This window comes from Lygodium microphyllum, chromosome 2, assembly GCF_053477565.2.
Source record: "Lygodium microphyllum isolate KBCC chromosome 2, Lygodium_microphyllum_v1.1.10, whole genome shotgun sequence".
NCBI lineage: Eukaryota > Viridiplantae > Streptophyta > Polypodiopsida > Schizaeales > Lygodiaceae > Lygodium > Lygodium microphyllum.
Window position 1 is genome coordinate 59,628,838 of NC_141136.1, and position 63,709 is coordinate 59,692,546.

Below are 63,709 nucleotides of genomic sequence, written 5' to 3' on the forward strand. Positions count from 1 at the left end.
CAGCCCCTTTCTCTCTCCTCCCAAGCAAGTTGCCATAGCCACACAGTAGAGAGAACTCTTATTTTCTCCCAGAGAAACCATGGGAGTGCAAGACTGAAACCTTAGGAGCCTTCCCCACTTGCCCCTGACCATAGGCCAAACCCTTGAGAAGGGTCACAGGTCAAGAGAGAGCCCAGGGAACAGCCCACAATTTGTGGTGCATTTTGCACTACTATTCCCTCTTCTTCCTGCCTCCCCCTCTGCTCTAGCCTTCCTTCGCTGCTGCCCTCTAACACTCCAGGTTCCTAATCAGCACACTGATCTCCTCCTTCTTGATAATCTTGCCCCCAGGATTCAACCTCCAAGGTGGACAACAAAACTGGACAGTTTGGATAGTTTGGAGTAGCCATGGATTCTTCAAGCTAAAGCCATCTTTCACCCCGAAAGCTCAAACCCCACAAGTTCTTCAGCCCGTGAATGATCTCTCTTGCATGGAAGAAGACATGGAGGTTCAGCATGCAAGGGATCTTTGTGGGTAACCATGAAAGCTTCACTTGAAGCTCCCCATTTTTGAAGCTCAAGCTCAAGGACAAGCACAGAAGCCTTCCTCATTAGTAGGAGCATTCAAATGCCAAAGTATTCTTCCACAGATGCCCCAACCAACCGAACTTGGTCGATGGAGCAATTGGGCATCATGATGATTCATGATTCAACAATCTTCCCAAGCATTAAAGAGGTATGCCAATATGATCTTAATCTCTCAATTTATCCACTTGATGAGCTTAATCCATTGTTAAAGAGATTCAAGATTGCATAGGTTTAATAGTTCAATTCTCTTCATGTGCATGCATCATACCTCTTCCTGAAATTCATTGTGATGGCTGACATTAACCCTCATTTTGTCTTGTGATCTTGGACGAGCCCAAAATGAATAATAGCCATTGTAAATTGGGTGAGGTAGCAGCCAGTGAGTCACTAGACTGCCAAGGTAACCCCTACCCCAACCTTGTCATTCCTTGCATCTCATGAAAAGGCCAAATGTCTTCTTTCCATTGCATCTCATATTGATTGATTAATAAAAATGTCTGACATATATACTTCGACTGAGGAAAAAGGCCCTCCCTTACCACTTAAGACCTTGAAGCGGTGCACAACCTAGCCCGGGGGAAACTTTGCCCACCTCTTAGTGATCCGAAGCCCGATACTTGCATGCAGGTGTAGGTACTTCCCATGAGCTCCACTCCCCCTAATCCAATGATCCCTCTTGGACACCGCCACAATGCTAATGGCACCCATGTATGACACTTGAAGTGCATGCAGCCAAGAGAGATGTATGGCAACGAATGTATTTATGCATTAATGGTAGAGCCGATGTGTATACAATGATGCTTGGGATCGTGCTCAATATGCTTAGTATGATATTGTTGTTTCTGATTCGTCCCCTTGGACTATGCTCTATCCATGTAAGACCTTGGCAATAAGGGACATGACTGTTTCTAGTCACAGTCTTGTAGGACAGTCAAGTAGATCTTATTGCAGAAATTTATGTTTTGAATCTAGGAGTGAACCCTATAGCTTACCTCAAAGAGGGCTTTTCCCCCTTTTGTTTGAATCAAAAACCTCCCCAATCGGAGCTACAATTTGAAAGTTATGCTCATTTTTATGCACTAGGGTCATTGTGGACAGGGTGCAGACCGCTCCAAGACAGGCACAATAAATCCATTACAAGAAATTATAATCGTTTTTTGTCACAAAGGTTAATAGCTCATATCGAGGAGGACTTTATGCTCTCTGACTTGAGCCAAAAAGCTCATCAATCGGAGTTTCCTACAAAGAGTTACGCCCCTTTTACTGATAGCTGGCCCTGTGGACTGCATCTAGATGGCTACCCAAAAAGGCAAAAGCAAGGCCCAAGAGAAACTATAGAGGGAGATTAGAGACTCCCAGACCTCCATGAATGAGGAACCAAGTTTGGCACATGATTACCATGGTAACATAGAGGAGGAAATTCTTGAAACGGACCCGTATACCCTTCTTAATAACACCCTCTGTCACAGCATGAGCTCCGTCATATGGAATGACACAATGATATGGTCACCAACCACTGCCAAATGATGTCCAAGTTTGATGAAGCAATCAAGCACATGGCTCTCTCAAACTTGAAGACTCAATAGACCTTGGAGCAGCTCACTACTCTTGTTGCTCAGTTAGCGACCGCTTCATCCTAAGAGAAGACCATTGACTCTAAGCATGAGTCTAGACGTCCTCCACATCAGGAACTGTTTCATGGTCCATAGGGTATACTTGGCGCTAAGGGAATTTCCCCTTCTACCTACGAGATCGGTGAACCCTCTCATGCGCATGATGAGCCCCTATTGAATTGCCCCGTCCACCATGCAACCAACATCCCTTTGATGCCTTCTCCCATCCTTGGTCGGCCTCCCTCACTCTCCCTAGGAGCCCCCATGCACCCCATATGAATCAGCCCCATCAAGGATAATATGGTACAAATGGCTAGCCTGGAAATCATGGATAGCATGGTTATAATGGATAGCATGGTTATAATGGTTATCATGAATCTGACTTGGAGGAATGGACGTCTAAGTTGGAGTCCTACTTCAATATCTACCCCTGCACTGACGATCGGAAAATACTTTTTGCTTCTCTCCACTTGGAAGGATTTTCCCACACATGGTGGCGCTATATCAATAGAGAGAATTAACAGTTCATTGACTGGGAAGATTTTAAAATGCATATGGTCCAAGTTTTTGTGTCCCCTGTGGAAAAAGAGAAATGGGCAGGATGATGGTACATTCTTGACCAACGTAACCTCACTATACGTGAATACACAAATTAGTTCATGAACTTGATCATGTATGTAGAGAGCATTAGTGATGATGCTAATTTGCACAAGTATATCTATGGGTTGGAATCAAGCTTATCAGTAGATGTCATGGCCCAAAAACCTACCACATAGTTTGATGCAATGGAATTGGCTGAGAGATATGCAAGAAAGTACCGTAAGAATGCAATTTTTTAGCAAGGTGTTGGACAGCCATGGGCTCCTTCACGATCAGCCTCATACGGAGGTGGTTTTTGAGGCACTTCTATGCCCAATAACAACCCCAAGATACCCACTTACCCCGCCTTCCATGCTGAAAGAAAAATGGGCACTTTTGGGATAGCATTGGGATCTAATGCTGAGAATAAGTATGTTGAAAATAAACAGTCCACTGCATCACCTTCCCATGGGTCCAATATAGCCAACGGTTCATCTCCCTAGATGTTGTGAAGGAACGAAAGGAAAAGGGCCTATGCTTTAAGTGTGGAGATAAGTACACTGTTGATCATGCCTCCAAATGCCCATACAAGATAGCTAAGTTCAAAGTTCATAGCATGTATGTCATGGAAGATTCGCATACTAAGGAGGATGACCTGCCTAGTGATCGGGCTGAGCCTATGGAGGATGTTGATCATGAGCAGTTCTATGACCTCGAGGATGGGTTTCCCTTTGACCCGGGCGATGCTCCATCATAGATACTTGATTTAACATTCCACCCACCTCCCACTTCCCTTTGCTTGATCTCCTTGGACACTTGGATGGGTTCCCATAGCCCCAGCACCCTTCACATTCAAGGCAGTATCAATGGAAAGCATGTTTTTATCCTTGTGGATAGTGAAAGCACTCACAGTTTTGTCAATAAATCAGCCATTGATCAGTTGAAATGCACTCCTATGGCATTGCACCACCCCTTGAAGGTCCAAGTAGAAAATGGAGAAGAAGAAATCAGCACGCATGTATGTCCTACAGTTTCCTTATGCTTGGCTGAAAATTATGTGGCACTGGTTGATCTGATTGCCCTACATATGGGCCCCATTGACACTGTCTTGGGATGTGATTGGTTGAAACAATTGGGGAATATTGCTATGGACTTCTCTCAGCTTTACATGGAGTTTATGATGCATGGACAGCCTATCCACCTAGAGGGAGTTCAAGATCACGTGGATTTTCAACACATTACAACAAAGCAACTTAAACGGGAGTTTAAGAAATGCTCACAAATATTTTTTTTGCAATTAAATAAGGACAATTTTGATCATCCCTCTGTAGTATCTAATGATTTATCCTTGTAGGCCTTACTTGAGGAATACAATGACCTATTTCACATGCCTACGTCCCTTCCTCCCAAGAGACAAGTGGACCACCCACTTGACCTAGGGCCCCATTCCAAGCTAGTGAATAAACCCCCTTACAGACTCTCCAAGTGTGAGCGTGAAGAGGTTGCAAAGAAAAACAAGGAGTTGTTAGAGATGGGTTTCATTAAACTGAGTTCTTCCCTCTATGCATCCCCTATCCTCTTAATCAAAAAGAAAGATGGCTCCTTTCGCATGTGCATTGACTACAGAGACTTGAACTAAATTATAGTGAAGAACCGCTACCCCATCCCATGGATTGATGATTTGCTAGATGAGTTGAAACGGGCATGCTTTTTCACTAAGATTGACTTGTGCTCTAGCTACCATCAGATTCGTATACGAGTAGGAGATGAGGTCAAAACGGTCTTCAAGACTAATCCTAGACTTTATCATTTTCTAGTGATGTCTTTTGGGTTGACTAACGTCCCCACTACTCACCATGGCCTCTAACATCTATATGTACATTCATTTCACTAGAGCATTGTGCACATTCATTTAGTTAACATATTATTTTAATGTTGATAGAACCATGAAGTTACAGGTCGTGAGGTGGGCAATCTCCTTGCAACATGTGCAAGAATAATGAATTGAGCTTATATGTTCATGTGGCAACAATGCATCTATATCATGATATAGCTCTTTTGACTTTGGTAATATGTGGAGATTTTACATAGATCATGACTACAATAACATAATACAATGATTGTGGAAGGTTTTTATTAGTCAAGTCAAGAAGAAGAGAACATGAATGTAGGAGGTGAAGGGGCTATGCCAAATTTTGTTGCCTAATCAAGCTTTTTGACCATGTATTAGCTAGGTTGGGAGGAATACCTCTCAGCTCATCATAACTCTAAGAAAAGATATCACGGAATTCCTGAATCAATGACACATAGTCCTTCCTTTCTTCCAAATAGAGCATGGACCCTAATTTAATTAGCCGTGAATCATTCATCATACAAAGGTCCAACTCGATTACATCTGCATCTCTTATCCTCTCCTGATCCTCTACCCCTCTTAGATTCGCTACTTGATGACGTCTCACTACTAACTACATCCGCCAATGTATCTATCTCTGTAGAAGATAAAGGAAGCCTTTCACTTTGAAGAGATACAAGATAGGCATCTACTACTACACGTCTGGTACCTCTACCAAAGATCAATCGACTAGCAGGTATATCGACCTAACAGTCCACTTGTAAGATCCATGACCTACTTAGCAATACTTGATAGCTAGGCCACCCTGAAAACCTGATAACCCTAAAGTACAAAATGCATTCCACATTGACAACAGTCACATGGGCTTTAGAGATGCACCCTTCAGGTTTTCTTAAACTATCATTAGTCATTTGGAGAATTGTGGAGGCATCTTTATTTATTTCTAGACCTAGCCTCTCCATCAATTCTAAACTCATAATGTTGATAGAGGATCCCATGTCCACAATAGCATGATCCACTAATATTTCATCAACATATGCTTCTACTCTTGGACAATGCTTTTCAGCATGCTCAAACCAATCATCTTCTACCCATTCTATTTCCAAGGGCTCCACGATATGCCTAGTGTGAAAAATCTTCTTAAACTCTTTAGCACTCTGAGAGACAACTTGATCAAGTGCATGAGGTTTACATCTAGCTTAACTTTGCAAAGAGAACTCACTAAATCAAATTCATGATAGCTAGCAAGAGCTCTCTTTTCCCGCCAAACCATTCTCTCCTTTGGCCTTTGAACAAGCTTTGGTGCCTCTTTCTTGGCTTTTGCCTTCTTCTTTGACAATTTCTTATCCCTTTTAAGGTCAATTTTACTATCAATGGCTTTTAAAGGTCTGCCTTCCATGTCAAGTTTAAGGACTTGTGTCCCCTTATCATCTTTCTTAGGGTTTTCCTCGACATGTTTTACCTTGTCTTTGTCACCGTCTTTCCCCTTTTGACCTCTCATAATAACCCGTAAATTAGAAGCTTCAGTGCCTTTGACACAAACAACTTCAATAAGGCTGACTCCACTGCCACTAGGCAGCTGTTCTACAATAGCTTTCCCCTCTTTGTAGTATTTGTTTTGGTTCCCCATCTTGCTAGAGATTATTCCCTTGGGCTCAATGTTTAGTTGGACTTGGCTGTTTACTTTCTTGCTAGAAATAACTAATCTTACTCTAACAAGTACTAGCCAAATGGCCAGACTTCCTACATATGTCACATTTAACATTTGGACAATTCCTAGGGAAATGTTGGCTACCACACCACTTACAGTTGAATCTTGAGGGGGCACCCTCTTCAAGGTGTCAAATCCCTATCAAATTATACTACTTCTTAAGTAAATTGAAATCAATAGCTATTTTCATATATTGTCCGATGATCATGTCACTATAGTGCTTATCATATCCTTAACTTTGCCAATGACATTCGAGGCACTTGAATCATAGTCATGATCATCTACCTGTCGTTCCATTGGCCTAACCACTTGATTAGGAATTGGATGTTGATACCCTGGAACAACATTAGGGTTTATTGTTTAGCCTCCAACACTAAGTGGAGCCATTTGACTAGCCAAAGGCATGGTTACACTCGGAGGAGCTGGCAACATGGGTACATTTTGAATCATGCTTCCTCTCCCATATTGAAAATACTCATGGGCATCCCTTGACCTCCATTTGACAATGCTAGAGTATTTCCAATACCTAAACTCAGATTCTAGTTTTCCTCAGAGGTATAGGCCTCTTGTAATCACAACTCTACCTCCTCTACTTGTGTAATAGCCATATCAATATCAACGAGAGAAACACTACTCAATTGCACTTGAATATTAAAGTCTAGCCCATGCAAAAATTATTGCAAGTGAGTGGCAGCTGGAATAGGAATATAGGTTTGCAACTTATGAAATACTTCTTTTAGTTTCTTGGTATAGTCTCGAACATTCTCGTGAGGTTTTTGATTGTTACATTGAGAACACGTAGCCAATACTGACCTCCCCTTTCAAGGGCACACTCTCTATGAAAGGCCACAAAAAATAAATAAATCATAGTTATGGTTCCAACCTCTAGGCTCTACTATCATACTACAGCTCGTCCTTTCAAAGTCATATTAAATAACATCATCAAGTGTCCATCTTGGATTCGATAGTTGAACATTAACTTTTGGAACTCATTAATATGAAGTTTTGCATCTTCCTCTGTTAACCCATTAAAAATGGGTAGAGGAAATCCTAAGGCTATCAAGTTTGGCATTTCTATTGGGATTGCAATGGATTGCGCCATGTGACAATCAAATTTGGTAAAGGAGTTTGAATGATGGAAACTATTACTCCACTCAAAGTGGGCTAACTAACCAGGAGAGGAGAAGTACTATAACTTCCACCTTCTCCTAATGGACTATTCGTGGGACTAGGGTTACTAAGACCTGCCCCTTGTAGGGATATCAAACCACTTCTTTTTGCAGTGAATATCTCCTAATAATTTTGGCTTACCATCTAGCCCGTTCTTTCTTTCTTTTGAAGCTTGGGTTGATGGTCTTTTGAATCTATCTCACTACTTTGGGCATATACTAATAAATTGGTCCCTATGGACTGAGATTCGAAGACTGTCGTTTATTAGCTACACTTGACAAATGCACAACTAAACTCCAATTATTAGCTGCACCTAACAAATGCACAACCTATTCGAATCTAAAAAGGGGCATGACACTAGCTCTGTGGCACTAGCTGAATACACAAACCACCCACCCCTCATGGCCTCGCAGCCAAGAGTGTCTAAGGAGTATACTGCCCTAACCTCTAATATAGAACTTCGCATTTGCATGAATTCTAATCCAAAGATAACCCTTCCCACACTCCTTAGAGGGGAGTCCCTACATATATCAGTGTAGTACACCACGTAAGCACAAACAAAGGGAGTGCCCCTTGGCTAATTGTCGTGGTCCCACTATGGCTCTCCTACACCTCAAGGATTGGCCCTAAGATGTACCATGAACACATAAAGCACGTACAATACATGCTCTACTCTTTTAATGAATCGATCCAAAAGATAATAGATATTCCTTGCTAAATACTTTCCAAGGAACGAACCACTAAGCCTACATCTTAGGGTACCTCACCTCCTCAACATAGGTCATTGCTCATAAAAAACAATTGTTGTGCATCCAGGATGATATCATGTTTTGCATGCAATGCAATTGTGTATGATTTATAGTCCTCAAAAAATTTTCCTTATTGTAAAAGTGCAAAAACATGTATTTTCACACCTTACTATAAACGAGATTGCTACGTTGCCTAGCCAGCATCGAGCATGCTTGTACAATTGAACCCTCTTAATATTAAACCACATATGACCTATATGCCATGCATCATTATAATTCAACGTATTATCAGTCCTTAACACCCCCCTTCTCCCTACTGCTTAAGGTTATGCATTTGGTGGTAGGTTTAGAGAGCGGTTTTTAATATATTTTTCTTCATAAAAGCAATAAATACCCACTTTAACATAGAGATAGAGATGAACTAAGGCTAAACGTCATGCCTCAAAGTTATCATACATTCACAAACACAAATATTATTTTTTTCTATTTTTTGAATGTTAAAAACTATTTTCTCTATTTTTTCTTAATTTTGCTATTTATTTATTGATAAATACCATTATTTATTTATTTACTAATTAGGCTAATTGATCTGATTGAGAATTATTCTCCCATCACATTCTATCCTATATGAACATTATATGCACAACAAAAACCCCAAAACCACATGATTTTTCTTAAACCACAATGTTGCAGATTTTGTGTGTTTATGAAGAAATTATTAGATGACTGATTTTTCTTGATTTCTTTAATATTTTTTATCAATCACATCATTGACAACCATTTCTAACCAAAATTTATCATAAAGCAATAAAATCTACAACGACTTACTCATAAAATCGTACATTATGTCGTTCGTATCTCATGATTAGAGTCTCGTTGACACTTCCCAATAGCTGCTCTGACAATCCTTCCAACCTGGATCTACGCTTCTTTATGCTCCAGCATCATCTCACAATCAAAATCTCTCACCTCGGCCCATCCCCTTCTCTCATTGAATTAGCCATGGAAATACACAATAAGAGGAGAGAGAAGAGAGAAATACTAAAAATCAACATTTTGATTCCTTACATGATAATCTACGTGTCCACAGTCAAATTGAAGCCCTTGATGAGTAGATCAAAGATGTACCATCAATCCCCTTGATGATCCCAAGCCTTGAAGAGGCACAAATGTGTGCCCCCTCCCTGCCTCGATTTAGTTTTTGTGATTTTGAGTCTTTTAATTAAGGCTTAAGGCTTTAAACTTAAAAAAAACTAGTTCATCTTCCGAGTTTTCACACAACATCAAAAGTGGTTTTTTGCATAACAAAGGCCCAAACGAACTTTGATTCAAGATCCAGTTGGCCACAACAGCTTCATGGCATCGAAATCTATCAATTTGGCCTTCGTCACATACTTTTTGGCTCCCAGATCACATAGCTGCTTTAGAACGCCAAACCTTACGGGGATTAAATTGGGGGTCAAATAGACTCCAAATGATGAACCAAGACTTGCATTGCATTCCTAGCATCAAACTCTATCTGGGAAAACTCTCATCGATTTGCAATCGTTTCATTTTCCATGAAAATTTGGTCTTTAATACCTCTCTGACACTTTTCCACTTCAAAAACAAGCTCCAAAAATCCACTCACAAAGAGAGAGAGAGAGAGAGAGAGAGAGAGAGAGAGAGAGAGAGAGAGAGAGAGAGAGAGAGAGAGAGAGAGAGAGGGAGGGAGGGAGGGAGGGAGGGAGGGAGGGAGGGAGGGAGAGAGAGAGAGAGAGAGAGAGAGAGAGAGAGAGAGAGAGAGAGAGAGAGAGAATTGAAAAAAAAGAATAATAGATATATAAAAAACATAACAAGAACACATGAGGGAGACAAAGAGATAGAGAAAGAAAAAGGATTAGATGAAGAAATTTATAAAAACACATGAGAGACACACACACACACACACACACACATAACTATGCAAGTACAACATTATGTCATACAAGTACTATACATTATTATCATAATTAACTATTATTGTAATAACCACACAATAAAATTGGTAGGTAAAAAACTAGCCAACATAATTTATTCAATTCAATCAGCAATAATGATATTGATTAAGGAAAAAAACCTAAATAAAACATCTACTTATGTAATAATGAACAATAAGTTTAAGATTCTCATTCATATTTAAATGATTTTAAAAGTACAAATGGAAGAGCATGTACTTGCAAAGATAAAGGAAATGAAGGGATATAGAGGCAAAAGTGTGGCAACTTTATTCAAAAAACAATCACCAATCTAACATTAGAGAGTGTGTCAAAAGCTAAACATATATATATTTTTTAATGTAGTATATTAGAGAGAGAGAGAGAGAGAGAGAGAGAGAGAGAGTGAGTGAGTGTGTGTGTGTGTGTGTGTGTGTGTGTGTGTGTGTGTGTGTGTGTGTGTGTGTGTGTGTGTGTGTGTGTGTGTGTGTGTGTGTGTGTGTGTGTGTGTATGCACACACATGCGCATGCGCATGTGCTTGTGTGAGATTTTCAAAGAGGTAAACACATAATAACAAAAAAACCATTGAAAATATAAAATAATTTTAAAAATAAGTTTAATAGATTAGATAAAATATTTCTAAAAAAGAATAACCTAAAAACATATAGAAACAATCTTTATTATATTTGTATTGGTGAATCCAATTAAAAATATGAAATTAAAAAATATATATCTATAAAAGTATTGTCAAGGAGAGGACTGGGGAGAGAGAAAGAGGAGACACAAGAATGCAGAGATGAGAGAGAAGAAGAGAAGCATAAGAGAGAGAAAGAGAGTGAAAAGGAGAGAGAAAGACTAATAGAAGAGAGAGAAAGACAAAAAAGGAAGGAAGGAAGCCATGAAAGCTGGAGAGAGGGACAGAAGATGAAGGAGCATTATTATTATAATCTGATGGTCAAAAATCTAGTCCCTTACACCTTTTATACCGGCTAGTGTAGCTGGTATTTTATCCTCATTATTTTATTTTCCTCTCTTACATTCTATCCCCACCCGAAGTTTTTTGCCCTCCAAAACAAGTTGGGCACTTATTACAAAAAGACAGGGTAGGAGCAAACTAGAGTACTACTCTGCTACTACAGACATTACAAGGGTTATCTAATGGAATGATGGGTAATCATTTATGTATAAAGGGTCATTGATCATGTATGATGTATAGGTATGATTGGGGAATGATAAAATTTAAATATTGACCCATCTTCTCTAAGAAGATGAAGCCTACAAGGAGTGGACAGCGTGTTGTCTATACAAGACCTTGTTGTAGTAAATCTGAGATAAATTTCTGTAGAGAACTCCGATCAAGGTGTGCTGCACATCAAATTGGAGCTCTTGGTAAGTGCTTTCAGCCCATATAGGTTGGGTTTGGTTGTTCAGAGTTTAGAGTAAAATCTGGTGTAAAACAATGAGTTGTCGGTAATCTTCCCTGCACTAAAATATGGCCATAGATAACCAATCTTTAGCCAGAAGATTCTACCAAAAAAGAAATTGCCTGCAAGATGGATGGTAGTCTAAATGAGATCCCAAGCAATCCATTAACCTTCTGGATCAAAAGGTATTCCGTCATAATGATTGTCCAAGAGAAGAGAATAGCCATCAACCACATACTCCAATCCACCCGGATCAAATGGATACAAGGAAGTATCCCCATAATCAATTCCATAATCATATCCATCATCTTTCGGATCATAGGGAAGCATAATGCCATCTTCATCTTCATGTATGCCCAAATCATATATTACATCATCATCATCATATATATACCAGTCATCATAACAATGATCAAGTGCTCATTATCAAATGGATTCAATGGTTGTTGTAAACCTTGATTAAGTGTAAACTTATGCTTAAGAAGGTCATCATGAGGTTTCTCCAAGAGTCTAAAACCTTTGGCATAACCATCCACATCTATGAGTGCCTCATGTGATTCTTCAGCTAATATGTCATGAGCTTGTACATCTTGCTCTCCACAATTCCCTTCTTGTACATCTTGCTCTTCATTATTTTCTCCTTGTACATCTTCTTGGTCTTCTTGCTCTTTTCCCTTCAGTTGAATCTCCAACCACTTAGAGAGATTGGCATTAAGTGTGTCCATAGTGGCTCTCATTTGACACATTTCCTTCATCATCTCAGCATGATTTTCCTTCATCATCTCAGCAAGATTTTCTATACTATGTACATCTTCTTGTTGATCATGTTGCTCATTATCCCCTTCTTGCTGTTCAACTTTCTCATTGCTCTCTTCTTCATCATTAGCACCTTGAAAAGAGCTCATCATTACATTTGGGTGATCATGAGGTATGAATTGATTTGGATATAGGATACCATGGTAGTTATGAACTTGTTGCTCATCAAAGCTAGAAGAGTACTAATAAGCATGACCATTATTGTCATGTCCATAAGAATTAGGCTATTGAATTAAGGAAGGTTCACATGTATAATCATGACTATGTTGCTAAAAAGGTGGATGCTCATAAGTATAAGCATGTTGCCCATAATAGCCATTCTGCTTCCGAGGTTCACTAGAATATTGATACACTGTATTATGACATGGTATATCATATCTATAAGCATTAACATGTTGTCCAGTTGTACTTGCATACTGCTCATGTTCATTTGCATGTTGTTGCTGTCCATATTCATAAGATGCATGCAGATCATAATGTGTACCATCAGCATATACATGTTGGGCATAAGCATAAGCATTGAATACATAATGTCCATGAGAATACTCATCATGTTGTTGATAATAATCAGGGTGATGAGAATCCATACTTGATTCAAGTCTTGCTCCTTTTTCTCTATTCGTCTACATAAGAGCAATATACTGATGAATTAAAGCTCCAAGTTTATCAATATTAGCCTGTTTTTTAAGCCAACCTTGTTCATTAGAGCTTGAGCATTTGATCTCAATTGCCATAACTTGTACAGTATGTTTCCTAGCCAAGATACTTCAAATTGAAAAAACCCAAATACCAATGCTATGAAGAAACAAGCTATGACTCTGCCGCTTTGAGTGAATGGAGTAAATTCAAGTGTATCCCTGTCTGATGCAAATCCTTAGCATCAATGTAGCCTCTTCATTCCAAATAGTTGTGGCTCAAAAGAAAGTATATACATTGGAGCAAATGCTATCCCAAATGGTTTTCATCAATCACACCAAGACCTATGCCAACTCATGTAAATAAGCTTTGTAAATGATATGCCATGCTCACTCATGTTAGCATGTAATAGACAACACATACACAATTGGCATTCCTACAAATGGCTCAATTCTAAACGATGAACTAGGTTTTGCTCCTTATGATATGATGATAAGCCACAATAGAAACTGAGAGTTCAATCCTTCATAACCTTTAGCAAGTTGTTGGCCATGTATACTGTCTAGTTTTCCCACATGCTTCATCATAGCAGCAATGATTCAAAACCTATCAAGTTCTCTGAATCCAACATTGAGCTTGCAAGTATGAGGGCATCATCATCATCAAGTGTGGAAGAATTGTTTCTGTGTCTTCTTTAGTTATGCTAAGTTGATTTCTACTTCAGTTATGCTACCACCATGAACATGTGCTCTAAATCTGTAATCCTGCAATGCATGAACCAACCACAACAACTGACCTCTCTCAAGAAAATGAGCAAAAGCCAAGTATTTAGGTGGAAAGTAACTTTCAACCAATGACATGGAAAATCTGTAATCTGCTACCCCTGAAGAATCAAGGTGGTGTGTATTGTTCAAGTAGACCAATGCGTATCAATGTTGCAACTCCACACAAAGCATTGGTTGTTTCATTGCAGACAACTACAAAGGATTCATATCCATCATAAGCATACATTACTCCTCCATTTGCTTCATAGACATTTGCAAACAACAATGATCAGTGAACATGCATCTAACATTTTTCAGTCCCTAAATGTAGTTAGGGACACAAGAAACTGGCTATGAGCAGTCTATAAGAAATGTATTGGTCAATTGTGCACCACTTTCCCCGTTGAAGGAGGTTACGAAAGGACATTCTTCTCTAGAAAGTGAAAATGGAATTTTGTGATTGGGTTGTCAGTCCACAAGAAGATGACTTGTTTGAAGTGATCATGCTCATCAAGCACTACGTTTGGACTTTACATATGATTTTCACAAACTAGACCTATTTTTGGCATCCATGATGTCTCAGGAGACTAGGTTTTCTAAAGAGTCTGATGCAGATAGTGATAGCAAACCAGTTTCTTTCAAACATGCCCAAAATTTTGTCACAGCAGATGACGCTAATGTTGAACCTGCTAGCCTTGATACTGATAAAGGTCATTCTAAATATTCCTCGCCTTTTTCAAATGGGGAAGATCACGTTTCATTTTGTGTCAGGTTGCCATTCTAAAAAAGAAGAAGATCAAACTCTAAAACAAATGAGAGTTTCTTGGGAGATGCATGTCTACACGACCAAGATGTTTTGGATCATTGTCTCAAGGAACACAAATCCTGTGTTGATTACAAGGATTCTGTGAGACCTGCATTTGTTTCTATCAATAATGAAAGCTTTTCTACTAAACTACAGGAAGGGGCACAGAGTATCCATACTATCTCTCAAGCTGAACCAGCCCCATATGCTGTATCAACTCACATGGATTCCAAAATTAGGATTTAGAACATTATGGAGGCTATGATGTTTATGGTAACACTCTTTCTATCTCAAACTGAGATTAACCACACAATTGCTGCAACAACTTATCCCTCCACTTCCAAGTGCATTAATGCATGGGAACACAATTGTTGATAATGAGTGTGCAACATATTCTATTGCAAAACTTGCATTAGGAGATACTTGTAGGATGCTGGCAAGTACTAAGAAAGAGGATCATGATGTAGCTAGGGCTAGAACAATGATGCATACCCTTTCGTGTTTCGTGCTTCTAGCACAAGCTCTCTCTCAGCCCCTAGTGACAATCTTTGCTACGATTTCATTTGAGAAGACAAGAGTCTAGGCACTGGCAATCTCCTGAACCTTGCGATTGTAGCAAAAGCATACATTTTGAATGTGAAAATTATTAAGAGGACACCTCTGTCTGTTTGAAATCTACCGGAGACTAGGAGCATTCAACCAAAGATTGGAGATGCTTGGAAGCTTGCAGACTACCACAAGTGGGAGATATGAACAGCAATAGAGAGAATGTAAGAGCGTTCTCAATGCTCCACAACAAATCTATTCCTATGAAACAAAGGCTTCAAAAGCTTCAAGGTCTGGGAATTTCCCTTATTGAACTATGGAATCTGATGGATACCTCTTCAGTAGAAAAACTTGAGTTAGATTAGAGACAATGCTAAAATTGTAGAAGAGAATTTGACAAGCCAAAGGCCACTGAGGGCTAGCATGACACCACAAGTTCCTTGCGGACGTGCAAGAGTCTTACGGATGAAAGCCTGACCCCACACCTTGCTCAATTGTTGTTCTGAAAGATGGTATCTGTAAAGGGAGATATGACATTGAAAGCAGGCTAGATTACATTACGACTTGATCGATGTCATGCAAGCTGTTTTGTCTCTTCTGTTGCAAGGAAAACCATAATGCTCTGGTGGATAATCATGTTCAATCTACCACAAAATGCCTCTGTCCATCCTGACACTGTATGATCAAATCACTGCCTAATCTTCTTCATGCTAGCATCATTTATGTGCTGCTTGGTACATCGATTCATCTTCTAGGAACAATGATCTCACTTTAGAGAGGTGGATTGTTGAGAACCCTAGCTAACGTTCTTGACACATGGAAAGCATCAAAAGCAACAACTTCAATGGTCCTTCACATGTTGCTTTTTCTGATTTCTCCCTTTTCTGTTTCCGGCTATCTTCGACACATGCTAGCTTCTCAACTCTTATTCCTTGTCATTGTTGCAATGTCTCTACTAGTGAACTTCAAAAATGGTATGTATCTCCATGAACTTGCACGAAGATCACAATCTTCGTGTTGCAAAAGCATACTTCAGAAGCATGAACTTTCAAGCCTTGGAAATCGTTCTCTTCAATGGCGATGAAGCAAGAACTCCTTGGAAAGCCTGGTCAGGGTATAATCTTTTCACTGAGCAACAAAATGGACCTACATCTGCACACTTCTGAAAATGGAAATGACAATAGCTCATCTGGCTATACGCATAAGAATAGGTGAAGAATGAATAGCTTATGAACCCATGACTTCATCCAGAACATGATTAGAGGGACCTCACAAGCTGATTGTGTTGTCTTGATCATTAATTCTACTATTGAAGGTCTTGAGGCTAGTGCCTCCTAGGATGACCAGACTCATGAACATGCTCTGTTGGCTTTTACCCTTGGTGTGAAGCAAATGATTTGTTGCTGTAAGAAAATGGAAGGAAGAAGGGGACGATATCCTCCATGGAAGCTTGGCAGAAAAGAAAGAGGGAGAAAGACTTTCCCTGAAAAGTAATAATAACTATATTCTCCACTAACTCCTATTACCACTATTTTAAGAGAAATACCTTCAGAAAATGGCCTGAGATGACCAACAAGTTGCTAACTTCAGTCTTCCTACCACCAAACTTGGTCCAAGACTCCATTAATGCTCCAGACCTACAGTTCTTGTGGTCCATAAATCCTTGGTAACTCCACTCTTGCTCCATGTCATGTTTGTACCTCTGTACATGTGGCTCTTAAATCTGTGTGACTGAAAAAGGCTAATTGAATGGAATGTTAGCCAATTGGATCAAGAACCTATGACTCTGATACCAATTATCAAGGAGAGGACTGGGGAGAGAGAAAGAAGAGAGAGAAGAATGTAGAAGAGAGAGAAGAAGAGAAGCATAAGAGAGAGAAAGAGAGTGATGAGGAGAGAGAAAGACAGAAAAAGGAAGGAAGGAAGCCATGAAAGCTAGAGAGAGGGAGAGAAGATGAAGGAGACTTATTATTATAATCTGATGGTCAAAAATCCAGTCCCTTACACCTTTTATATAGGCTAATGTAGTTGGTATTTTATCCTCATTATTTTATTTCCCTCTCTTATAAGTATTCAATTTAGGTTAACAAAGGCAACAAAAGTAAACAAGAAAAAATATATTAATAAAAGTAGAAAAATTTACATCAACAAAGGATGTATTACAAAACATATTTAAAATATTTTAAAAATAATAATATAAACAATAATTAGAGAAGTAGATATTAGTGTTATTTTCTACAACTTTTATGAGAGAGAGAGAAAGAGAGAAAGATAAAAAATTATTTGAAATTATAAACAATATTATAAGCACAACAAATACAACCAAATAAAAACATATACTAACTAAAATCTTGAAATTATGTTGGCAAAGGATAGATCATAATTTTAATTACAGAAAAGAACTTAAAAATTTTTAAAACATATAAAAATAAAATTATTAAACTTATATTGTTAGTAATAAAAATTATTAAATCAAAACAATATATTTTGATAAAAATATGTACTTTTTATTGACAAAGCTAACAAAAATAAAGAAAAAAATTATCAATAAAAATTTAAAAATATATATCAACAAAGAATATATTTCAAAACATACCAAAAAAAGTTTTAAAAATAATCAATCCATAAAAAACTAAGATGCAATGAGAAAGAATATGTATATATATATATATATATATATATCTATATATATATATATATATATATATATATATATATATATATATATATATATATATATATATCACAAAATTTATAAACAAACAAAAATATATACTAATAACAACTCCATAAAATGAAATTGATGAAGCATAAATTATAAATCATAAATAATAACAATAAAAATATATATATATAAAAATTTAAAGGAATCAAATCGCTAAAGGATGATTTATAAAATAAAAGATAAGTCTAAATATAAAGATTATAGATTATAAATCATTAACAATAATAAAAAAACGTAAAAAGTTATTTCAATAAACATTAAAAAAACCATTTTAATGAAGGATGCATTATAAAATTAAACATAAGTATAAATATAGTTATAAATATAAAGATTTAAAGAGAGAGAGACTAAGAGAGAGATCTTGAAAAATATAAAAGATAATATAATCACAATAATTACATGAATAACAATACACAACGGGGCAAATGGCTAGTAACCCTCATGCCACCAAGGCCATGCTGGATACTGATAATGGCTCTCAGGGTGCGCCTCAGACAAATGAACAAACAAGCTCACCTCGTTTCATCCAATTAGATTAGCTCCACCAAGTTCGGTTGTATAAGTTTCTCGCTTGTAAGTCAGGGTAGCCTTGTAAGGCTTATAAGTCATGTGGTTGATAGATAGGGGCAGGATCCCCAATTGTACATACTTACCTTTTTAATATTTCACGTCCTCATCGAAAAAATAATAATAATGGATATCAACAAAGAAATATAAAAAAGTTACATTGGCAAAGGGTGGCTTATAAATCTTTAATAATTATTATTATTACAAATATGAAAATATACATTAATAAAAATATTTAGAAATCAAATTAGCAAAGGATGAATTATTAAATAAAACATAAGTCTAAATATATATCACAAATCATCAACAATAAAAAACTTTACAAAATATTTTAAAATACCATATTAGAGAATGATGTATTATAATAAATATAGAAAAAAGATGAGCATATATAATATATATATATATATATATATATATATATATAAAACCATAAACAATAAATAATCACAACATCACAATGCATAGATAACAAAATGAAAACATGCACTAATAAAGAGTATTAAAATTATTCACAACAATTAAGCCATAAACCAAGTTAGGATATCTCTTGACCAATTTGCATTGCATATCACCACTATTTAACATTCAACACTGTGTGATGTATGATGCCTGATGCACAAAGTACATAGCAAAAAGAATCAAATAAAAACATATATAGAAAAAAAAAGTCAAATTATAGATTATATAACAAAATACAAATGCAAACATGAACTAAACATAAACATAAATAAATAGAAGATGAAGTTGATGGAGACAACAAAGTGTAGTAATTGCACGAAAAGATGAATCACCATTGTTAATGTAAGATGTATCGAGAAACTATTTACATCTAAATTGATTTTATGTATGTGAGAGAGAAAGTTATTTTTAATACATTAATATATCTAACTATAATGTATATTTTGAATATATATATATATATATATATATATATAGAGAGAGAGAGAGAGAGAGAGAGTCACTTGCATATTGCATTGCATTGCTTGGATGATGGAGGGCTTAGGGTGTGGAGGCATTGACCTTGATCTGTGGGTGAGTGTCTCAAATTGTGGGATGGACGCATGGACTGTGGGGGGTCAACTTATGGGTGGGTGGCCAAGGTTGACAAGAGTGGATTGCAAGGGGTCAATTTGCAGGCGAGCGGCTAGGGTTTATGAGCACACAGATTGCAAGGATCAAGTCTTTGGTGGGGCCACAAGTAGAAACACGTGCATCCCCTCCCTTGCAACAAGATCTTGTGTAATATACGCATAGGATTAAAAAGCCCCTTCTATAAATGTAATCATGTATCATATATACGCTATTAAATAAAATAACTATTTTGTTGATCGCACGTGGTAATAGGTACAGTAGGTGTGTGAGTTCCATGAGATCATTAGTTCGGTTCTTCTGAATGAGCAATTTGCAATGTGTAATCCATGGAGATAAATTATACCCTCTGGTCGATTGGAGTGGCATCCTAATCTCTCTTTTCTTTTTTGGAGAAAGGCTTGAATTTGAATTTGAAAGATGCCTCAAGGGTATGCCCAAGGTTTGAACTCACACACCCACACACTCAAAACACTCGAGCTACAACCCCAATGGCGACGTCTTAATTTCCGAGTAAAGTGCCAAAAAGAACAAAAGGTAAAAGTAGAGCTTTTTGACGGTTCATATTGTCGTAGAAATATTATAATTTGTATATACTTTCGATATATAATGTTACGCACGAGAGAGACTGGGAGTCGGGAAAGCTGACTGCTCCACCCAAAGAGAAGTTTATGGGCGGGCCGCGGGGTCGGGAAAACTGGGCGATAGGTCATTGCTGTGGGCACAACCGAGGGAGAGCCGACGGTATTGCAGCACGCAAGGCGGAATCTGGTTTTTTTATAAAACGACTTGGCGCCATTCATCTCTCTCGCATCATCAGCTCCTCGCACAGGCATTGTTGTGTTTTGCTCCTTTTCAGACACTCACCTGCCTCCATGGCATCGGCTCTCTATTCGATTGCCCTCTCGACTCCTTCCTCCCACTTCTGCCCCTGCATCAACCCCCCCGCCTCCGCCTCCGCCGCCGCCGCCGCCACCGCCACCGCCACGTCCGCGTTCGCCAACACGTCCTCACCCCCCTCCCTTTACGACGTCCTCCACCTCCCCAAAACCGCCTCCCCCGCCCACATCAAATCCGCCTTCCGCCGCCTCGCCCTCCAAAACCACCCCGACACCGCTCCCTTAACCGATAAGGAGGCATGCACGCAGAGGTTCCTGCAAATCCACTCCGCCTACATGGCCCTCTCCGACCCCCACACCAGGGCGCGCTATGACCTCCAGCTCTCTCTCCAGCACTCCTTCCAATCAGCCGGAGATAATCTCAAAACCAGGTTCTCCAAATCGGGAAATTCGGTGTCGACGAAGCAGTACCGGCCTGCTTCTTCTTATTGCTCTCCGCGAAGAAGCCCCCTCTCGTCCGGACGAGGAAGGAGCTGGGAAACGGATCAATGCTGGTGTTGAGGATGAATCATCAGAGGTGGGATTCAATTCCGCTTCTGTTCCTACACGAAGGAGAAGGCTGAATCCCGATTCTTTCCAAAATACGGCTGCAGCACAGGAATACCCGCTCGCTTCCCCTTCGGGTAAGGCCTTCCTTCGTAGGGAACTGGCGCTGGTTTTTCTGGGCACCGAGTCTCGACCTTCTTTCGGAAAAGTATCGAGTTTGCCACCATTTGAACAAGTGATTTCCGCCCCACTGTTCACAAAAAACCAGCCTTTCCTGTATTTTTCCCCGGTTGGATTTTTTAAAAACCGGCTTTGTTTTGATGAAAACCCATTATTTTCGGGGCGTTTCTAGTTATAATGGTCATGATGCCACACACAAGTCACAACTAGACTTTTCCAATATCTGGCAAGTTAGCCCTTTTAATATATACGAGAATGCTGCCAAATTCAAATCACTTCTTACACATCCAAAAAGTAAAGCAAGTAGTGCATGTGACAACACCTTAAAATCGGTTAATGCTATAGTTTTTAACCCAAACATTAATTATATCTTAATCTCTTCCTTTTTTTCCATTGGTTGGGGAAAAAGTTTTTCGTACACAATGCAAGTCCCATCCCTCTCTCAAAAAAAAGTATTATGGAGTTTGTTAGCTCAAAGCTATTGTCCACGCTATGGATGCTTTCCATGTGTAAATGTTTATAGACGAACTACCCCTACTTAAAATAGTAGATCTTATCCACTCAAAGGCCATTTACACACTAGTTTTTCAAAAAAGACACTTGAACCAATATTTTTATCAATCGATGAGGTGAAATATTCACATCTCCCCTATTGAGAATAGACTTCATGGTAAAATAAAAAATGCTTGTTTAAAAATGTGATATGAAATAAGATTGTGCATACAACATCAAAGTGATTTCAATGGATGAAACCAAAATGCTTTGAGCTCTAACTTTAGAGAGAAGCCTAAAGGGTACCTTGAATACAACTTTTCCCAAAAAGGTCCTTCAAGATGCCTAAAATATTTTGCTCATAAGTTCTAAATAGAACATCATCACCACATTTTCTCTCCTCTGTCAATACCTTATTTCTATGCTTGCACAAACTCTTTTATCGCTACCACATTCCATATTTTCAAAGATTCATCATCAAGGGCCCCTTCGTTGCCAAAGAGAGTAGTCTTCACTCCAATTGGTGCCTTAAATCTAGTTGTGTGAAGCCTCACTTTAACTTTATTACAAAGTCTTAGCAACACTAAAGTGCTAGCATAGAAAAGGAATTGTTTCCTTCTACCTATAGTATGAAGCCTTAAAAATGGGAGATAGTTCTAAACCTATTTGTCCTTTGTTGGTAGCTTCCTAGATGCAACCTTCCACAATAGTAGATTAAGTATGTCCTCTTCCATGGTCCAATGATTCTCTTTTTCCATATTCTCCAAGAATGTCTCCAAAAGTTCCTTCAAGTATTCCTTTTCCATAAGAAACACGTGATTAGATGAATTATCAAACTCATCCCTATTTTTTAGCTTCAAGGAATCCTTCCCTTTGAAATTTTCGAGGTCTTTTAGGACACTATCAAGTGGCATAAAATGTTGAGTGGGTGAGCTCTCTTGATGCTTCTATAAAACTTGTTCCAACCATCTTGCCTCCTCCTTATTGGTTTGTTGAGCAACTTCCTTGGTAGATTTGCACTCTTCCTTGATTGGATCCCACATATCAATCCATTAGAACCTTTCCTCATCAAATAGGGTCTTAGAAAGCTTGAGTTCATTTACTACAAGATGGAAGCAGTTCCAAAACACTCCAAATGACCAGGATTAAAGAAATGTCTACTTTTTGTCATTGCAAGAAGTCCATTTGAGCTTGTTAAGCATTAACATCTAGGGATCTATAAGAGCTTGACTACCCTAGATGTAGGAACTCCAATTATTAGTTCCAAAGTTAAAAGCTTATCTAACCAATTGAGATTGGGCCACATTGCTCCAACCATTTTACTCTTGAAATACACTCTCTAAGAATAACCACCCAATGTTGGGGGTTTCCAGAACACTAGGATAATCTTCTAGCTTTAAAGAGCAATGGCTCACCTAGGCCCCCATTACTCTTCAAGAGGGACACTATCCCCTAGGATAAATAGTGCTATTTTGAGAAGGAGCCAACAATTCTATAAGAAATCCCTCAAAAACTTCTCAAGGTATAGCCAATGAGTCACGATAAAGGAGTACTATTGCCACAAAAGAGACCGAGGTTGAAAGGATTCTAATGAGAAACACCAACTTGCCAATAAAACTTAGAGGAAAAGAATTCCATCTCTTAACTTTCTCATCAACCTTGGGAGCCAACGTGTTGAAACCTTCACTTGTGATAGCAAGTATCCCTAAAGGACAACCGAAGTACCTAAAAATGTTACGAATTTTTAGATGTTTCAAGCAATATTGTTTAAGCTAGGGAGGAGAATCATCATATCCCATGATTCCTTCCTTTGATCATAACCAAAAGAAAGATGGTGGCAAACAAATCTTGAATTTTCGGAAAGGATTCAATGTTCTCTTTATTTTCCTTAACAAGATTAGAATTGTCACTCACAAAAATTTGAGAGCAAAATTATGTATCTTCCATGATAGGGAGCCCATCCAAGCAGCCCTTATCTATATTCTAATCAATCATCCTAAGTAGGGGGTTCATAGCTATGACAAACATTAGATGGAAATTGTTTAGCCTTGCCTCAAATAACACTTGAGCTCAAAGCTGTGGGAGAATAAGCCATTTACACAAGTAGATATTGGTGCATTAGTGAAGAGTGTAGCAACCATGAAGTAGAACTAGTTATCAAAGCTCAAGGCATGCATAATTGCCATCAATAACCTCCAACTAATGAGATCATACACTTTATCATATCAATGCCCATTTTGATTAGAAAAAATTATCCGTGTCGTTCCATTGCTAAATCCATGGAAAGTAATAAAACTCAAAATGGCATCATGTAGCTTATGACCATGTACAAACCCATATCTCCCTTGATGTATTGTAGGAAGCAAAATTTAATTGAATGTCTAAAGCTTTAGCAACTACCTTATACCAAGCATTTTGTAGATCCTATCTAAGGATTTGGGAACTAGCTTAATGAATCCTTCATTCATAAAGCTCCATAACTTCTACATGCATGGGCAAAGTTAGATGTAAACTATTCACATACATTCCAAATTGCTACATAGACCATAAAAGGGATCTTGTCAAAATACAAGGGATTTTCCCTTCTTCATCTTCTTGATTACAAAACCAAGATCATCAATTGTAAAGGGCCCACCAATGCACAATGCAACATCATCTAAGATTACCTTCTCACATGGCATGGAAATTCCTTTAGATCTTCTTCATACCTCTAATAGGATTCTCTACTAGAGAGGTTCCAAGAGAATAGTAGAAGCTTAGAGATGTCTCATAAATCCTTTTGCAAGTGACACATTGTCATGGTAGGTGACCCCTTCATCATTATTTGTCATAGAGTCATGTCCTCCTTTGCTTATTCTTTAAAGTGTGAAGAAACAATGAAGAAGAGCCATCTCCCATCTAGTTTCGAATCCAATTCCCACCTTGCTTGCAATTGGATCTTGGTATTGTCAACTCTAACCCTATCCTAAACTTTAAGGACATCCATCAACATGTTATAAGAACAACATCATGATGTTGCAAAGCTATGACATGAAGAAGAAAACTTCAAGCTCTTGAGGTAGCACCATAGATGCCCTTCTAAGTAAAGCCTTAGATACTCTTAGCTAACCTTAGCACACTCCTACAATTTGTCAAAACGACTTTTTAGCATACCACTTGCTCTAAATTAGGCCATTTTAACCTTTTTAATAAAGCAAGAGTCCTTTAAGAAGGATGTGTTTAGCCTCCACATGGCGAGCCATACTTCATCTACTTCAAACATGCAAATCTTTCAACTAGGAAATGATCAAAATGCATCCTATTGTAAATTAGTTTGAGCATGGCATCGGGGCCATCCACAAACCCCCATGATTGGCATAAGCCCTATAAAGTCTTGTCACATGCTGTATGCCATCTTTATGTCTATCATTCCAAGTAAAATTGTACTCATCAATATATTTTGCAACATGGACTACATCTATTAAATAAGAGAATCCAACTTTACTATATAATCTACCTTGGGTAGGTGGACTAAAGCTATAAGTATCACTGGAATGATATGCTAATGCAAGTACTAACCATGACAATAAGATGAATGCAAAAACGGACATCTAGCTATATGAGTTTCAGCTCGTGTTGAGCTTGATATCTCAGCACTCCCCTTCAAGCTCAACTCCATGACCTATACTCCAAGTAAGCTTTAAAAATACCAAAGTTTTCTTTCTCCTAGGGCCTTGGTGAAAATATCTCCAACTTGCTCCTCTATGCTTACATATATGATATCAATATCACCTCCCAAGTCGCACTATTTGATGAAATGGTAATGAACCTCAATGTATTTCATGTGTGAAGCATCGAGTTCCTAGCCAATTGTATGATACTTATATTGTCATAATAAATAGCAACTCTCCTGTCTATTTGTATCCCTAAATCATCAAGTAGTTTTTGCATCCAAGCTACCTCACATGTTGCCATAGCAGCACCCCTATACTTTGCCTTTGTACTTGATAATGCAACTGTGGTTTGTTTCTTATTGCCCCAAGCCGCAGCCCCACTCCCAAAAGAAAATACATAGCCATAAGTGAACTTCTTGTCAGATACAATGGCTGTTCAATTTGCACCAATATAACCAAGTAACTACATCACCAAGTTATTCTCATAAAAGATGCCATAATCCAACGTGGCCATAAGGTACCACAAGGAGTGTCTTGTCCAAATGGGGGTTACAAGGTACTTGCATAAATTGACTCTCAAAGCCAATTGTATAGTTATAATCTAACCTAGTAATAGTAATAAAGATCACCATGTTTCTATATATTGTGGGATCCTCCAACACCTCACCCACATTTACTCTTAGTTTCACATTCTAATTCAATAGCACCACTGAGATTGACTTACAAATTAATCATACCATATTTCATTAACATATTTAAGATGTACTAGCTTTGTGAGAGCCATATCCCCTAAGATGTTCTTATCACCCCAATGCCAAGAAAGTACTTCAATCCTCCAAAATCTTTCATATCAAATTTCTACTTGAGAAGACTCTTCACATGCTCCACCCCTTGAGAAGACTCTTCACATGCTCCATCCCAACCATCAAATCATCCATGTACAAGGCAATCACAAGAATGCCCCTATCACTCAGATGGCTATAAAGCGAGAGATCTACATTTTCAACATGAAAACTAGTATAGACAAGATACTATAGTATCTTGTCATGCCATGCTCTCGGCGGTTGTTTCAACCCATACAAGGCTTTGCTAGTCTACACACATGATAAGAGTGAACCATCCTCTCATAACCTTATGGCTACTCCATGTACACTTCTTGCTAGTCACCATGCCAAAATGCATTCTTTGCATTTATTTGATGCAAACTCCAACCTTTTGCTACAACCATTACAATGATAGCTCTTACAGTTGCCATCTTTGCCATTGGAGCAAATGTCTCCTTATAATCAAGTTCATAAGTTTGCATGACCTTTGGCAACCAATCTCACTTTTTACCTAGTCACACTTTGAGCTGCATTATGTTTTACTTTGTAAATCCACTTACAACCTATAGCTTTCTTTCCCTTAAGTAGTGTTACAAAATCCCAAGTCTGATTTACATCTAAAGTGACCATTTCTTCACCCATGGCTTTCTCCCAATGCACATGAACAATAGCTTTCTCAAAACAAGTGTGCTCAACTAATTTTATAACCTTCACCATATATACATAATGATGAGCAATATAATCACCTTCACTTAACATGAAAAAGGCTAATTAAATTTTGAAAGCATACAGAATAAGAGAAGTCTAGTCTTAAGCTGAAAGGAGAGTAGGGTGCTTAATAATGAAGACATGAATGAATAACCTCATTGTTGTGGTATGTAATCTTGGAGAGATCTCTTATTACTCTTTGATTGTATCTTCTTGCTTTAGGGGGGGGGGGGGGGGTGGTGGTGAGGGTGTGACCATTGTATAAATCTCTTCATCTCTTCATTCATCATCTTCTTCCTCTCTTTTTTTACAAGGTAGCTTCTCAAAGTATGTTGTTGACATTAAGATTAAATGCATCCTTGTTGTTGTTGCGAATCCTACGAACAAGAATCAAATCTATGTGGGCTTAATAGTGATATGTCGGGCATGAATGGCTAGAAGTTGACCATCACTCATGAGATGAATCAAGTATCTTTTAGCTGCCTCTTGGAGAGCAATCAATGCTTGGCTTGGCCATCACCCCACATTCCTTATGTGGTTCCTTGAAAAGTGTAACAAGCAGGATACACACCGACTAGGGTTTAGACACCCAGTCACACTGACCGGGGTATATAAGGTGTAAGAGTCCCAGATTAGAGTAACCAGTTATTATCAAGATCATAATCTTCACCTTTATCTCCAGCTTCCATATCTTTCTCCTCCCTTCTCTCCTCTTTTCTCTCTTTCTCTCTCGTCTTCTAGTCTTCTCCCTTCTTCTTCTTGCTCTCTTTCTCTCTCTTCACGTCTTTTTCTCTCTCCTCTCAGCTTCTTTAATTACAAGTGGTATCCGAGCTTCAGTCTTTGGTCCTTTTTTCCTTCCCCCTTTCTTCCTTTTCAAATCCCAAAACCCTAGTTACTTAGCTTACATGTACATGAACAGCAATAAGGACTACAGTTAACTTTAGCTTTTTGGAGCAAGCAGGAGCTATGGCTAGAGACTCAAACATATATGGATGTAAAATGGTTAAAATAGCAGGTCGTCACTTCTTTTCATGCAAATTTTAAGGGTTCCATGCCAAGTTTGGAGTTTCAAGGGTTAGAGGAGGACAAAAAGTCAGCCACTTTTTTCTCCAGCCCCTTTCTCTCTCCTCCCAAGCAAGTTGCCATAGCCACACAGTAGAGAGAACTCTTATTTTCTCCCAGAGAAACCATGGGAGTGCAAGACTGAAACCTTAGGAGCCTTCCCCACTTGCCCCTGACCATAGGCCAAACCCTTGAGAAGGGTCACAGGTCAAGAGAGAGCCCAGGGAACAGCCCACAATTTGTGGTGCATTTTGCACTACTATTCCCTCTTCTTCCTGCCTCCCCCTCTGCTCTAGCCTTCCTTCGCTACTGCCCTCTAACACTCCAGGTTCCTAATCAGCACACTGATCTCCTCCTTCTTGATAATCTTGCCCCCAGGATTCAACCTCCAAGGTGGACAACAAAACTGGACAGTTTGGACAGTTTGGAGTAGCCATGGATTCTTCAAGCTAAAGCCATCTTTCACCCCGAAAGCTCAAACCCCACAAGTTCTTCAGCCCGTGAATGATCTCTCTTGCATGGAAGAAGACATGGAGGTTCAGCATGCAAGGGATCTTTGTGGGTAACCATGAAAGCTTCACTTGAAGCTCCCCATTTTTGAAGCTCAAGCTCAAGGACAAGCACAGAAGCCTTCCTCATTAGTAGGAGCATTCAAATGCCAAAGTATTCTTCCACAGATGCCCCAACCAACCGAACTTGGTCGATGGAGCAATTGGGCATCATGATGATTCATGATTCAACAATCTTCCCAAGCATTAAAGAGGTATGCCAATATGATCTTAATCTCTCAATTTATCCACTTGATGAGCTTAATCCATTGTTAAAGAGATTCAAGATTGCATAGGTTTAATAGTTCAATTCTCTTCATGTGCATGCATCATACCTCTTCCTGAAATTCATTGTGATGGCTGACATTAACCCTCATTTTGTCTTGTGATCTTGGACGAGCCCAAAATGAATAATAGCCATTGTAAATTGGGTGAGGTAGCAGCCAGTGAGTCACTAGACTGCCAAGGTAACCCCTACCCCAACCTTGTCATTCCTTGCATCTCATGAAAAGGCCAAATGTCTTCTTTCCATTGCATCTCATATTGATTGATTAATAAAAATGTCTGACATATATACTTCGACTGAGGAAAAATGCCCTCCCTTACCACTTAAGACCTTGAAGCGGTGCACAACCTAGCCCGGGGGAAACTTTGCCCACCTCTTAGTGATCCGAAGCCCGATACTTGCATGCAGGTGTAGGTACTTCCCATGAGCTCCACTCCCCCTAATCCAATGATCCCTCTTGGACACCGCCACAATGCTAATGGCACCCATGTATGACACTTGAAGTGCATGCAGCCAAGAGAGATGTATGGCAACGAATGTATTTATGCATTAATGGTAGAGCCGATGTGTATACAATGATGCTTGGGATCGTGCTCAATATGCTTAGTATGCTATTGTTGTTTCTGATTCGTCCCCTTGGACTATGCTCTATCCATGTAAGACCTTGGCAATAAGGGACATGACTGTTTCTAGTCACAGTCTTGTAGGACAGTCAAGAAGATCTTATTGCAGAAATTTATGTTTTGAATCTAGGAGTGAACCCTATAGCTTACCTCAAAGAGGGCTTTTCCCCCTTTTGTTTGAATCAAAAACCTCCCCAATCGGAGCTACAATTTGAAAGTTATGCTCATTTTTATGCACTAGGGTCATTGTGGACAGGGTGCAGACCGCTCCAAGACAGGCACAATAAATCCATTACAAGAAATTATAATCGTTTTTTGTCACAAAGGTTAATAGCTCATATCGAGGAGGACTTTATGCTCTCTGACTTGAGCCAAAAAGCTCATCAATCGGAGTTTCCTACAAAGAGTTACGCCCCTTTTACTGATAGCTGGCCCTGTGGACTGCATCTAGATGGCTACCCAAAAAGGCAAAAGCAAGGCCCAAGAGAAACTATAGAGGGAGATTAGAGACTCCCAAACCTCCATGAATGAGGAACCAAGTTTGGCACATGATTACCATGGTAACATAGAGGAGGAAATTCTTGAAACGGACCCGTATACCCTTCTTAATAACACCCTCTATCACAGCATGAGCTCCGTCATATGGAATGACACAATGATATGGTCACCAACCACTGCCAAATGATGTCCAAGTTTGATGAAGCAATCAAGCACATGGCTCTCTCAAACTTGAAGACTCAATAGACCTTGGAGCAGCTCACTACTCTTGTTGCTCAGTTAGCGACCGCTTCATCCTAAGAGAAGACCATTGACTCTAAGCATGAGTCTAGACGTCCTCCACATCAGGAACTGTTTCATGGTCCATAGGGTATACTTGGCGCTAAGGGAATTTCCCCTTCTACCTACGAGATCGGTGAACCCTCTCATGCGCATGATGAGCCCCTATTGAATTGCCCCGTCCACCATGCAACCAACATCCCTTTGATGCCTTCTCCCATCCTTGGTCGGCCTCCCTCACTCTCCCTAGGAGCCCCCATGCACCCCATATGAATCAGCCCCATCAAGGATAATATGGTACAAATGGCTAGCCTGGAAATCATGGATAGCATGGTTATAATGGATAGCATGGTTATAATGGTTATCATGAATCTGACTTGGAGGAATGGACGTCTAAGTTGGAGTCCTACTTCAATATCTACCCCTGCACTGACGATCGGAAAATACTTTTTGCTTCTCTCCACTTGGAAGGATTTTCCCACACATGGTGGCGCTATATCAATAGAGAGAATTAACAGTTCATTGACTGGGAAGATTTTAAAATGCATATGGTCCAAGTTTTTGTGTCCCCTGTGGAAAAAGAGAAATGGGCAGGATGATGGTACACTCTTGACCAACGTAACCTCACTATACGTGAATACACAAATTAGTTCATGAACTTGATCATGTATGTAGAGAGCATTAGTGATGATGCTAATTTACACAAGTATATCTATGGGTTGGAATCAAGCTTATCAGTAGATGTCATGGCCCAAAAACCTACCACACAGTTTGATGCAATGGAATTGGCTGAGAGATATGCAAGAAAGTACCGTAAGAATGCAATTTTTTAGCAAGGTGTTGGACAGCCATGGGCTCCTTCACGATCAGCCTCATACGGAGGTGGTTTTTGAGGCACTTCTATGCCCAATAACAACCCCAAGATACCCACTTACCCCGCCTTCCATGTTGAAAGAAAAATGGGCACTTTTGGGATAGCATTGGGATCTAATGCTGAGAATAAGTATGCTGAAAATAAACAGTCCACTGCATCACCTTCCCATGGGTCCAATATAGCCAACGGTTCATCTCCCTAGATGTTGTGAAGGAACAAAAGGAAAAGGGCCTATGCTTTAAGTGTGGAGATAAGTACACTGCTGATCATGCCTCCAAATGCCCATACAAGATAGCTAAGTTCAAAGTTCATAGCATGTATGTCATGGAAGATTCGCATACTAAGGAGGATGACCTGCCTAGTGATCGAGCTGAGCCTATGGAGGATGTTGATCATGAGCAGTTCTATGACCTCGAGGATGGGTTTCCCTTTGACCCGGGCGATGCTCCATCATAGATACTTGATTTAACATTCCACCCACCTCCCACTTCCCTTTGCTTGATCTCCTTGGACACTTGGATGGGTTCCCATAGCCCCAGCACCCTTCACATTCAAGGCAGTATCAATGGAAAGCATGTTTTTATCCTTGTGGATAGTGAAAGCACTCACAGTTTTGTCAATAAATCAGCCATTGATCAGTTGAAATGCACTCCTTGTCAAGATTGTGGGAGAGAAGGAAGGAGTCTCGCTTGAAGCTTTCTTGCTTGCACAATGGGGGAAGACACACAAGGGTGGAGGCTGAAAACAGTTTTCCTCTTCTTACTTGTGTAAGCCAAAAGAACTCAAGTACAAAGAAATAGAAGAACCCTCTATATGGGTCTCAAACCAAACTCAACTAACTAAGGTGGCATACTAACTGAGCCACGAACTAGAGTAGATAAGGATAGCTATCATGTAGCTATTATTCAGGGGCGGTGTACCAACCGCATCTGCAACTGACAAGTCGGTGACATAAATACACAACGGTCACCCTGGCGTATCACGAGTGGAGCTCGATATCTCAACATAAAACCCTCTCTCGCACATAGTGATAATGCACCTCAATGTGCTTTGTTCTAGCATGATAGACTGGGTTATTTGCCAAGTGTATACTACTCATGTTGTCACAATAAATGACAACTGGCCCATCTGTAGACTGATGCATATCATAAAGTAGCTTATGCAACCAAGCTACCTCACATGCAGCCATTGCTGCACCCCTGTACTCAGCCTCTGTGCTCGACAAGGCAACTGTAGGCTGTTTCTTGCTGCTCCAAGTGACTGCAGCACTCCCAAAAGAGAACACATATCCACTGGTAGATCGTCTATCAGAAATGCTACCAGCCCAATCAGCATCAGTGTATCCATGCAACTGTATCCGAACCCCAGTCTCATAAAATAGTCCATACTGCAATGTGGACTTCACATACCTGAGTATGCGTCTAGCCGCATCCAAATGCGGTTTCCTTGGAGCCTGCATAAACTGACTTACCAATCCAACAGCATAGCTCAAATCTGGCCTGGTAATAGTCATATAAATCAAGCTTCCTACTATGCGTCTGTACATAGTAGGGTCTTCCAGAAGCTCACCTGTATCTGCGCTCAGCTTCACATTCTGCTCCAAAGGAACTGAAATAGGCTTACAGCCTGTCATCCCATATTTGGACAACATGTCCAATCCATACTGCCTCTGCAAGAGCTGTATCCCACTTGGTGATCTAATCACCTCAATGCCCAAGAAATAACGCAGCTCTCCCAAATCCTTCATCTCAAACTTCTGCTTCAATAGCATTTTCACATGAAGGATATCTTCATCACTGTCACCTGTCATAATCAAATCATCAACATAAATGACAAGTAGCATAATACCTTTCTCTGTTTTTCTCACATAAAGTGAGAAATCTGCCTTGGAAATCTGAAAGCCAATAGTGACAAGATACTGTCCTATCTTGTCAGACCATGCTCTAGGTGCTTGCTTCAAGCCATACAAAGCTTTCTTCAACCTGCAAACAAACTCAGGATGAACAGTATGCACATAACCTGGTGGCTGCTCCATATATACCTCTTCTTGCAAATCACCATGCAAGAAGGCATTCTTTACATCCATCTCATGTAAAGACCATCCCTTTGATGCAGCCATAGCAATGACTGCTCTTACGGTTGCCATCCTTGCAACCGGACTGAATGTTTCTTCATAGTCAATGCCATATGTTTGTGCATACCCCTTGACTACTAATCTTGCCTTGTATCTGTTCACAGAACCATCTGCATTGTGCTTCACCTTATAAACCCACTTACAGCCAATTGCATTCTTACCTTTAGGCAAAGGTACCAATTCCCATGTAGCATTTGCTTCCAAGGCATCCATTTCTTCATCCATGGCTTTCTCCCATTTTTCTTTTCCCATGGCTTGCTCAAAAGAAGTGGGTTCTGGTTCCTGTATCACTTTGACCATATATGCATAGTGAATGGCTGTAAATCCATCATATTTCAGCCTATCCACAGGATACCTAACTCTGGTAGACCTGCGCAAAGTGGGTTCACTCCCAGGTGCTCTCAAAACATCCCTGGTCTTCCTTACTCCAGGTGTAACAATAGAAGGAATACCCAACTCATCATCAATGCTCTGTTCTGAGCCACTGGATTCACCATCCACATAAGAGTGACCTGCATTCACATCAAACATGGGCTGATCAACCTTCTCTTTTCCTTTTCGTGATACCTGCATACCACTATCTGCATTACTTTGAGAAGATTCTCCTGATCTCAATCTGCCTGTCCATGGCGAAGAGTGTGAACCACTACTAGAGGATGCTCCAGGTCCACTAATATTTTGTGACTGCTGCTGTGAATTCTGTGCAGCATTACCATTTTGTGCATCTACATCATCAATCACATTTACTGGTTTATACCAGCTACTCATCTCATCAAAAACAACATCTCTGCTCACTGTAAACTTACGAGTAGAAGGGTTATAGCATCTATACCCTTTTTGCTGCAGAGAGTAACCAATAAAGATGCACTTCTCAGCTTTTGGATCCAACTTGGATCTCAACTCATCTGGCACATGTACATAGGCAATGCAACCAAAAATTTTCAAATGAGAAATATCTGGTTTCCTACCAGTATACCTCTCCTCTGGAGTCATTCCATGTATTGCTGCAGTGGGAGTCCTGTTCATTATGTAGACTGCTGTAGCAACTGCTTCAGCCCAATAAAAATCTGGCAGGTCTTTTTCATTGAGCATGGCACGAGACACCTCTCCAATATGTCTGTTTTTTCTTTCTGCAATTCCATTTTGCTGTGGGGTATGACTGCATGAATATTGCTGCTTTATGCCATGCTCCTGCAGGAACCTTGCAAACTCATTTGAGAGGTACTCTCCCCCTCCATCTGACCTTAGGCATTTTACTTGCAGACCTGTTTCTTTTTCAACCATAGCTTTAAGAGTTTTGAAATGCCCAAAAACTTCACTTTTCTTTTTCATAAAATACACCCAAACTTTTCTGCTATAGTCATCAATAAAACTGACAAAATAATGACAGCCTCCAAGAGATGCAGCTTTAGTAGTCCACACATCAGAGTGGATTAATTCCAATGGCTTCTTACTCTCTTGAACATGTCTAGGAAATGGTTTCCTTGCCTGTTTTCCAAACTGACAGGCTTCACATACCTTATGCATTTCTGCAACCTTGAATTTAGGCAATCCTGCAACAATATTTTGGGCCTGCATTGATTTAAGTCGCTGTACATTAACATGACCAATGCGTTTATGCCAGATATCAATATCTGCAACTACACCGGTCCCATGTGCAAACATTGCTGCACTCAATTCAGACATGTCTGCATCCAATGTAAACATTCTGCCCTTCTTCTTTCCTTTTGCTATCAAGCGACCTTTATTTTTCATATCCTCAACAAAGCATCCATGAGGATTAAATCTGACCTGCAAGCCCTGCTCAACCATTTGACCAACAGAAACCAGATTCTTGGTGATATTTGGGACATGAAATACATCGGACAGGTATTTCTTTTTCCCATCCTGCATAGACAAGGGAATTTTTCCAATCTGCACAATAGGATGTGCAGTATCATCACCAGTCTCCACAAATCCTGGTTTTTCCATTTTCCTTGCATCCTCCATCCATTCTGCATGACCTGTCATGTGGTTTGATGCACCTGAGTCAACATACCATACATCGTTGCTTTCTTCTGCACTTGTCACAGAATTGTTCATGTGCTGCACCATGAATAAATGCTCATTTCTGTCATCACCCTATCTACTAGAAGATGCATAATTCCCTTGTTGCAGTTTTCCATTCATGATGTCATTCTGCTTTTTATAGCAGTCTTTAGCCATATGACCCATTTTACCACAGTAGTAGCATTCAATATTACTGTTTGCATTTTGACCTCTTTGCCATCCACCACGACCTCTTTGGCCCCCCCTGCCTCTAGAGTTACCACGTCCTCCTCCATAGGACTGGTTTTCTTGAGTTTGCTGCATATTCTGATTTCTACCACGGCCTCCAAATCGGCCTCCTCTACCTCTGCCTCTACCTCTTCCAGCATTTGAGTAGAAGACAGCTTCTTTTGAAGTTCCTCCTGAAGAAGATGCACCACCATTTCTCTGCTCCTCAGAAATTAGAAGAGCAATCAACTCCTCAAAATCAGGAAATCTTTCACGAACTGAAATGGATGTCCGAAACTGTGCATAATCCTTTCCTAGACCATTCAAGGTCACTGAAACTAAATCATCATCTTCCACTGGCGACCCAATGGAAGCAAGTGCATCTGCAATCTTCTTCACCTTCATGTGGTAGTCATTGATGCTCATATTTTCTCTTTGCACATTGTGCAACTCTTGCTTGAGCTGCATTTTCCTGGCTTGTGTATTTGTGCTATACATCTTTGACAGAGTATCCCATGCCTTCTTTGGCGTACTTGCATCTTGAATATGCACAATCATAGAGTCTGAAATGCTGATAGACAGCCAATACATAACTTTCCTGGCTCTCTCATGCCATGCTTTAAATGCCTGCATTTGCTGTTGATTGGGAACATCAGGAAGAACTGGTTCTTCTTCATTTCCTGCAACAAATTCCCAATATCCTTTTCCCATAAGGAAATTCGTCATTCTAAACTTCCATGCTTGGAAGTTGTTCTTGTCAAGCTTTTCAGTGACAATCTGTGAGAGAGAATCAGACGCCATTACAGAATACTGCAAAAAGTTCTGTCACTGCAAAGAACACAGCTTCAGCCTCACAAGGGCAAATCTGCAAAACTGGCGAAGGTGGTATTTGACCACACAGTCACTTCCTAGTGACGATTTTGCATAAACAGGAACCAAGGATGATTCTGTAACTCCCAATGTCTCTGCACATAAGCATACGATGCAATTTCTACAGTAACTTTTCACCGACCTGTAGAACAGTGGCTGCACAGCATAAAACAGGGCTTTTTTTCTGAGTGCGTGCAGAAAACTTCCGCCTCCAAAACAGGCCCCGAAATGGCCTCAAATAAAAAAAACAGGGTCGCCAAGAGCTAAAGCTCTTACCCGCAGCATATACTGCCCTCTTGCTTCAGCGCGAAGGGCGTCTCAACCTGAGACAATGCACTCCTGCAATTTCCGGCCGTGCTACCTGCAGAGATCTGCTCCCAAAACAGAAAATGAAAGCAACACTGCTCCTCTTACCAGAACACCGCGAGCTTGGCTTGCTTTCTTGAGCTCCTTACCACGAACAAGGCTCTGATACCATGTCAAGATTGTGGGAGAGAAGGAAGGAGTCTCGCTTGAAGCTTTCTTGCTTGCACAATGGGGGAAGACACACAAGGGTGGAGGCTGAAAACAGTTTTCCTCTTCTTACTTGTGTAAGCCAAAAGAACTCAAGTACAAAGAAATAGAAGAACCCTCTATATGGGTCTCAAACCAAACTCAACTAACTAAGGTGGCATACTAACTGAGCCACGAACTAGAGTAGATAAGGATAGCTATCATGTAGCTATTATTCAGGGCCGGTGTACCAACCGCATCTGCAACTGACAAGTCGGTGACATAAATACACAACGGTCACCCTGGCGTATCACGAGTGGAGCTCGATATCTCAACACTCCTATGGCATTGCACCACCCCTTGAAGGTCCAAGTAGAAAATGGAGAAGAAGAAATCAGCACACATGTATGTCCTACAGTTTCCTTATGCTTGGCTGAAAATTATGTGGCACTGGTTGATCTGATTGCCCTACATATGGGCCCCATTGACACTGTCTTGGGATGTGATTGGTTGAAACAATTGGGGAATATTGCTATGGACTTCTCTCAGCTTTACATGGAGTTTATGATGCATGGACAGCCTATCCACCTAGAGGGAGTTCAAGATCACGTGGATTTTCAACACTTTACAACAAAGCAACTTAAACGGGAGTTTAAGAAATGCTCACAAATATTTTTTTTGCAATTAAATAAGGACAATTTTGATCATCCCTCTGTAGTATCTAATGATTTATCCTTGTAGGCCTTACTTGAGGAATACAATGACCTATTTCACATGCCTACGTCCCTTCCTCCCAAGAGACAAGTGGACCACCCACTTGACCTAGGGCCCCATTCCAAGATAGTGAATAAACCCCCTTACAGACTCTCCAAGTGTGAGCGTGAAGAGGTTGCAAAGAAAAACAAGGAGTTGTTAGAGATGGGTTTCATTAAACTGAGTTCTTCCCTCTATGCATCCCCTATCCTCTTAATCAAAAAGAAAGATGGCTCCTTTCGCATGTGCATTGACTACAGAGACTTGAACTAAATTATAGTGAAGAACCGCTACCCCATCCCATGGATTGATGATTTGCTAGATGAGTTGAAACGGGCATGCTTTTTCACTAAGATTGACTTGTGCTCTAGCTACCATCAGATTCGTATACGAGTAGGAGATGAGGTCAAAACGGTCTTCAAGACTAATCCTAGACTTTATCATTTTCTAGTGATGTCTTTTGGGTTGACTAACGTCCCCACTACTCACCATGGCCTCTAACATCTATATGTACATTCATTTCACTAGAGCATTGTGCACATTCATTTAGTTAACATATTATTTTAATGTTGATAGAACCATGAAGTTACAGGTCGTGAGGTGGGCAATCTCCTTGCAACATGTGCAAGAATAATGAATTGAGCTTATATGTTCATGTGGCAACAATGCATCTATATCATGATATAGCTCTTTTGACTTTGGTAATATGTGGAGATTTTACATAGATCATGACTACAATAACATAATACAATGATTGTGGAAGGTTTTTATTAGTCAAGTCAAGAAGAAGAGAACATGAATGTAGGAGGTGAAGGGGCTATGCCAAATTTTGTTGCCTAATCAAGCTTTTTGACCATGTATTAGCTAGGTTGGGAGGAATACCTCTCAGCTCATCATAACTCTAAGAAAAGATATCACGGAATTCCTGAATCAATGACACATAGTCCTTCCTTTCTTCCAAATAGAGCATGGACCCTAATTTAATTAGCCGTGAATCATTCATCATACAAAGGTCCAACTCGATTACATCTGCATCTCTTATCCTCTCCTGATCCTCTACCCCTCTTAGATTCGCTACTTGATGACGTCTCACTACTAACTACATCCGCCAATGTATCTATCTCTGTAGAAGATAAAGGAAGCCTTTTACTTTGAAGAGATACAAGATAGGCATCTACTACTACACGTCTGGTACCTCTACCAAAGATCAATCGACTAGCAGGTATATCGACCTAACAGTCCACTTGTAAGATCCATGACCTACTTAGCAATACTTGATAGCTAGGCCACCCTGAAAACCTGATAACCCTAAAGTACAAAATGCATTCCACATTGACAACAGTCACATGGGCTTTAGAGATGCACCCTTCAGGTTTTCTTAAACTATCATTAGTCATTTGGAGAATTGTGGAGGCATCTTTATTTATTTCTAGACCTAGCCTCTCCATCAATTCTAAACTCATAATGTTGATAGAGGATCCCATGTCCACAATAGCATGATCCACTAATATTTCATCAACATATGCTTCTACTCTTGGACAATGCTTTTCAGCATGCTCAAACCAATCATCTTCTACCCATTCTATTTCCAAGGGCTCCACGATATGCCTAGTGTGAAAAATCTTCTTAAACTCTTTAGCACTCTGAGAGACAACTTGATCAAGTGCATGAGGTTTACATCTAGCTTAACTTTGCAAAGAGAACTCACTAAATCAAATTCATGATAGCTAGCAAGAGCTCTCTTTTCCCGCCAAACCATTCTCTCCTTTGGCCTTTGAACAAGCTTTGGTGCCTCTTTCTTGGCTTTTGCCTTCTTCTTTGACAATTTCTTATCCCTTTTAAGGTCAATTTTACTATCAATGGCTTTTAAAGGTCTGCCTTCCATGTCAAGTTTAAGGACTTGTGTCCCCTTATCATCTTTCTTAGGGTTTTCCTCGACATGTTTTACCTTGTCTTTGTCACCGTCTTTCCCCTTTTGACCTCTCATAATAACCCGTAAATTAGAAGCTTCAGTGCCTTTGACACAAACAACTTCAATAAGGCTGACTCCACTGCCACTAGGCAGCTGTTCTACAATAGCTTTCCCCTCTTTGTAGTATTTGTTTTGGTTCCCCATCTTGCTAGAGATTATTCCCTTGGGCTCAATGTTTAGTTGGACTTGGCTGTTTACTTTCTTGCTAGAAATAACTAATCTTACTCTAACAAGTACTAGCCAAATGGCCAGACTTCCTACATATGTCACATTTAACATTTGGACAATTCCTAGGGAAATGTTGGCTACCACACCACTTACAGTTGAATCTTGAGGGGGCACCCTCTTCAAGGTGTCAAATCCCTATCAAATTATACTACTTCTTAAGTAAATTGAAATCAATAGCTATTTTCATATATTGTCCGATGATCATGTCACTATAGTGCTTATCATATCCTTAACTTTGCCAATGACATTCGAGGCACTTGACTCATAGTCATGATCATCTACCTGTCGTTCCATTGGCCTAACCACTTGATTAGGAATTGGATGTTGATACCCTGGAACAACATTAGGGTTTATTGTTTAGCCTCCAACACTAAGTGGAGCCATTTGACTAGCCAAAGGCATGGTTACACTCGGAGGAGCTGGCAACATGGGTACATTTTGAATCATGCTTCCTCTCCCATATTGAAAATACTCATGGGCATCCCTTGACCTCCATTTGACAATGCTAGAGTATTTCCAATACCTAAACTCAGATTCTAGTTTTCCTTAGAGGTATAGGCCTCTTGTAATCACAACTCTACCTCCTCTACTTGTGTAATAGCCATATCAATATCAACGAGAGAAACACTACTCAATTGCACTTGAATATTAAAGTCTAGCCCATGCAAAAATTATTGCAAGTGAGTGGCAGCTGGAATAGGAATATAGGTTTGCAACTTATGAAATACTTCTTTTAGTTTCTTGGTATAGTCTCGAACATTCTCGTGAGGTTTTTGATTGTTACATTGAGAACACGTAGCCAATACTGACCTCCCCTTTCAAGGGCACACTCTCTATGAAAGGCCACAAAAAATAAATAAATCATAGTTATGGTTCCAACCTCTAGGCTCTAATATCATACTACAGCTCGTCCTTTCAAAGTCATATTAAATAACATCATCAAGTGTCCATCTTGGATTCGATAGTTGAACATTAACTTTTGGAACTCATTAATATGAAGTTTTGCATCTTCCTCTGTTAACCTATTAAAAATGGGTAGAGGAAATCCTAAGGCTATCAAGTTTGGCATTTCTATTGGGATTGCAATGGATTGCGCCATGTGACAATCAAATTTGGTAAAGGAGTTTGAATGATGGAAACTATTACTCCACTCAAAGTGGGCTAACTAACCAGGAGAGGAGAAGTACTATAACTTCCACCTTCTCCTAATGGACTATTCGTGGGACTAGGGTTACTAAGACCTGCCCCTTGTAGGGATATCAAACCACTTCTTTTTGCAGTGAATATCTCCTAATAATTTTGGCTTACCATCTAGCCCGTTCTTTCTTTCTTTTGAAGCTTGGGTTGATGGTCTTTTGAATCTATCTCACTGCTTTGGGCATATACTAATAAATTGGTCCCTATGGACTGAGATTCGAAGACCGCCGTTTATTAGCTACACTTGACAAATGCACAACTAAACTCCAATTATTAGCTGCACCTAACAAATGCACAACCTATTGGAATCTAAAAAGGGGCATGACACTAGCTCTGTGGCACTAGCTGAATACACAAACCACCCACCCCTCATGGCCTCGCAGCCAAGAGTGTCTAAGGAGTATACTGCCCTAACCTCTAATATAGAACTTCGCATTTGCATGAATTCTAATCCAAAGATAACCCTTCCCACACTCCTTAGAGGGGAGTCCCTACATATATCAGTGTAGTACACCACATAAGCACAAACAAAGGGAGTGCCCCTTGGCTAATTGTCGTGGTCCCACTATGGCTCTCCTACACCTCAAGGATTGGCCCTAAGATGTACCATGAACACATAAAGCACGTACAATACATGCTCTACTCTTTTAATGAATCGATCCAAAAGATAATAGATATTCCTTGCTAAATACTTTCCAAGGAACGAACCACTAAGCCTACATCTTAGGGTACCTCACCTCCTCAACATAGGTCATTGCTCATAAAAAACAATTGTTGTACATCCAGGATGATATCATGTTTTGCATGCAATGCAATTGTGTATGATTTATAGTCCTCAAAAAATTTTCATTATTGTAAAAGTGCAAAAACATGTATTTTCACACCTTACTATAAACGAGATTGCTACATTGCCTAGCCAGCATCGAGCATGCTTGTACAATTGAACCCTCTTAATATTAAACCACATATGACCTATATGCCATGCATCATTATAATTCAACGTATTATCAGTCCTTAACACCCCCCTTCTCCCTACTGCTTAAGGTTATGCATTTGGTGGTAGGTTTAGAGAGCAGTTTTTAATATATTTTTCTTCATAAAAGCAATAAATACCCACTTTAACATAGAGATAGAGATGAACTAAGGCTAAACGTCATGCCTCAATGTTATCATACATTCACAAACACAAATATTTTTTTTTCTATTTTTTGAATGTTAAAAACTATTTTCTCTATTTTTTCTTAATTTTGCTATTTATTTATTGATAAATACCATTATTTATTTATTTACTAATTAGGCTAATTGATCTGATTGAGAATTATTCTCCCATCACATTCTATCCTATATGAACATTATATGCACAACAAAAACCCCAAAACCACATGATTTTTCTTAAACCACAATGTTGCAGATTTTGTGTGTTTATGAAGAAATTATTAGATGACTGATTTTTCTTGATTTCTTTAATATTTTTTATCAATCACATCATTGACAACCATTTCTAACCAAAATTTATCATAAAGCAATAAAATCTACAACGACTTACTCATAAAATCGTACATTATGTCGTTCGTATCTCATGATTAGAGTCTCGTTGACACTTCCCAATAGCTGCTCTGACAATCCTTCCAACCTGGATCTACGCTTCTTTATGCTCCAGCATCATCTCACAATCAAAATCTCTCACCTCGGCCCATCCCCTTCTCTCATTGAATTAGCCATGGAAATACACAATAAGAGGAGAGAGAAGAGAGAAATACTAAAAATCAACATTTTGATTCCTTACATGATAATCTACGTGTCCACAGTCAAATTGAAGCCCTTGATGAGTAGATCAAAGATGTACCATCAATCCCCTTGATGATCCCGAGCCTTGAAGAGGCACAAATGTGTGCCCCCTCCCTGCCTCGATTTAGTTTTTGTGATTTTGAGTCTTTTAATTAAGGCTTAAGGCTTTAAACTTAAAAAAAACTAGTTCATCTTCCGAGTTTTCACACAACATCAAAAGTGGTTTTTTGCATAACAAAGGCCCAAACGAACTTTGATTCAAGATCCAGTTGGCCACAACAGCTTCATGGCATCGAAATCTATCAATTTGGCCTTCGTCACATACTTTTTGGCTCCTAGATCACATAGCTGCTTTAGAACGCCAAACCTTACGGGGATTAAATTGGGGGTCAAATAGACTCCAAATGATGAACCAAGACTTGCATTGCATTCCTAGCATCAAACTCTATCTGGGAAAACTCTCATCGATTTGCAATCGTTTCATTTTCCATGAAAATTTGGTCTTTAATACCTCTCTGACACTTTTCCACTTCAAAAACAAGCTCCAAAAATCCACTCACAAAGAGAGAGAGAGAGAGAGAGAGAGAGAGAGAGAGAGAGAGAGAGAGAGAGAGAGAGAGAGAGAGAGAGAGGGAGGGAGGGAGGGAGGGAGGGAGGGAGGGAGGGAGGGAGGGAGGGAGAGAGAGAGAGAGAGAGAGAGAGAGAGAGAGAGAGAGAGAGAGAGAGAGAGAATTGAAAAAAAAGAATAATAGATATATAAAAAACATAACAAGAACACATGAGGGAGACAAAGAGATAGAGAAAGAAAAAGGATTAGATGAAGAAATTTATAAAAACACATGAGAGACACACACACACACACACACACACACACATAACTATGCAAGTACAACATTATGTCATACAAGTACTATACATTATTATCATAATTAACTATTATTGTAATAACCACACAATAAAATTGGTAGGTAAAAAACTAGCCAACATAATTTATTCAATTCAATCAGCAATAATGATATTGATTAAGGAAAAAAACCTAAATAAAACATCTACTTATGTAATAATGAACAATAAGTTTAAGATTCTCATTCATATTTAAATGATTTTAAAAGTACAAATGGAAGAGCATGTACTTGCAAAGATAAAGGAAATGAAGGGATATAGAGGCAAAAGTGTGGCAACTTTATTCAAAAAACAATCACCAATCTAACATTAGAGAGTGTGTCAAAAGCTAAACATATATATATTTTTTAATGTAGTATATTAGAGAGAGAGAGAGAGAGAGAGAGAGTGAGTGAGTGAGTGTGTGTGTGTGTGTGTGTGTGTGTGTGTATGCACACACATGCGCATGCGCATGTGCTTGTGTGAGATTTTCAAAGAGGTAAACACATAATAACAAAAAAACCATTGAAAATATAAAATAATTTTAAAAATAAGTTTAATAGATTAGATAAAATATTTCTAAAAAAGAATAACCTAAAAACATATAGAAACAATCTTTATTATATTTGTATTGGTGAATCCAATTAAAAATATGAAATTAAAAAATATATATCTATAAAAGTATTGTCAAGGAGAGGACTGGGGAGAGAGAAAGAGGAGACACAAGAATGCAGAGATGAGAGAGAAGAAGAGAAGCATAAGAGAGAGAAAGAGAGTGAAAAGGAGAGAGAAAGACTAATAGAAGAGAGAGAAAGACAAAAAAGGAAGGAAGGAAGCCATGAAAGCTGGAGAGAGGGACAGAAGATGAAGGAGCATTATTATTATAATCTGATGGTCAAAAATCTAGTCCCTTACACCTTTTATACCGGCTAGTGTAGCTGGTATTTTATCCTCATTATTTTATTTTCCTCTCTTACATTCTATCCCCACCCGAAGTTTTTTGCCCTCCAAAACAAGTTGGGCACTTATTACAAAAAGACAGGGTAGGAGCAAACTAGAGTACTACTCTGCTACTACAGACATTACAAGGGTTATCTAATGGAATGATGGGTAATCGTTTATGTATAAAGGGTCATTGATCATGTATGATGTATAGGTATGATTGGGGAATGATAAAATTTAAATATTGACCCATCTTCTCTAAGAAGATGAAGCCTACAAGGAGTGGACAGCGTGTTGTCTATACAAGACCTTGTTGTAGTAAATCTGAGATAAATTTCTATAGAGAACTCCGATCAAGGTGTGCTGCACATCAAATTGGAGCTCTTGGTAAGTGCTTTCAGCCCATATAGGTTGGGTTTGGTTGTTCAGAGTTTAGAGTAAAATCTGGTGTAAAACAATGAGTTGTCGGTAATCTTCCCTGCACTAAAATATGGCCATAGATAACCAATCTTTAGCCAGAAGATTCTACCAAAAAAGAAATTGCCTGCAAGATGGATGGTAGTCTAAATGAGATCCCAAGCAATCCATTAACCTTCTGGATCAAAAGGTATTCCGTCATAATGATTGTCCAAGAGAAGAGAATAGCCATCAACCACATACTCCAATCCACCCGGATCAAATGGATACAAGGAAGTATCCCCATAATCAATTCCATAATCATATCCATAATCTTTCGGATCATAGGGAAGCATAATGCCATCTTCATCTTCATGTATGCCCAAATCATATATTACATCATCATCATCATATATATACCAGTCATCATAACCATGATCAAGTGCTCATTATCAAATGGATTCAATGGTTGTTGTAAACCTTGATTAAGTGTAAACTTATGCTTAAGAAGGTCATCATGAGGTTTCTCCAAGAGTCTAAAACCTTTGGCATAACCATCCACATCTATGAGTGCCTCATGTGATTCTTCAGCTAATATGTCATGAGCTTGTACATCTTGCTCTCCACAATTCCCTTCTTGTACATCTTGCTCTTCATTATTTTCTCCTTGTACATCTTCTTGGTCTTCTTGCTCTTTTCCCTTCAGTTGAATCTCCAACCACTTAGAGAGATTGGCATTAAGTGTGTCCATAGTGGCTCTCATTTGACACATTTCCTTCATCATCTCAGCATGATTTTCCTTCATCATCTCAGCAAGATTTTCTATACTATGTACATCTTCTTGTTGATCATGTTGCTCATTATCCCCTTCTTGCTGTTCAACTTTCTCATTGCTCTCTTCTTCATCATTAGCACCTTGAAAAGAGCTCATCATTACATTTGGGTGATCATGAGGTATGAACTGATTTGGATATAGGATACCATGGTAGTTATGAACTTGTTGCTCATCAAAGCTAGAAGAGTACTAATAAGCATGACCATTATTGTCATGTCCATAAGAATTAGGCTATTGAATTAAGGAAGGTTCACATGTATAATCATGACTATGTTGCTAAAAAGGTGGATGCTCATAAGTATAAGCATGTTGCCCATAATAGCCATTCTGCTTCCGAGGTTCACTAGAATATTGATACACTGTATTATGACATGGTATATCATATCTATAAGCATTAACATGTTGTCCAGTTGTACTTGCATACTGCTCATGTTCATTTGCATGTTGTTGCTGTCCATATTCATAAGATGCATGCAGATCATAATGTGTACCATCAGCATATACATGTTGGGCATAAGCATAAGCATTGAATACATAATGTCCATGAGAATACTCATCATGTTGTTGATAATAATCAGGGTGATGAGAATCCATACTTGATTCAAGTCTTGCTCCTTTTTCTCTATTCGTCTACATAAGAGCAATATACTGATGAATTAAAGCTCCAAGTTTATCAATATTAGCCTGTTTTTTAAGCCAACCTTGTTCATTAGAGCTTGAGCATTTGATCTCAATTGCCATAACTTGTACAGTATGTTTCCTAGCCAAGATACTTCAAATTGAAAAAACCCAAATACCAATGCTATGAAGAAACAAGCTATGACTCTGCCGCTTTGAGTGAATGGAGTAAATTCAAGTGTATCCCTGTCTGATGCAAATCCTTAGCATCAATGTAGCCTCTTCATTCCAAATAGTTGTGGCTCAAAAGAAAGTATATACATTGGAGCAAATGCTATCCCAAATGGTTTTCATCAATCACACCAAGACCTATGCCAACTCATGTAAATAAGCTTTGTAAATGATATGCCATGCTCACTCATGTTAGCATGTAATAGACAACACATACACAATTGGCATTCCTACAAATGGCTCAATTCTAAACGATGAACTAGGTTTTGCTCCTTATGATATGATGATAAGCCACAATAGAAACTGAGAGTTCAATCCTTCATAACCTTTAGCAAGTTGTTGGCCATGTATACTGTCTAGTTTTCCCACATGCTTCATCATAGCAGCAATGATTCAAAACCTATCAAGTTCTCTGAATCCAACATTGAGCTTGCAAGTATGAGGGCATCATCATCATCAAGTGTGGAAGAATTGTTTCTGTGTCTTCTTTAGTTATGCTAAGTTGATTTCTACTTTAGTTATGCTACCACCATGAACATGTGCTCTAAATCTGTAATCCTGCAATGCATGAACCAACCACAACAACTGACCTCTCTCAAGAAAATGAGCAAAAGCCAAGTATTTAGGTGGAAAGTAACTTTCAACCAATGACATGGAAAATCTGTAATCTGCTACCCCTGAAGAATCAAGGTGGTGTGTATTGTTCAAGTAGACCAATGCGTATCAATGTTGCAACTCCACACAAAGCATTGGTTGTTTCATTGCAGACAACTACAAAGGATTCATATCCATCATAAGGATACATTACTCCTCCATTTGCTTCATAGACATTTGCAAACAACAATGATCAGTGAACATGCATCTAACATTTTTCAGTCCCTAAATGTAGTTAGGGACACAAGAAACTGGCTATGAGCAGTCTATAAGAAATGTATTGGTCAATTGTGCACCACTTTCCCCGTTGAAGGAGGTTACGAAAGGACATTCTTCTCTAGAAAGTGAAAATGGAATTTTGTGATTGGGTTGTCAGTCCACAAGAAGATGACTTGTTTGAAGTGATCATGCTCATCAAGCACTACGTTTGGACTTTACATATGATTTTCACAAACTAGACCTATTTTTGGCATCCATGATGTCTCAGGAGCCTAGGTTTTCTAAAGAGTCTGATGCAGATAGTGATAGCAAACCAGTTTCTTTCAAACATGCCCAAAATTTTGTCACAGCAGATGACGCTAATGTTGAACCTGCTAGCCTTGATACTGATAAAGGTCATTCTAAATATTCCTCGCCTTTTTCAAATGGGGAAGATCACGTTTCATTTTGTGTCAGGTTGCCATTCTAAAAAAGAAGAAGATCAAACTCTAAAACAAATGAGAGTTTCTTGGGAGATGCATGTCTACACGACCAAGATGTTTTGGATCATTGTCTCAAGGAACACAAATCCTGTGTTGATTACAAGGATTCTGTGAGACCTGCATTTGTTTCTATCAATAATGAAAGCTTTTCTACTAAACTACAGGAAGGGGCACAGAGTATCCATACTATCTCTCAAGCTGAACCAGCCCCATATGCTGTATCAACTCACATGGATTCCAAAATTAGGATTTAGAACATTATGGAGGCTATGATGTTTATGGTAACACTCTTTCTATCTCAAACTGAGATTAACCACACAATTGCTGCAACAACTTATCCCTCCACTTCCAAGTGCATTAATGCATGGGAACACAATTGTTGATAATGAGTGTGCAACATATTCTATTGCAAAACTTGCATTAGGAGATACTTGTAGGATGCTGGCAAGTACTAAGAAAGAGGATCATGATGTAGCTAGGGCTAGAACAATGATGCATACCCTTTCGTGTTTCGTGCTTCTAGCACAAGCTCTCTCTCAGCCCCTAGTGACAATCTTTGCTACGATTTCATTTGAGAAGACAAGAGTCTAGGCACTGGCAATCTCCTGAACCTTGCGATTGTAGCAAAAGCATACATTTTGAATGTGAAAATTATTAAGAGGACACCTCTGTCTGTTTCAAATCTACCGGAGACTAGGAGCATTCAACCAAAGATTGGAGATGCTTGGAAGCTTGCAGACTACCACAAGTGGGAGATATGAACAGCAATAGAGAGAATGTAAGAGCGTTCTCAATGCTCCACAACAAATCTATTCCTATGAAACAAAGGCTTCAAAAGCTTCAAGGTCTGGGAATTTCCCTTATTGAACTATGGAATCTGATGGATACCTCTTCAGTAGAAAAACTTGAGTTAGATTAGAGACAATGCTAAAATTGTAGAAGAGAATTTGACAAGCCAAAGGCCACTGAGGGCTAGCATGACACCACAAGTTCCTTGCGGACGTGCAAGAGTCTTACGGATGAAGGCCTGACCCCACACCTTGCTCAATTGTTGTTCTGAAAGATGGTATCTGTAAAGGGAGATATGACATTGAAAGCAGGCTAGATTACATTACGACTTGATCGATGTCATGCAAGCTGTTTTGTCTCTTCTGTTGCAAGGAAAACCATAATGCTCTGGTGGATAATCATGTTCAATCTACCACAAAATGCCTCTGTCCATCCTGACACTGTATGATCAAATCACTGCCTAATCTTCTTCATGCTAGCATCATTTATGTGCTGCTTGGTACATCGATTCATCTTCTAGGAACAATGATCTCACTTTAGAGAGGTGGATTGTTGAGAACCCTAGCTAACGTTCTTGACACATGGAAAGCATCAAAAGCAACAACTTCAATGGTCCTTCACATGTTGCTTTTTCTGATTTCTCCCTTTTCTGTTTCCGGCTATCTTCGACACATGCTAGCTTCTCAACTCTTATTCCTTGTCATTGTTGCAATGTCTCTACTAGTGAACTTCAAAAATGGTATGTATCTCCATGAACTTGCACGAAGATCACAATCTTCGTGTTGCAAAAGCATACTTCAGAAGCATGAACTTTCAAGCCTTGGAAATCGTTCTCTTCAATGGCGATGAAGCAAGAACTCCTTGGAAAGCCTGGTCAGGGTATAATCTTTTCACTGAGCAACAAAATGGACCTACATCTGCACACTTCTGAAAATGGAAATGACAATAGCTCATCTGGCTATACGCATAAGAATAGGTGAAGAATGAATAGCTTATGAACCCATGACTTCATCCAGAACATGATTAGAGGGACCTCACAGGCTGATTGTGTTGTCTTGATCATTAATTCTACTACTGAAGGTCTTGAGGCTAGTGCCTCCTAGGATGACCAGACTCATGAACATGCTCTGTTGGCTTTTACCCTTGGTGTGAAGCAAATGATTTGTTGCTGTAAGAAAATGGAAGGAAGAAGGGGACGATATCCTCCATGGAAGCTTGGCAGAAAAGAAAGAGGGAGAAAGACTTTCCCTGAAAAGTAATAATAACTATATTCTCCACTAACTCCTATTACCACTATTTTAAGAGAAATACCTTCAGAAAATGGCCTGAGATGACCAACAAGTTGCTAACTTCAGTCTTCCTACCACCAAACTTGGTCCAAGACTCCATTAATGCTCCAGACCTACAGTTCTTGTGGTCCATAAATCCTTGGTAACTCCACTCTTGCTCCATGTCATGTTTGTACCTCTGTACATGTGGCTCTTAAATCTGTGTGACTGAAAAAGGCTAATTGAATGGAATGTTAGCCAATTGGATCAAGAACCTATGACTCTGATACCAATTATCAAGGAGAGGACTGGGGAGAGAGAAAGAAGAGAGAGAAGAATGTAGAAGAGAGAGAAGAAGAGAAGCATAAGAGAGAGAAAGAGAGTGATGAGGAGAGAGAAAGACAGAAAAGGAAGGAAGGAAGCCATGAAAGCTAGAGAGAGGGAGAGAAGATGAAGGAGACTTATTATTATAATCTGATGGTCAAAAATCCAATCCCTTACACCTTTTATATAGGCTAATGTAGTTGGTATTTTATCCTCATTATTTTATTTCCCTCTCTTATAAGTATTCAATTTAGGTTAACAAAGGCAACAAAAGTAAACAAGAAAAAAAATATTAATAAAAGTAGAAAAATTTACATCAACAAAGGATGTATTACAAAACATATTTAAAAATTTTTAAAAATAATAATATAAACAATAATTAGAGAAGTAGATATTAGTGTTATTTTCTACAACTTCTATGAGAGAGAGAGAAAGAGAGAAAGATAAAAAATTATTTGAAATTATAAACAATATTATAAGCACAACAAATACAACCAAATAAAAACATATACTAACTAAAATCTTGAAATTATGTTGGCAAAGGATAGATCATAATTTTAATTACAGAAAAGAACTTAAAAATTTTTAAAACATATAAAAATAAAATTATTGAACTTATATTGTTAGTAATAAAAATTATTAAATCAAAACAATATATTTTGATAAAAATATGTACTTTTTATTGACAAAGCTAACAAAAATAAAGAAAAAAATTATCAATAAAAATTTAAAAATATATATCAACAAAGAATATATTTCAAAACATACCAAAAAAAGTTTTAAAAATAATCAATCCATAAAAAACTAAGATGCAATGAGAAAGAATATGTATATATATATATATATATATCACAAAATTTATAAAAAAACAAAAATATATACTAATAACAACTCCATAAAATTAAATTGATGAAGCATAAATTATAAATCATAAATAATAACAATAAAAATATATATATATAAAAATTTAAAGGAATCAAATCGCTAAAGGATGATTTATAAAATAAAAGATAAGTCTAAATATAAAGATTATAGATTATAAATCATTAACAATAATAAAAAAACGTAAAAAGTTATTTCAATAAACATTAAAAAAACCATTTTAATGAAGGATGCATTATAAAATTAAACATAAGTATAAATATAGTTATAAATATAAAGATTTAAAGAGAGAGAGACTAAGAGAGAGATCTTGAAAAATATAAAAGATAATATAATCACAATAATTACATGAATAACAATACACAACGGGGCAAATGGCTAGTAACCCTCATGCCACCAAGGCCATGCTGGATACTGATAATGGCTCTCAGGGTGCGCCTCAGACAAATGAACAAACAAGCTCACCTCGTTTCATCCAATTAGATTAGCTCCACCAAGTTCGGTTGTATAAGTTTCTCGCTTGTAAGTCAGGGTAGCCTTGTAAGGCTTATAAGTCATGTGGTTGATAGATAGGGGCAGGATCCCCAATTGTACATACTTACCTTTTTAATATTTCACGTCCTCATCGAAAAAATAATAATAATGGATATCAACAAAGAAATATAAAAAAGTTACATTGGCAAAGGGTGGCTTATAAATCTTTAATAATTATTATTATTACAAATATGAAAATATACATTAATAAAAATATTTAGAAATCAAATTAGCAAAGGATGAATTATTAAATAAAACATAAGTCTAAATATATATCACAAATCATCAACAATAAAAAACTTTACAAAATATTTTAAAATACCATATTAGAGAATGATGTATTATAATAAATATAGAAAAAAGATGAGCATATATAATATATATATATATATATATATATATATATATAAAACCATAAACAATAAATAATCACAACATCACAATGCATAGATAACAAAATGAAAACATGCACTAATAAAGAGTATTAAAATTATTCACAACAATTAAGCCATAAACCAAGTTAGGATATCTCTTGACCAATTTGCATTGCATATCACCACTATTTAACATTCAACACTGTGTGATGTATGATGCCTGATGCACAAAGTACATAGCAAAAAGAATCAAATAAAAACATATATAGAAAAAAAAAGTCAAATTATAGATTATATAACAAAATACAAATGCAAACATGAACTAAACATAAACATAAATAAATAGAAGATGAAGTTGATGGAGACAACAAAGTGTAGTAATTGCACGAAAAGATGAATCACCATTGTTAATGTAAGATGTATCGAGAAACTATTTACATCTAAATTGATTTTATGTATGTGAGAGAGAAAGTTATTTTTAATACATTAATATATCTAACTATAATGTATATTTTGAATATATATATATATATATATATATATAGAGAGAGAGAGAGAGAGAGAGAGAGTCACTTGCATATTGCATTGCATTGCTTGGATGATGGAGGGCTTAGGGTGTGGAGGCATTGACCTTGATCTGTGGGTGAGTGTCTCAAATTGTGGGATGGACGCATGGACTGTGGGGGGTCAACTTATGGGTGGGTGGCCAAGGTTGACAAGAGTGGATTGCAAGGGGTCAATTTGTAGGCGAGCGGCTAGGGTTTATGAGCACACAGATTGCAAGGATCAAGTCTTTGGTGGGGCCACAAGTAGAAACACGTGCATCCCCTCCCTTGCAACAAGATCTTGTGTAATATACGCATAGGATTAAAAAGCCCCTTCTATAAATGTAATCATGTATCATATATACGCTATTAAATAAAATAACTATTTTGTTGATCGCACGTGGTAATAGGTACAGTAGGTGTGTGAGTTCCATGAGATCATTAGTTCGGTTCTTCTGAATGAGCAATTTGCAATGTGTAATCCATGGAGATAAATTATACCCTCTGGTCGATTGGAGTGGCATCCTAATCTCTCTTTTCTTTTTTGGAGAAAGGCTTGAATTTGAATTTGAAAGATGCCTCAAGGGTATGCCCAAGGTTTGAACTCACACACCCACACACTCAAAACACTCGAGCTACAACCCCAATGGCGACGTCTTAATTTCCGAGTAAAGTGCCAAAAAGAACAAAAGGTAAAAGTAGAGCTTTTTGACGGTTCATATTGTCGTAGAAATATTATAATTTGTATATACTTTCGATATATAATGTTACGCACGAGAGAGACTGGGAGTCGGGAAAGCTGACTGCTCCACCCAAAGAGAAGTTTATGGGCGGGCCGCGGGGTCGGGAAAACTGGGCGATAGGTCATTGCTGTGGGCACAACCGAGGGAGAGCCGACGGTATTGCAGCACGCAAGGCGGAATCTGGTTTTTTTATAAAACGACTTGGCGCCATTCATCTCTCTCGCATCATCAGCTCCTCGCACAGGCATTGTTGTGTTTTGCTCCTTTTCAGACACTCACCTGCCTCCATGGCATCGGCTCTCTATTCGATTGCCCTCTCGACTCCTTCCTCCCACTTCTGCCCCTGCATCAACCCCCCCGCCTCCGCCTCCGCCGCCGCCGCCGCCACCGCCACCGCCACGTCCGCGTTCGCCAACACGTCCTCACCCCCCTCCCTTTACGACGTCCTCCACCTCCCCAAAACCGCCTCCCCCGCCCACATCAAATCCGCCTTCCGCCGCCTCGCCCTCCAAAACCACCCCGACACCGCTCCCTTAACCGATAAGGAGGCATGCACGCAGAGGTTCCTGCAAATCCACTCCGCCTACATGGCCCTCTCCGACCCCCACACCAGGGCGCGCTATGACCTCCAGCTCTCTCTCCAGCACTCCTTCCAATCAGCCGGAGATAATCTCAAAACCAGGTTCTCCAAATCGGGAAATTCGGTGTCGACGAAGCAGTACCGGCCTGCTTCTTCTTATTGCTCTCCGCGAAGAAGCCCCCTCTCGTCCGGACGAGGAAGGAGCTGGGAAACGGATCAATGCTGGTGTTGAGGATGAATCATCAGAGGTGGGATTCAATTCCGCTTCTGTTCCTACACGAAGGAGAAGGCTGAATCCCGATTCTTTCCAAAATACGGCTGCAGCACAGGAATACCCGCTCGCTTCCCCTTCGGGTAAGGCCTTCCTTCGTAGGGAACTGGCGCTGGTTTTTCTGGGCACCGAGTCTCGACCTTCTTTCGGAAAAGTATCGAGTTTGCCACCATTTGAACAAGTGATTTCCGCCCCACTGTTCACAAAAAACCAGCCTTTCCTGTATTTTTCCCCGGTTGGATTTTTTAAAAACCGGCTTTGTTTTGATGAAAACCCATTATTTTCGGGGCGTTTCTAGTTATAATGGTCATGATGCCACACACAAGTCACAACTAGACTTTTCCAATATCTGGCAAGTTAGCCCTTTTAATATATACGAGAATGCTGCCAAATTCAAATCACTTCTTACACATCCAAAAAGTAAAGCAAGTAGTGCATGTGACAACACCTTAAAATCGGTTAATGCTATAGTTTTTAACCCAAACATTAATTATATCTTAATCTCTTCCTTTTTTTCCATTGGTTGGGGAAAAAGTTTTTCGTACACAATGCAAGTCCCATCCCTCTCTCAAAAAAAAGTATTATGGAGTTTGTTAGCTCAAAGCTATTGTCCACGCTATGGATGCTTTCCATGTGTAAATGTTTATAGACGAACTACCCCTACTTAAAATAGTAGATCTTATCCACTCAAAGGCCATTTACACACTAGTTTTTCAAAAAAGACACTTGAACCAATATTTTTATCAATCGATGAGGTGAAATATTCACATCTCCCCTATTGAGAATAGACTTCATGGTAAAATAAAAAATGCTTGTTTAAAAATGTGATATGAAATAAGATTGTGCATACAACATCAAAGTGATTTCAATGGATGAAACCAAAATGCTTTGAGCTCTAACTTTAGAGAGAAGCCTAAAGGGTACCTTGAATACAACTTTTCCCAAAAAGGTCCTTCAAGATGCCTAAAATATTTTGCTCATAAGTTCTAAATAGAACATCATCACCACATTTTCTCTCCTCTGTCAATACCTTATTTCTATGCTTGCACAAACTCTTTTATCGCTACCACATTCCATATTTTCAAAGATTCATCATCAAGGGCCCCTTCGTTGCCAAAGAGAGTAGTCTTCACTCCAATTGGTGCCTTAAATCTAGTTGTGTGAAGCCTCACTTTAACTTTATTACAAAGTCTTAGCAACACTAAAGTGCTAGCATAGAAAAGGAATTGTTTCCTTCTACCTATAGTATGAAGCCTTAAAAATGGGAGATAGTTCTAAACCTATTTGTCCTTTGTTGGTAGCTTCCTAGATGCAACCTTCCACAATAGTAGATTAAGTATGTCCTCTTCCATGGTCCAATGATTCTCTTTTTCCATATTCTCCAAGAATGTCTCCAAAAGTTCCTTCAAGTATTCCTTTTCCATAAGAAACACGTGATTAGATGAATTATCAAGCTCATCCCTATTTTTTAGCTTCAAGGAATCCTTCCCTTTGAAATTTTCGAGGTCTTTTAGGACACTATCAAGTGGCATAAAATGTTGAGTGGGTGAGCTCTCTTGATGCTTCTATAAAACTTGTTCCAACCATCTTGCCTCCTCCTTATTGGTTTGTTGAGCAACTTCCTTGGTAGATTTGCACTCTTCCTTGATTGGATCCCACATATCAATCCATTAGAACCTTTCCTCATCAAATAGGGTCTTAGAAAGCTTGAGTTCATTTACTACAAGATGGAAGAAGTTCCAAAACACTCCAAATGACCAGGATTAAAGAAATGTATACTTTTTGTCATTACAGGAAATTATAATCATTTTCTGTCACAAAGGTTAATAGCTCATATCGAGGAGGACTTTATGCCCTCTAACTTGAGCTAAAAACCTCATCAATCGGAGTTTCCTACAAAGAGTTACGCCCCTTTTACTGATAGCTGGTCCTGTGGACTACATCTAGATGGCTACCTAGAAAGGCAAAAGCAAGGCCCGAGAGAAACTATAGAGGGAGATTAGAGACTCACAAACCTCCATGAATGAGGAACCGAGTTTGGCACATGATTACCATGGTAACATAGAGGAGGGAATTCCTGAAACAGACCCGTACACCCTTCTCAATAACACCCTCTGTCAGCATGAGCTCCGTCATATGGAACGACACAATGATATGGTCACCAACCACTGCCAAATGATGTCCAAGTTTGATGAAGCAATCAAGCACATTGGCTCTCTCAAAATTGAAGACTCAATAGACCTTGGAGTAGCTCACTCCTCTTGTTGCTCAGTTAGTTACCGCTTCATCCTAAGAGAAGACCATTGACTCTAAGCATGAGTCTAGACGTCCTCCACATCAGGAACTGTTTCATGGTCCATAGGGTATACTTGGAGCTAAGGGAATTTCCCCTTATACATACGAGATCGGTGAAGCCTCTCATGCGCATGATGAGCCCCTATTGAATTGCCCCGTCCACCATGCAACCAACATCCCTTTGATGCCTTCTCCCATCCTTGGTCGGCCTCCCTCACTCTCCCTAGGAGCCCCCATGCACCCCATATGAATCAACCCCATCAAGGACAATATGGTACAAATGGCTAGCCTGGCAATCATGGATAGCATGGTTATAATGGACAACATCGGCTTAATGCACCATAGGAGATGTATGGATAGCAAGGATTTCATAGGCAGCATGACCCCAATGATCTGCGTGACAAGGTTATCCTAACAAAGTACCATGGGGAATCCCCCTCACCATCTGACTTGGAGGAATGGACGTCTAAGTTGGAGTCCTACTTCAATATCTACCCTTGCACTAACGATCGGAAAATACTTTTTTCTTCTCTCCACTTGGAAGGATTTTCCCACATATGGTGGCGCTATATCAATAGAGATAATTAATAGTTCATTGACTGGGAAGATTTTAAAATGCATATGGTCCAAGTTTTTGTGTCCCCTGTGGAAAAAGAGAAATTGGCAAGATGATTGTACACTCTTGACCAACGTAACCTCACTATACGTGAATACATAAATTAGTTCATGAACTTGACCATGTATGTAGAGAGCATTAGTGATGATGCTAATTTGCACAAGTATATCTATGGGTTGGAATCAAGCTTATCAGTAGATGTCATGGCCCAAAAACCTACCACACAGTTTGATGCAATTGAACTGGCTGAGAGATATGCAAGAAAGTACCGTAAGAATGAAAATTTTTAGCAAGGTGTTGGACAGCCATGGATTCCTTCATGATCAGCCCCATACGGAGGTGGTTTTCGAGGCACTTCTATGCCCAATAACAACCCCAAGATACCCACTTACCCCGCCTTCCATGCCGAAAGAAAAATGGGCACTTTTGGGATAGCATTGGGATCTAATGCTGAGAATAAGTATGCTGAAAATAAACAGTCCACTGCATCACCTTCCCATGGGTCCAGTAGCCAACGGTTCATCTCCCTAGATATTGTGAAGGAACGAAAGGAAAAGGGCCTATGCTTTAAGTGTGGAGATAAGTGCAATGTTGATCATGCCTCCAAATGCCCATACAAGATAGCTAAGGTCAAATTTCATAGCATGTATGTCATGGAAGATTGGCACACTAAGGAGGATGACCTGCCTAGTGATCGCGCTGAGCCTATGGAGGATGTTGATCATGAGCAGTTCTATGACCTTGAGGATGGGTTTCCCTTTGACCCGGGCGATGCTCCATCACAGATACTTGATTTAACATTCCACCCACCTTCCACTTCCCTTTGCTCGATCTCCTTGGACACTTGGACGGGTTCCCATAGCCCCAACACCCTTCGTATTCAAGGCAGTATCAATGGAAAGCATGCTTTTATCCTTGTGGATAGTGGAAGCACTCACATGTTTGTCAATAAATCAGCCATTGATTGGTTGAAATGCACTCCTATGGCATTGCACCACCCCTTGAAGGTCCATGTAGAAAATGGAGAAGAAGAAACCAGCACACATGTATGTCCTACAGTTTCCTTATGCTTGGCTGAAAATTATATGGCACTGGTTGATCTGATTGCCCTAGATATGGGCCCCATTGACGCTATCTTGGGATGTGATTGGCTGAAACAATTGGGGAAGATTGCTATGGACTTCTCTCAGCTTTACATGGAGTTTATGATGCATGGACAGCCTATCCACCTAGAGGGAGTTTAAGACCACGTGGATTTTCAACTCATTACAACAAAGCAACTCAAACGAGAGTTTAAGAAATGCTCACAAATCTTTTTTTTTGCAATTAAATAAGGACAATTCTGATCATCCCTCTGTAGTATCTAATGATTTATCCTTGTAGGCCTTACTTGAGGAATACAATGACCTATTTCAGATGCCTACGTCCCTTCCTCCCAAGAGACAAGTGGACCACCCACTTGACCTAGAGCCCCATTCCAAGCTAGTGAATAAACCCCCTTACAGACTCTCCAAGTATGAGCGTGAAGAGGTTGCACAGCAAAACAAGGAGTTGTTAGAGATGGGTTTCATTAAACTGAGTTCTTCCCTCTATGCATCCCCTATCCTCTTAGTCAAAAAGAAAGATGGCTCCTTTCGCATGTGCATTGACTATAGAGACTTGAACTAAATTATAGTGAAGAACCACTACCCCATCCCATGGATTGATGATTTGCTAGATGAGTTGAAAGGGGCATGCTTTTTCACTAAGATTGACTTGCGCTCTAGCTACCATCAGATTCGTATGCGAGTAGGAGATGAGGTCAAAACGGTCTTCAAGACTAATCCTGGACTTTATCATTTTCTAGTGATGTCTTTTGGGTTGACTAACGTCCCCATCACCTTTCAAAGCCTCATGAACAAAATCCTACAGCCCTTTCTGTTCAAGTTCATGCTTGTTTTCATTGATGACATCCTCATTTACAGCAAGTCACCTATGGAGCACTTGACATACGTTCAGAGGGTGTTTGACATATTGAGAGAGCATCGACTCTTTGCCAAGGAGAGAAAATGCATATTCATGCAGATATCTGTGGAGTACTTGGGATACATTGTGAGCAAAAGAAGTGGTGGTGGAAGGAGTGGGCCAGTGTGTTAGACACTGGCCCACTCCTTCCACCACCACTTCTTTGCATGGCTTCCTTGGTCTCTCTTCATTCTACAGATGCTTCATTAAGCACTATGCCACCAGTGCAGCACCTTTGACTGATCGCTTGAAAAAGGAGTCATTCTTTTGGGATGCCACTGTGGATCATAGCTTCAAACAGTTAAAGGGTGCACTTACTTCAGCCCCCATCCTTGTTTGCCCTGACTTCTCTAAGTTATTTAGCATCCATTGTGATGCCAATGGCCGGGGTATTAGTGCAGTATTGTTGCAAGAGCATGGTGTGATTGTATTTGAGAGCCGCAAGCTTGATGAGAAGGAGATGCAAATGAATGTATAGGACTAGGAGATGTTGGCCATCCTCCATGCCATTAAGAAATGGCACCACTATTTGTATGGCAGTTGCTTCTAAGTAAAAAGTGACCATCGAGTCCTCCAGTACTTCTTGACTCAGTCTACTTTGACTCCTAAGCAAAGACAATGGGTGGCAACCTTACAAAACTATAGCTTTGATATTTCACTAATAAGGGGGTTGGATGATGCTATCATGATCTAGCACGTGGGGGGTTGGGTGATGGATGCCATCATGACATGGCACGAATAGGGGGGTTGGTCAACCCTCTTATTCATGCCATTTTATGATGGCCTATTTTTTGGTGACTTTTTTGTGCTTTCTTGGTTATTTTTAGGTCTTTTTTACTTAAAATAATTTCATAGAATATTTTTTATAGGTGTAAAATCTTATTAAAAATAAAGATCATAACATTATCACAGAGTCATATGTGACCACTATTCTAAAGCTTAAAAAATTTTGGGCTATTCCTTTACTTTTTTTTCTACCTATCATTACATAATTTGGATCCAAAAGAGACTATCTTTTTGAATAGATATTGCATTAGTATATATTTACTATCTTCTTTAGGAGCTTTGAAAATATATAGGAGATATTAAATAGTCATATATTTTTAAAATAATATATATTTTAATCATTTATTTTTTATCATTCTATCAATTCATTAAAATATTTTTATTTTAGAGAGAGTATCTTTTTGAAGAGTTATGGAATATAGTTTATCTTACTAAATAATATATTATATCTTTTTGAGCTATAGAAAAATATTGAAGAGATATTGAATAATTATATCTATTATCAAGGGTTTAATGTAAGAATTTGATTACTAATGACTTATTTATTCAACTCCATTGATTTATCAAAAGTTTATATTGTTATGTAAATGACTCCACTAATAATTTATTTATCTAACTCAATTGACTTGTCAAAAGTTCATGTTATTTCATGTAGAGGACTTTGTATAACATCATATAATACTCTTTAAAATATTTTTAAAAAATAAATAAGATCGTGAATGCTATAGAGTAAAGGAGATCTATAATCACAAGGATTATTTTGATGGTCAATTTTTCTATGAAACATGATATATATTACATTTGAAGAAAGATATACAAGGATAAGGCATCAATAATGTAGTGATGCTTTCAATTATAAATTTGTATCTGATAGAAAGAAATAGAGTCAAGTCCTTTCTATTTCTTCCTACAAATCAAGGGAAGAGATCTTAAAATATTTTCCATGATATGATAGGATTAGTATCATCCCATGACATCAAACCACCATTTAGGTATTGAAATTTAATAGTGCTATTAAGAATTATAATTAAGGATATTGAAACCTGATAGTGCTATTAAGAATCATAGTTGAGGATATAATGATAAAAATACTTCCAAGAGCCAATATCAAGTAAAAAGTTGTATCATTCATATTTTGCGAAGCATCATGCACACATGAAATCCTCTTAGTCCTAAAGTTGATATGATACATAATATCACTGATACATTTATCTATTACTAGGTTAATGTTTTTTATATTTTAATAGACTAAAAATTGAATAATAAATGCTTTTTATCTATTACTAGGCAAATGTTTTTGTCTCTTCAAAATCAAAGTACTTCCTTTCTTCTAATTATAATATATTATCCTTGTCTTATCCATTAGTGTTTGCTAAAATTTTGATATTATAACATTGTATAATGAAGATGTCAAGTGACAAGATTAAGGTGAAAATTTTCACTTTCTATTCTATTAGCTTGAGGTTTATCCTTAGTATACCGATCCCTACCAATTTGTATCAACATCATGAGACTCTTTTAACCATTTTCTTATGAATCAAATTGAAGAGATGGAAGAAAAAGCTTGGATTTGGTTGAAATAAAATCTTATCGAATGGATGTCTTAGGGGATGAAGTAAAGATGCACCTTAGATATCCCAACCTAGTTGGGTCTTCTGAAAACTAACGAGTTGATCTCGTTTCAAGTCCATGGAGGACCATATCTCTATAGCTCAACCAGCAAAAGTAAGTGGTGTTAGTTCTTTATGTAGAAACTCTTTTGATTCTTGATCACCTTCTCAAGATTTTGTGAAAGGAGATGAAAGGAGACCAATGCAGAGATTGCTGATATGAACTGGATGTGATTTTGGTGAGAACTTTTATGATAGAGTAAAATCTACTTTAAGAACATAAGAAACAAAGAGAAGAGGAGAGAATGATGGCTCAAAAGAATATAGGAAAAAAAAGAAATGTAATTTTGGTGGAAAATGTGATAGTAGAATATTTAACCATTCAAAAGGAAAGAATAATGGTAAAAAAGTGACCCCTTTCTTATGCAGCATATACTTGAGGCACATGGTCTATACTTTGTAGATCAAGGGTGTTTAGCACTACGGTCAACTCAAGGCATGGAATGATCTCACTAGCAAGCTCATTGTGCTTTTCAAAAAAGGCAACTGATCATGGGGGTGGCATCAATGGTTCCAATTCTATGAGACAATTATTCCAATGGTGGTATAGGAGATTAGAGATATGATATGAGGAAAAAAAGAAGAAGTCCAAAACCTCTCATGCAAAATCTATAAGTAGGGAAATATATGAAGTGAGGAAAGCAATATATAAAAACAACACAACTAGACAACAACATACAGAATGGTTGACAACCCAAGAGAGAGATGGTAAGAAATAGAGACCTAGATAAAGAGTACAAATTTGATGCATTTAGAGTCAAAGAGAGAGTACATGTACTAAGGATATGACTCATCAATACTCTTATCTTAAATATGAGATGTCTTTAACACTTCTATCTTAAGCTTTAGATAGTTTGTCTATTTGAATTTGGCTAAAAAAGAACTTTGTTAATTTTGTTTTAAATTTCAAAGGAACACACCACCTCGAGGAAGTTACTATATGTACATCCTCTACATCACATGCATTCAAGGCTTATTTATAAATATCCTTATCTATGATTTTTTTAAAATAAAACATAATTCTTTTCTATTTAATCTGTAAATAACCCCTTTATATTACATCTTTTTGTATGTAAAAAATGTGTAAAATGGTGTTTTAAAAATACCTTATTTTGAACCCACGTGATGCACACATATATTCATGAGTAACTTACCCAAGCACACCATCAACAATAGTCTCTTGTACTCCAAGGGCACTTATGGAGTAAGAGGCCATGGTCGAGGACTCAACATCAACAACAACAAGGATCGGATTATATGTCATTACTGTGGCAAGACTGGCCATACACTACAACAAAAAGGCCTCATAGACGCACATTTAGACGCGATTTTTGAATATAGAGAAAAACTTACGGGCGCGTCTATCCGCCCATCTATTTGCGCGTCTACCATTTTGCGTCTATAATCGCATGTATCAACGAATTTACATGCACAAATAGACGCGCAATAGATGCACATATACATGCGCATATAGACACGCTGGTAGACGTGCTTTTACAAGCACTGATAGACGCGAACGAAAAATAAAAAATATCATTTAAAAAAAGATATTTAATTTCTTTTTTTAATTTGAATTATGAAGCGCGTCTATAAGCGCGTGTAGTCTGCATTATAGACGCGCGAATAAACACGAATTATTTGCAATTTAGACGTGCTGATAGACGCGCAAAACAGAACTAGAAAGCAACCACATGCTCTCTGGTTTTTTTTTTCTCCCTCCCATAGATCAGATTGTGTATTTAGGAAAAAGACAATGTATCTTACGGGTACGAGAATTGAAAATAAAAGTCTATGTATTCATTATATATCAAAGCATTTACAAGGGAAGTTTAAGTGCTTGCGACCTAAAGCGTGGCTGCAAGCAGTATGCTCAAAGAGATATCATACATATACAAGAAAAGAAGGTCTCATGAGGAGGTATGGTGCTCCTCTACGAATCTGAAGAGGAAACATCCTTGCTAGTACCACCATGGCTACTAGCGTCCCTATCCCCCTCCTCTCTAAGCTCCACATCCGGGTTCGCCTACACACACAAAAGATCAGGGTTACTTACATAGACAAGGTGGAGAAAAAGTTATAATTAGTTATACTTTTA

At 38.7% G+C, this 63,709-nt stretch overlaps 2 protein-coding genes across 2 annotated transcripts; both read left to right on the forward strand.

The window, feature by feature from the left end:
- Nucleotides 1-20,385: 20,385 nt before the first annotated feature.
- Nucleotides 20,386-21,414, forward strand: LOC148039786 (chaperone protein dnaJ 11, chloroplastic-like). The gene has a single exon (XM_087665588.1). The coding sequence runs from the start codon at nt 20,448-20,450 to the stop codon at nt 20,970-20,972; it is 525 nt and encodes a 174-aa protein (XP_087521714.1). The 5' UTR covers nt 20,386-20,447; the 3' UTR covers nt 20,973-21,414.
- A 32,203-nt stretch (nt 21,415-53,617) lies between these two features.
- On the forward strand, nt 53,618-54,646 carry LOC148039787 (chaperone protein dnaJ 11, chloroplastic-like). The gene has a single exon (XM_087665599.1). It carries the CDS (start codon nt 53,680-53,682, stop codon nt 54,202-54,204), a length of 525 nt encoding a protein of 174 aa, XP_087521725.1. The 5' UTR covers nt 53,618-53,679; the 3' UTR covers nt 54,205-54,646.
- The last annotated feature ends 9,063 nt before the right edge of the window (nt 54,647-63,709 follow it).

Bases quoted from the DNA above. Each gene is read 5' to 3' on its own strand.
- LOC148039787 (XM_087665599.1), top strand. From the start codon at position 53,680: ATGGCATCGGCTCTCTATTCGATTGCCCTCTCGACTCCTTCCTCCCAC.
- LOC148039786 (XM_087665588.1), top strand. From the start codon at position 20,448: ATGGCATCGGCTCTCTATTCGATTGCCCTCTCGACTCCTTCCTCCCAC.